The 72,089-nt window shown below is 37.6% G+C and overlaps 2 protein-coding genes across 3 annotated transcripts; both read left to right on the plus strand.

Moving 5' to 3' along the window:
- The first annotated feature begins 659 nt into the window (after positions 1 to 659).
- On the plus strand, positions 660 to 50,992 carry pkhd1l1.1 (PKHD1 like 1, tandem duplicate 1). 2 transcript variants are annotated; one of them, XM_053228580.1, is made up of 78 exons: positions 660 to 804; positions 2,060 to 2,203; positions 2,321 to 2,398; positions 2,556 to 2,700; positions 3,100 to 3,208; positions 3,327 to 3,384; positions 3,482 to 3,575; positions 3,725 to 3,778; positions 3,859 to 3,932; positions 4,023 to 4,065; positions 4,165 to 4,235; positions 4,772 to 4,882; positions 4,971 to 5,060; positions 6,061 to 6,326; positions 6,651 to 6,742; positions 8,109 to 8,268; positions 8,432 to 8,567; positions 8,743 to 8,886; positions 9,718 to 9,872; positions 10,591 to 10,701; positions 10,935 to 11,093; positions 11,261 to 11,385; positions 11,547 to 11,704; positions 11,988 to 12,154; positions 12,709 to 12,841; positions 13,083 to 13,237; positions 14,267 to 14,389; positions 15,604 to 15,709; positions 15,807 to 15,914; positions 16,008 to 16,172; positions 16,462 to 16,583; positions 17,141 to 17,273; positions 17,655 to 17,847; positions 17,998 to 18,140; positions 19,008 to 19,112; positions 19,636 to 19,824; positions 20,508 to 20,678; positions 20,920 to 21,125; positions 21,600 to 22,575; positions 23,155 to 23,403; positions 23,518 to 23,667; positions 23,871 to 24,045; positions 24,352 to 24,502; positions 25,758 to 25,914; positions 26,315 to 26,524; positions 27,682 to 27,811; positions 28,090 to 28,331; positions 28,845 to 28,981; positions 29,107 to 30,136; positions 30,521 to 30,712; positions 30,952 to 31,103; positions 31,337 to 31,496; positions 31,614 to 31,782; positions 33,018 to 33,106; positions 33,281 to 33,444; positions 33,967 to 34,096; positions 35,282 to 35,400; positions 36,357 to 36,486; positions 36,609 to 36,782; positions 36,946 to 37,049; positions 37,416 to 37,542; positions 37,921 to 38,042; positions 38,145 to 38,235; positions 38,840 to 38,988; positions 40,266 to 40,388; positions 40,535 to 40,646; positions 41,662 to 41,778; positions 41,885 to 42,050; positions 43,709 to 43,941; positions 44,110 to 44,277; positions 44,896 to 45,053; positions 45,154 to 45,289; positions 45,932 to 46,279; positions 46,522 to 46,673; positions 47,472 to 47,618; positions 49,542 to 49,695; positions 50,172 to 50,246; positions 50,403 to 50,992. In XM_053228580.1, the coding sequence occupies exons 2-78, from the start codon at positions 2,137 to 2,139 to the stop codon at positions 50,561 to 50,563; spliced, it is 12,648 nt and encodes a 4,215-aa protein (XP_053084555.1). In that variant the 5' UTR covers positions 660 to 804; positions 2,060 to 2,136; the 3' UTR covers positions 50,564 to 50,992. The 2 variants fall into 2 exon arrangements, with proteins under 2 accessions (XP_053084555.1, XP_026785794.3); XM_026929993.3 differs by lacking the exon at positions 660 to 804 and having other exon boundaries at positions 1,739 to 2,203.
- Positions 50,993 to 52,820: 1,828 nt separating this feature from the next.
- gdf6b (growth differentiation factor 6b) lies at positions 52,821 to 55,892 on the plus strand. Its single transcript, XM_026930071.3, has 2 exons — positions 52,821 to 53,297; positions 54,427 to 55,892. The coding sequence occupies exons 1-2, from the start codon at positions 52,979 to 52,981 to the stop codon at positions 55,311 to 55,313; spliced, it is 1,206 nt and encodes a 401-aa protein (XP_026785872.1). The 5' UTR covers positions 52,821 to 52,978; the 3' UTR covers positions 55,314 to 55,892.
- Positions 55,893 to 72,089: the final 16,197 nt, after the last annotated feature.

Here is a 72,089-nt window from a genome sequence, read left to right on the forward strand (position 1 = left end):
CTTTCCAAGAGGAAATGAGTTATTTGATTATCAGATCAGTCTGTGTTTCAGCACCTGAGGTAAAAGTTACTCACGGCATTGAAACACAGGCCTCATTGTTGTCTCTTCACTCGACTGGACTCTGTTCACGCTAACATCGGTGAGGAAACAATCACACAGCCACTATTGCTCTGTTGGCAAAATTTCTCATCTTTTTATTTTTAAGAGTGTAAGCACTCTTCTTTGTTTTGATGATGACGTGAAGGCACAGGAGCATCTCAAACATTTTGACAGTTGGTATCTGATTACAGACTGAATTGATAAGGCTTATGTCCATTTTGCTCTGGCATGTATCTAACTATCCAACAACTTGATCAAAGCCTGACATTTACTACGTGAGTAAATTACATTTAGCTAGCAAGGTTTTAGACAGATTGACTTTATTAGTGTATACTTGGCAGAACTCAATTTTGGTCAAACCCCCACTTTTTTGTTATTTTTGTCTAGAAATGAAATGAAATGAAAAATTTCTAGAATTCAGCCGCCGGGACGTCTGGCGGGTTTTCCCAGACTCGTCTTTGTGCTTGGCTCCCTTTCATTGGGCAGTCCGACAGGTTTTTCACAAAAATAGATGCACCAGATAAGATGACTGACAGCATCCAGACCAAACGTGATTCAGGTGTACTTTCATGTACACAACCAACCACATGGGATGCTGCTAGAGTTTTGCTTTGCATTTTTTAAGACTTTGGGAATATAAAAGGTCCAAGCTCAAGTGTTGTTGGCCATGAAAGGATTGTGTGTCTGAGAGTGCAACATTTACAGGTATGTGCCATCAAAAATCCAATAATAATAATAATAATAATAATAATAATAATAATAATAATTATTGTTATTATTATTATTATTATTATTATAATATCTATAAAGATTAATAATTAAGAAGAATAGCCAGAATGATTTCTTATCATCAATTCGTGAATTTATATATATATTTATATTTAATTTCTACTAACCTACGTAATTACGTTTTTACTTATTACTTATATACTACTTACATACTTACTTACTTTCTACCTACTTACTTGCCCTTGTGTGATTTTCTGTTAAATACACTTAACAATCATTATTGTTCATTATTGTTATTGTTTATAAATCACACAAAGGCCTTCAACAGAAAAAAATAACAATTTGAAATCTGTGAATATTTTATTTGTAATATTAAACTTTAATATTTACCTGCATAAATAAGTACAGTATGGCTGTTGATCTAAAAATAAAATGATTGTACTGTAAATTTTCCCATCATTGTTGTTTGCCACCTAATAATTAAAAATAAGTACTGAATGGCCATTTGACTGAAAACGAAAGTATTGATTTTTTTTATTTCATACTCCAGAACTACTGCTTTCATTATATTAGTTTGTATAATAATATTTTGGCAATACCATGTCATGCTAAAAGGGTGGTCTCTGACTATTGTACAATACTGTAGGTATTTATTCATTTTCCTACTTACTCACTTACTTACTTACTTACTTACTTACTCACTTACTCACTTACTCACTTACTTACTTACTTACTTACTTACTCACTTACTCACTTACTTACTTACTTACTTACTTACTTACGTGCTTACGCACTTACTTACTTTCTACATACTTACAGCTTACTTACTTACGTACTTACTTACTTATTTAATTACTTACTACTTACTTATTTACTTACTTAATTACTTATTCCCTGTACACTATTTAAAGAGGCAACAGAGAAGTATGAAAGAAGAGATGTGATATTAAGATATTAGCACTGTGTGAACTCTGAAACTAAATACTCAGCCCTCGATTAAACACTTTTCCAAGGGTTAGGAAGAAACTACAATTTCACAGGACTCAGTTATTGGTGGAATGTGCTTATGTCTAATTTTTTACCCATTTTTCAAATTCACCTGGCAGCTAGTATCACACACACACCAACTGCTCGCTGCATTACACCCACACCTCGGTTTATGCTCTGTTGTAAAATCCACTCTATAAATATTGGTATTTGATGTTCTAACCATCGTCTCAAAACTACACAGAACGACAGCCTGTTTCAAGTTGAATCTCCTTCCGCATGTGACCAGAACACTGGAAGCACGCGCCTGGATCGGTCAACATGCAATACACAAGAGCGCACAAGTACTTGTGCCTTATGATCTGGATTCTACAGATCAACTTTTCAGGCAAGATATAAAAGCATCCCACCTTAATCTTCCATGCCAATAATAAATCTACAGTATGCTTATATTCACCATGTCATAATCAGCTGGTGAAATGACAATTTTCAAACCTCTCCCTAGGAGCCCAACGTGTCCAGACAGTAACCCCTAAATTGGGCAGTACAAATGGAGCAACACGGCTGACCATTGAGGGAAATGGTAGGTATTATTTACAAACATCAAAGCTGCACTTACTTTTAAAAGGCCACTAGGGATACTTCGGCTAGCTGACACCTACTTTACATATACTGAAAGGAAATGATTTTTACAAATTTTAAAATGAATATTTTACAAAATATTGATACATTTCTCTCAGGTTTTGCTCAGCAGAGTCAGTTCAGTTTTGATGCCAGCAACCCAGACATTGGCAACACTGTGACTTTGGTGTCCAGCACCAGATCATTTCCCTGTGATGTAGAGAAAGACGCCACCCTTTCCACCAAAATCACATGCTACACTAGGTACTAAAATTATTACTAGCATTGTCTAACAATTGATTACTACCAGGTCTGGCTGATATAAATGGGCTAGCAGGCCTAAGCCCATAGCCCATAATACATAAAAATCGGCATCCACATCATTTTATTTTATGGTTTGTCTTGGATAATTTATACAACAGTTACAATTGTTAAAAAATGAATGTAAAAATACACAGAATGGTATAAAGTAAAGGCTGAGGCTGATCATACTGCTAATTGCTGTCAGATGTGTCGATTTGTTACATTCGGGTAAAACTTCAGGCAAATTCACACAAATGTGTGTTGGATATTAAATAAATAAATATTGAGCTACATCCCTTTTTATTAAAGTGTCCAGTAGCATTTGTTAAATTTCTAAAAGAGCTGCTTGTCTTTTTTCAGACCAATGCCTCAAGATGACTACATGCTCATTGTCAAAGTGGATGGTGTTCCCATTCCCACGAGTTCAGTGTGCAATGGAAATCCATGGAATTATTGGTGCATATTCTATGTAAGTTTAATTTCTTACATTCTTGGTTTCCAGTTTAACTGTGGCTTATTGACTTACTTTATACCTTATAGTACACATAATGTAGTACATTGCTGCGATTGTTGTTGCGCATTCACAGACGCGTTGGTACAGGACACCTTCCATCCAATATATCACCCCTCTCACTGGTCTTCCAGGTGCAGTTTTCATCGATGCTACATACCTTATTTGTAATCATATGAATGGAGAAAACTGATTTTGACAAACTGTGTTTTGCTTTGTCAAATAATGCAGGCACTGTAGTTACTCTCCGGGGGAGAATTTTTACCGATGTATATGGCAGCAACACAGCAACAAGTTCCAATGGGCGTGATGTAAGATTTCTAAGGTAAACAAATATTACCTGATTTATATTATATTATATTATATTATATTATATTATATATATATATATATATATATATATATATATATATATATATATATATATATATATATTATATTTGATTTTGTATTTTAATGTTTTCTGGAATGCAGAGCATATATGGGTGGAATGCCATGTGATCTTTTGAAAGCTAACTCAGACACACTGTGAGTACACATCATTTGAGTTTAAAATCAAATTATAATATTATTTCAGTACTTATCACACAGTCGCCTTTCTTCCATAGGTATGGCTTGACTTTGGATTCTAACTCTAGCGACTGGGGATACATGAGCTGTAAAGTGACTGGAACGTATGTGGGTAAGGGAACATTTTGCAACATGATTTCCATTGCAACATGATCCAATATGTAGCAGACTTAAATGATGCTGGTTTTTTTGTCCCTACTAGGACATCACAACCTCAGCTACATTCTTGACAGTGAATACGGAAGGTCAGTTAAATAATAATAGCCTACTGAATATCTGCAATACCAAAAGACAGAAACGTCTACTGTATATCAAATGACTATTCAAAATATTCTATGTTCCAGGAGCTTGCCAGACTTTGGGGTCTACCGTGTGTCAGCATTGAATAAGCTTGCAATGTTCCAAACATATGCAGGTAAATAAGTGGATGTGGAGGTATAGAAGGGGATTGAACTGAATGAACAAGAAAAAATGACCACACCTTGTTCAATTTAACTAATACTTTCAATTCAATTCAATTCAATGCAGTTTTATTTGTATAGCGTTTTAACAATAGACATTGTCCCAAAGCAACGTAGATGTAGATTTTGATCATTAATGAGCATCATCACATAACCATTTAGCTTGATTGAAGACAAACACTCCATAATTAGGCAGCAGGACACATTTAGTCCCATTAATCAATAACAACAATCTCCCTATAACAGCCATACTAATATTCAGATATTAATATCAGATGATGAGCTCACAGAACAAGTGTAATATATATATATTTATGTATGTATATATCATGCAATCCACCAGGATGATCGCAAATAGAAAATCCAGCGAGTGCTGAATGAACGGCATACATGTCATACAATCAAATCTGTACAAATAAAATTTTCTTTAAATCACTGTTTGATGAAGGAGGTTGGACTATCACTTCATAACCAGGACTGTTTCTTGCAGAGGTTACGGGAGTGTACCCTTCTCAGGGTAGTATGCTTGGCGGCACCTTGCTCACAATTCAGGGGAAGTACTTTGATCAGACAGATGGTCCAGCAATGGTTTTAGTGGGAGGTATTAATTGCCATTTTTACTTCTTTGTTCATTTGAGTTAAATTTAGATGCATGAGGTTGGTTACAATGGCTGTTTGTTTTTCTCAAGGTCGGGAGTGCACTGTACAGAATGTAACAGATGAGACAATCATTTGTGAAACACCAGCATATGAATGGAGGAACATGACAGTGTTTCCAGGTGACATTTTTGCTTAATCACTGTTCTTGCATTCTTGCTGCAGTCTTTGTATAGGCTTTGTAAAGTGCAGTACTTTGTTAAAAACAGCTTTTTACAATATCTCTGTGACAGCATTGTTATCTCATGTTGTCTCTCATACACTGATGCTTTGAAGTTTGATAGCAGTCTGTCAATCAAATGATAACAATCATGAACTTCTATTCACATGAACAGTGTCACGCACATAAGTTCAACACAGAGATACAAATCTTCTTCCATTACTTATGACGAATTGGCAATAAACCCTGGAATATTATTTGTATTATTAATATAATTTTCTTTTAATTTGTAGTGTCTGTTACCACCTGGTTGAAAATAACATGCTAGCTATTTGCACATTTGAAAAATGTCTGTATCAGCTTTTTTCCAGAATGCAAAGCTGAGTAGGGTAAATAATTGCAGATAATTCTCACCCTGCAAACAATCTATTCCAAGAATCCTATTCAAGAAGGTGACTTAGGACAGGATGTCTCTCTTACTGATCCAGCTTTACCAATATCAACTTGACTACTTCCATTATTGCTATTCTGTCTCCTATGCACATTTGTACATTTTGTATTATATTTTATAGGGAACCATACATTTTATATTATATCTTTTATATTACAGTATATTATTTAAGAAGTAATATTATATATTCGAATTATATATTATGCACAATATATAAATACATAATTATAAACTTTATGTGCTTTAAATATTGTGAATACACAAATACTGTAGTTTATAAATTCTAATTATGTAACTACCAACTACTATACACCTGCTATATTTATGGATGTGACTGTGTTATCATGTGGTTTTAGAAAGAACAAGTTACAGGGTAAGAATGACTAAATAGCAAATAGTATACACTATGTTCCTATTTTTACTCAGGTGTAAATGATATATCTCTGCCAATTTTACTGAATTTCCAATATTATTTCTGACATTATTTTAAAAAAAAATTGTATACTTTCAGGTGGCAGGGGGTTGAAAATGGAGATTTGGAATGATAGCAGACCACAGCGTTTAGAGGAGGTTCTAACCTTTAACTCCAGTCAGCCGGGGTACTCAGTCCAGTGGGTGGACTCCTTGTCCTATGTGTGGCCCTTGGAATTGGACTTTTTTGTGGCTCGATTCAGCGGCTTTTTTGTTCCCACTGAGACTGACAACTACTATTTTATAGTTAAAGCAGATGACCGAGTTCAGCTGTATTTCAGTAAAACCGGCCGGCCAGAAGATAAGGTACTACATGAACAGTTTAGAAAGCACTGTAAAAGAGAATTTTTTTTATTACATCCTTTATAATAATGACAGTATTGTTTTTTTCTTGTTCTGTTACACTTGTATGTATTTCTGGTTAACTGGTAGTAGACCATATCAGAATAGGATGAATTCATATAAATATTCATTATAGAAAATATTGTAGTATTGGAAGTTTTAATAAAAAAATATAATTCATAGACATAATTTACATGTGTCAGTTTATATGAAATAAGAAACTCTTTACACAACATGTTTCATACAAAATACAAGTTCATAACTAAGTTGTCCTATTTCTTCCACAAGGTCTTGATTGCATATACTACACAGTGGACCCCCAATTTCTACCGCAGTCCAACACAGAAGTCTGAAGTCATGAGGCTGGAGAGCGGAAAGCCGTAAGTGGGAGTCTGTGTATACTTATCACCATTCCTGTGTACCATGTGTATGTAGATGGAATGACTGATGTGTCATGTGAGGAATAGACTGCTTTAATTAAAAGTTTGTCACTCTACTTTTCTGAGACTCTACTCTATTTTTGGGAGTATACGTGACTATGGAAACCCAGTTTTTGACTATACTGCTGGGCAAAAAAAAAAAAAATGGGCCAAGCCCAAAATGGCAAAATATTAATGGTCTTAACAACAAATCAATCACTGGTCAGGAAATTAGAAAGAATTAAACAAAAGGAAGTTAGTATGGGAATCTTTTCCCTTTGATTTTAATTGTTTAAGCCTTGTTGATTTGCCTTTGATGATTTGCATCAGCTGTGGCGGATAACCAAATAATGACTAATCTTTTCAGAACAAAAAAATCCCAGAAACTATTTTTGGAAAATTTTGTACACTCAGACATGGGTTAGTTTGAATTTTACATCAAACATTTTAATCATTATCATGATTTTTACCTTTGTGTACAAGAAGAGTATATAAGGGAAGTTCCCTGTTTCTAGCTTTTCTCCAAAACAGTTCACTGCAGCAAAAGGAAACGAGCAAGTGGTGGCACAGGAGCTCTCAGGAGTTCATTTGTTTATTTCTTGCCAGTTTTCTGACCAATGATTTGTTGTTAAGACCATTAAAATACTTGCCATTTTGGACTTGGCCCATTTTTTTCTGGTTTCTCTGCTTCTCTGTTTTTTTCCCACCTCCCAAAAAGATGTATAGGTGAATTAGCTATGCTAAATTGCCCCAGGGTGCGAATGTGTGTGTGCATGGTGCGACAGCGTGTGAGTGCATTCCCGTCTCATGCCCAGTGTTCCCAGAGTGGGCTCCAGATCCTCTGTGACCTTGACCAGAATAAAGCAGTTATTGAAATAAATGAGTGAATACATACGTGGTGGGCATTTTATTAGGTAGCTATACTAATTTCATCAGATACACCATCTATAAGCAGATGTTTGGGTGGTTGTCTGTTCTAAAGGCAGCAGTGACACTGAAATGGGGCACTTAAATCTAGACCCTAGTGTCCTAGCTTGTTCCTCTGAGGAAACCCTTTAAATCTTTAATGTAGATGTACAATGTTTCAAAGAAGGCTCAAAGTAATCCTTTATAAACCAAAAAAGAAATCTCATCATTCCCCTAAGAACCACTGAGGAACCCCTTTTTTCAAAGACTCTAGTGGCATACTGGTCTTCCAGCGATGCTGGGATTTTGATGTATCTGATAAGTCTTGGTCCATGATACCTAACATACAGGCTCAAATGTGTGTCCTCAAATATATTTTCCTGCTTTATTCACACTGCTTTATTCAAATATATTCATACAGGTACTACATTGAGGTCCTACATCAAGAGTACGGAGGTGGTGCCTCTGTTGATGTGGGATTTTACAAAGAGACAAGCACTTTTACTGCTCAACAGACTGTAGATGCTGTTAATGAGATACAAGTTATAAACGCCAGCTATGACGTGCTGGATGAGATCCAGGTGGGTCATAGTATAAATACAGTTATGGTGTTTTATAGCTTATTGTTCATTTCCAGCTCATTTTAATACAGTAAATGAATTATATTATTGAAATGGAAATAAACAACTTAACGATCTACTGCTGATTTATTTGAGTGTTTTTTTTTTTTTTTTGTGGTTTTAGATGATTGCTTTTAAGGGCTGGAGAGTGGGTACACCAGTCCAGGAGGTGCAAACAGTGACTATAAGCAGTAACTGCTTTTCTCTGGGCAGCTGTGACTACACCTATTATGGCCTTGTCTACGGAGCAAGCAGAACAGGTTTAGTTAGAAATTCATGGTAAAACCTTGATAGAATTAGTGAATAGTATAAAAGGCATTAAAATGAGTCTCAAAAGAGTCTATCTTTAGAACTAGCATCCTATTTCAGCATGTTCAATAGTGTCATATTGCATCACTATGCTGGCACGAGTGACCCGGTTCTGTCCTGCTACAGGGCCGATTCCCGTCAGCGCACCTGCTCAGGTGTTACAGGCTGAACTGAATGCTCTTTGGTTCATTAAACCAGACACAGTCACTGTCACAAAGCAGCAGCTGGGCGAACAGTCACAGTACACCATCACATTCAATTCTACCAGAGGTAAGAAAGTAAATTTCACCATGGGATAAGTCATTAGTCTCTTTACAGTATGTATGCTTGGACAAACTTAATAACAGTTACATTTTAGTTTGTGTATATAAATGGTGTATACATTTCAAAATTATTGAGTAAAAAGATTTACTCAATAATTAATAAATAAATAAATCAATCAATAAATAAATAAATCAATAAAGGTTATGTCAGTGGGAGGGTGAGTTTGTCCACAAAGTCTATTGTCCCCCTCGTTTTAACACATACTGTATTTAACAGAATATGACACAAAATGTGTTAATGTTATTAACACAGCATACTGCTGTATTCTCAATCCTGATTGGTCAGAAGGTTTTACTTTTTTTAAGATTAAGTTTCCCAGGTTTATATTAATGCACTCTTCTAATACGTTATCATTTCTATAGTAACAAGTAATTCATAGGGAATTGTATCATGGCCATGACACATAATCTAAGCTTAATAATAATTATTTTGAAATTTATTTAACAATTATGGATGGAGTCTCCAGTGTCAGTGCTTTGTAACAGCCCGAGGTAAAGCTGTTCCTTTAAGTTTTTTGGCTCAGAAAACTCTCCCAGATTGTGAGCTTTGCAGTTTTTGCATTGTTTGTTCTTCTGCTTATATATTCATTATATATGGTTATATCTGCTTATATCTGGTTATACAGTATAAGCACAAAATAAATAAGGTTTAATAGTTGATGACATGCCAATATATGTTAAAAAAAATAATAAAAAATTACACATTTTGAACCAAAATGTAATATTCTGTAAGCCACTGTAATTTCTGCAAAGCCATGACACCATGTTTCCCTGTCAGGTGACTTTCAGGATCTTCAGTACTGGACAAATGGAGCAAATGTGAACATCACCATTATGGAGGAGACTAAAGGAAAAGCCGATTTGAAAAACTTCACACTGGTGTGGGGAGGAATCCCATCCAGCCCTCTGCCTTACAATGCATCCGTGACTGAGGTCTCTAATCTTTCTTGTGCTGCTAATATAGAGACAGTAATTTAATCCTTGACTAAGCAGTTCTGAAACATTAAGAATCCAAAAATAGCACATCATCATACTTTAACTGCATCTCTATTCGTGACCTTAGTGTTAGCTTCTATCTGGCTGAAAAGCTTTTCTTGGATACGGGACATAAATGCAGCTAACAAAACTCTGACGTACTGAAATTTACATTTACAGCTCAACAAGTTCTATATTTTCAATTTACTTTGCATATACATTATTAAAATTCTGAGACAATTAGCAAGTATTTTTTTAACAATGGCCAGATATTATCTTATTATACTGTAAGCTCAAATACTTTTACTATTGATAACTAATAAATGGTAATAAACTCAGCAGAGAAATATCTTTTGAGCCACATTATGATAATATATTGCTTTTAAAGTTTGATTTTTTACAAAACATTTTTTCTAAGATACAGTATATCTAAAATATAACATATCACTCAAATCTGATATTCTAAACAAGTACCTTGAAATTTCATTGTAAAAAAAAATTTAACAATATAAAAATGCAAAAAAAAAAAAAAAAAGAGATAAAACCTATAGGTCACAAATTATTATTTCTTTATGCTGTAAAATGTGGAATGTCTGGGGACATTTCATAATATTGTAATTTGGTAATAATTCCTATTTTTAATATAAATAAATATCTATCATTTTTCCACCTATAGGTGACTGCTGCGCTGGTGGCCATGGCATCTGCTGATTGTCCCAAGGAGCTGTTAAGTGTGGAAAATTCTGCCGTTAAATATTTCAGAGACTATGAGACTAACATTACTGGGGTAAGCACACGAAAATATCGAATTAATAAAACCCAAATCCTTGCAGCTCTGTAGGGTTTAGCATCAGCAACAGAGAAGATAAATTTAAAGAAAACCTGGTATGGTAGGCTTCTGTCTTCTACAGATGACATGTCTTGTTTAGCAGTGCAATGATCAGTCATACAGGTCTCAGAAGTGCTACTCAGTTTAAGGTGCCAAACACTGGGCTTTAAAGGCATTTCCCACTATTTCAGTTTACAGGTAACGTGAGCATGAGAGGGATGAGGGTCTGTGACACTGAGGCCTTCTGTGGATCCTGGTCTCTGAGGAACCCAACCATTCTGTTTAAATCAGATGACGTGACTGTGTCGGGAGCAACATATGGGCCTGTGTCACTTCAGCAGTATGGCACAGTAAGCACCTCTACTAATATGTAAATGATTGGCGTAAGCAGTTAAAATAATCAGGTTCAAATTTGATCTCTGCTCTTGGTAGTCAGTTCTAAGGAATATTTGTGAAAGATATTTGAATTTGTAATTATATTTTTATGTAATTTTTGTTTTTATTTTTTTTGTCTTAGCTTTGCTTTGCATACAAAGGCTCCCCAAAGAATGGATTGGAATTGGTGTTTCAGTACCAGAATAGTTTAGGAGCTGTCTCCCAAATTACCACTGTACTCCCGGTATTGTTCGAACCAGGGGATGTGTAAGTTCAAACTGCAGTGCATGTGAAAAACCTTCATGACCATTTTAATGCATTACAAAAATCCCTAATGTAATTAAATATTTCCTTTTTCAAGCTTAGATTTTCTATTGTTCTCTGAGGCACTCTAGTCTACAGTATTGCAAAATGCTTTTTTTTTGTAGATGGAAATATATGTGTGTGGAGCTTTTATCTGGTCTGCAGAGAAGCTACCCGGGTAGTAACTACCAACTTCTTCAAGTGAATCTGTATAAAGACAGAGGGGATTACTACATAGACACAGTTCAGCTCGGGAAAACAGCCACTGTGAGCGACACAAATGGTTTGTGAAAATTCCTTGTCTTCATTTCATTTCAGAAAAGAGTTAAAACCAAAAATGTAAAAATTGAAAACAAATAGAAAACTGTAAAAAAAAAAAAAAAAAAAAAAAAAGTCACATGGCATAATTCACACTGATCACAATTTACACTTTTGGCTTTTAGACACTCCAGATTTTTCACCTGTAGTTAACTTTTTAAAATGTTCATTTCATTGTAATGGTAATAAAGTTGACTTTGACTTTAACTTACGAACCTAATCTTTTTTTCTCTTTTTTTTATTGTTAGTTGCTATTATGAAGAGAAGACCTCCGGCTCTGGCTGATTCTGGTCATTTCATTGAGAGTCTCTCAGTGCAGAAGCTGACCAATTCAACTGATGTCAGCTACAAGATCACTGCCTCTCCATACAACTGTGCCTTTAACTTCCCTCTGCTAGAGATTGGATTCCTGCAGGTATGTCTGAGTCAACATATTTGTGTTTGAATAGTGATTAAGCGAGTTACGAGTTTTAGGCCTTCCAGGTAAAGGTGAAACTGTGGCATTTTACATTTTACGTGACAGTTCCCCCCTTTTCCAAAAGCTACCAATAGCAAAACAACACATACATTTTTAGACCAAGAGTATGGACTGAAGCCTGTGAGCACCAGATTTCTGTTGATTTTCAGCGTCATTCTTTTGAAGGGGCATGAAAAAAAATTTCCAACAAAATTGTCTCCAGGCATTTGAGCTAAATGCTGTCTCCTATAATTGACAAAATCATCCCCAGACCTCTTACACAGTTTCTTCTGATTTTCCTTCTTTTCTCATCTCATTTCTTATCACTCATTTCTTATCACCTAGAAGTAGTTGCCAAAATACAGCATCTAGGCAGCCATTTTGGAAAAAAAAAGAGAAAATTTTCTGTTTCCATTAGAAAAAAAAATAATAGAAGTGCGTTGTTTTCTATAGGAAACGTGTAGTGTCTAGTGTTTCAGCAACTCCTTTTTTTTTTTGTTAAAATCCTCAAGAAAAAGAACACTAGTAAGGACATGCTAGTGCTGGCCCAGGATACTGCCACTGTCACAGTGACACGCTTGCAAAGAGCCAGTCCTCCTCTCAGTGGCACCTTCAGCGTGGAGATCTTCGGCCAGCTGGTGAAAGGTCAGATTATGATGCCTGCATTTTGCTTTAAGGGCTTGTAATTGTTGGTTTATTGTCTTTTACTGCTTGTGCACTTTCAGTATATTTGATACAAAGCCACACTAAACTTGTAATAATCTGTATCTCTGATCCCTTAATGAATGTTATAATACTCTTTTAACCAGGCTTTCACTAAGTGAAAACAGAATTACATGTGTGATGTGTGATGTGTCATGTGCCGGTTTATCCATGTGTATCGTAGATCTGTCTGTGGACATCAGTGCAGACGACCTGAAATATGCTCTGCAAGGCATTCCAGACCTGGGTCTGCTGAGTGTAAATAGTACAGCAGACTGTAAAGGCAACCTTTGGGAAATTAATTGGCTCACCATGCCAGGAAACCAACCCCTACTGCAGGTGAAACACCATCAGCTCAACATGTGACCAAGAGGAATACTACTACTACTACTACTAATAATAATAATAATAATAATAATAAAGTTCGATATAAACCCAGTATATCATGTCAGTTATGTAAGAAATAAAATACATCACCACATAATGAATTATTTTCCTATAACAGCATGCCCCCAAGTGTATTATTTCCTCTTGTACCACAACAAGTTGCCATTGAATACAATTTTTTATTTATTAAAGAATGACACATCACACTTTTTTATCCATTTATACAGTAGTTACATTTAATGTTGTGGAATGAGCACATAAATATAAACCAGTAACTGAATTACAGCCAGCACTATTGTCAGAGCTGCTGTTATAGAAAATTACCCAACACCTTCTGATCAATCAGATTCGAGCATTCAACAGTGATGTGGTAAAATATCAAAAGACTTTGACCTGCAGGTGCGCATACAATTACAAGACAACAATTAAATTTATCTTTTTTAATATTTGGGTAAAAGCAAATTTTAAAATGATTACTTAAAATTAGAAATTAAACTGCATTTATTGTGACTTTTCATAATTTTTTGCGGACTATTATTCTAAATTTAAATGCGTCTGTAAATACTTCTATGAGATTGCTCAATACAAGACTGGTATTATATCATATAATGTTTCTGTGTACAATTTTTTTAAAAAAAATAACAGTCAGTGAATGCAGAAAATCTCAAATTTGACCTATTTATAATGACTAGTGATTTCTTCCGCTTTTGTTTCACCATGTTATTTTCAGATCAAAATGGCCTGAACATAACTGTTGAAATATAGTGTATATTCTGATGTAGGAGTTCAGAAAAGGAACAATTCATGTACAATGCTAATTTATTTCAATGACATTTAATATGTAGCAACATTGAAAGACTTAACTAAGTTGCTTTCTCCATTGTTCCATTCTGAAAATGTGTTTATTTAGGGATATTTCTAGAATTTAAAATGTTAGCTGATTTAATGAATGTGTTTTCTGTTGTATGTTTTCTTTACTAGATCAATGACTCTGGTGTAGTAGGTGTGAACCCCTCTGTGAAAGCACAGGTTAAGCAGCAAGGAGGCCTTTTCAAGCAAAGCATCATGGGGGATTTCCTGCGTGTGCCTACAAATAAAACACAGGTGCTTCTTGTTACAGTCTTTTACCCCTGTATCTCATATTTCAGTATTGTAATACTTTGCTCAGGGCAACCAGTATGTAGAGTTGCAGAACAATAAGTTTAGAGTGATGGGACGCTTTATTTTTTTTTCTTTTCATTACAAAGTCATTCATATGAAATCCAGCAAAACTGCATGTTAGGATTCTTCAGAATTTTATGTGAGATCAGGTGGAGTGTGTTGATGTTGTGGTGGCTACACCTTTGCTGCCTTCACACTGTGTTATATGATGCTGTGTGGGGCATTTGATCCTAGACAGTGTAGTGAACGTTGATTTGTGTAACTTGTACTGTTTGTAGTATGTGCACAATTTGTGATATGTGGGAGATGCTGAGTGAATGTCTTAAAATGATTTTCTTTCAACAACTGATGTTGTACAAGCAAGTATGTTTGGCTGTCAAGTAAGTGCTTCTAAGGACCTTCTAAAAAATATATCAAAAAGTGGTCAAAGTGGCAGGATGGAAGGGCTAAACATTTTTACTATTAATCAGTAAATCAGTGTTACTGTTATGAAACGTAATTGGTTGAGCCTTATATCATGGGGTACCTCATAGGCAACAAACTATTAGTAACATTGAATAATCTCAGAAAACAAATAAACAACACCATCCCTAATTGTCAAGTGTTTTAAGCTGGTAATCATGCCATGGCTTTTCTGCAACAGAAAATCTGTTCTTTTGTTCAGACCACACAAAACACAGGGTTCTGTCATCCCTTTGTGTAATTTTTATACTTTGTTTGGACAAAGTTTGCATAGTCCATTTACTTTGCCATTTTTATTGCATTGTATTTGATTGTCTATTGTATTTTATGTGTGCTTTTTAAACCATTGCTGATGACGTCAAATGATTAAATAAATTTGCCACAATGCATGCACAATCTAGGGGGCATTTCACCAAATCGAATCAACTGTGAGTGTGAAATCAATATTTACTGTCCATGATAGGCTGTGTGAATATAGAGTCTGGGCTAGAAGGAAATCAGCCCAGGCTCTTCTTCATAACCTTCTTGTTCTTGATTGCAAAATAATTAACCAAATAAGTCTATGTGGATGTCAAAAAGTTAGTCTGGCAAAGGGAGGGTTTAGCTCTGCCAGCCTATTTTTACAGTACCAGCTAGCACTGATCAGAACCCAGTTACACACAACAGAGCTAAACAAATATCTAATGTCTTTTCAGGTACAAGTTTTTATCAATGGCATCCCGTCAATGTGTTCAGGTGACTGTGGCTTTACATGGACTGAATCTAAGACCCCAGTTGTAACAGGAATCTCCCCAACGCAAGGTAAAACATGTGATCTAATTCCGTAATGCAAATTTGACTGTCACTTTAGTCATGTATGTATCAGTGTAGAAATTTTCTTCTTGTTCAATGATTTTAGGAGCCAGTGCTTTAGGAACTGTTCTCAACATCTCAGGATCAGGATTTGCTGACAGAAATGCTACAGTACAGATCGGACATGTCCAATGCTCAGTTCTCCAGGTTACAAGTGAGTTGAAATGTACTGTAGCTGTTAAGACACAACACTCATGCTGTTAATAACCAAGACGGGGGTTTAATCAACGATCCATTTGTGTTTCAGATACATCGCTAACCTGTCGTGTAGGCCCTGCGAGTGCTGGATTGTACCCAGTCACTGTGAGTTTCCCTACATTGGGTAACGCTCGCTATAATGGTGGCAACATCTTCAACTTCACCTACCAGATGGGGGTGACCTCCATAGCACCCTCTGCAGGCAGTGTTACTGGTAAAGACGACACGGAAAAGACTCACCCCGTGCTTTTAATGCATAAAAGCACAAATATGTATTTCACTGTACTTCTTTACAGTTATGACCTTACGTGTTAGTAAATGAGTGGGAAAAGAAACATCAAAAATCTTGAGGATTAACAATTTTTTTTTTATGCAGTTCTGTTTATGGTGTTTGCAGACATTCTACTAGTTTTATATAAATAATTGTACACTACTCGTGCAAAAAGTCTTACTTGGGTATCTCATACTCTTAATATAGCTTCCTCCACTATGTTGTTCCATAGGGGGCACAATCATGACCGTTTCTGGTTACGGATTCAGCCAGGACACCACAGTCACTATTGGGAGTGTTCAGTGTGGTGTAATTGATGTGAACCTCTACCAGCTCTTGTGCAGGGTTCCAGCTGTAAGTGAATTAATTGCTTCTTTATTTGACTATGCTATACACTATGGCTCCTAAGAAGTTCCAGAGACGTATAGAATACCAAAGCATGTTAAACAGTTTGGCAGCTTGTTTTGGCCCTACACCTTACTAAAGCACAAAAAAGGCTCAAATCTAGAACCCTTTAGGGTTGTTCGGTTGGCCCTCAGAGGGGGAAGCCTTAAGGGTTTTGTGAAAAATGCTATAACGGATTTCTTCCTACCAGAAAGCATTCCAAATTAGAACAATTTTAGAAAGCTAAGAACCCTTTTCTAAGAATGTAAGTTTTATATATCCAGTATGTTGCCTTGTGTTGGTGTTTCCTCTCTAAACGTTTTCATCTTTTTATCCTTTTGTATTTTTGGCAAATTGCTTGAGCATTTGCTGCTTCTCTTAATTGGTTCATGAAAAATTCTCGTTGACTAATAACTGTCCTCTGGTGTTTTATTAAGTAAAATGCTTGTACACTATAAGATCAACAGAATGAAGGCAATTTTCACTGCTGGTTTGTTTGGTTGTCTGAGAGCTGCCTTATGTTTCAGGGATCAGCAGGAGAAAAAGCAGTGACCCTGAAAATGGGAAACATTCAGGTGACATCTCCAAACTCTTTCACATATGACACCACCCTGACAGCTACAATTACTGGAGTGAGCCCACAAACAACAACAGTGTTTGGTAAAATCTCCTCCTAAAAATTTGTTCAAATCATTTAAGTGTGACTATAGCATATGAAATAGGATCATATCATGCAGTATCCATTTCTGTCCAGACACTATTGTGTTCATGTTACCTACTAATCCCTCGCCAGACTTCTTTCTCAGAAATCCTTCTTTCTATATCTTGTACTGGACCATTTAAAATTCATCCAAATAGACAGGATGTTAGTTGCACACACCTTGCACAACCTGAATTGTGCAACCTGTCCTTTTCTTAAAAGCAAAACTTGCTTGAATATAATTTAAAGTGTCAGTCAACAATTAGATTGCATTTACAGCATTTCAAGAAGGTTTAGTTGATGGAATTAAGTGATTAACCACTTTATGTTGTGTGGTAAAGGAAACAGGGTTCTCACCATCGAGGGTACAAACTTTGGTGACCAGATCAATGGAAGCTCAGTCCTCATTGGTGGTGTGGTGTGTGAGGGGCAGCAGTGGACCAGTACAAAGATTAACTGCCTGTTACCCACACTTCCCCCTGGGCTGCATGACATCAAAGTTATAGTGGGGAACCAGGGCTATCCCCTAATCAGGTAGCAATCTTCGAACATTTATCTAAAACTATGCACTGGAATTTCAGTGCAATAAACATCAAACAGATCATCAATTATTGATACTCACTTGATTTCTTATTAAAATGAAATATTCCCTTCTTTTAACCTCCATGTGTACCTGGAACACAGCTCTGGTGTGAACACCACCGTAGAGTACATCTTACGTGTCACAGCTGTCTCCCCACAGCACGGCTCTCTGTACGGAGGAACTACGCTAACCATCACAGGTTCTGGATTCAGCCCTGTTCTGGAAGACAATGAAGTTACACTAGGTATGGTACCTGGACATAACATCCCCGGTAAATCAATTGTATAACCCCGGGAATAGGAATTGAACAGAATTTACATTATTACCTACCTTTGTGTCATGCTTAAGCCAATTAATAAGGAATAAAACAAGACAGAGTGTGCTGTTATAGGAAAACAATCAAGGACGACGTGGTGAGATGTGGCCTGACGCAAAGTGGAGTGCCTCTAAGTTGGTTATTTGCCAAAAACAGTACATCCTGGAGTGTTATTGCTCCTATACCAGAGCAATTTGTCAACAGTTATAAATAGGAGGTTATTAATGGACACACTCCAATTTTTATCTATTTATAGTTGTGGAATGCCCACAAAACAAGTTACAGTTGTCACTTACTTTATAACAGCTATAAACTGTCATGCCCTCACCAGTCTCTCTTTAATAAGAAGAAAAATGCAGTTTGTCATGTTACTGTGAAACCGGAAAGCACACAGACCTTTGTTCTAAAGATTCTCTCATGTCTGAAAACTTACTGACTGTCACAAAGCTATGACAGTGGAGATTCCATTCATAAATGTTAGATATTGTCTCCTTACAGAAAGCTTCACCATATCAGTAAACCTTTCTTTGGTAAATAAAAACATATTTTTCATCTATTAGCCTTTATGTGGAGTGTCCACCACAGTCCCTGCGAATTAGCTGTTACTACAGAAATGATAACCTATTACAACAAGTACATTAATATAAACTTGCCATTTGAATTACAGCCAGCACCACTTTTTTAGAAAATTAACACCATCTGACCAATCAGATTCCAGAATTCAAAAGTGCTTTGGTATATGATTGAGTCATAGTTTGGCAGTTTAGCGGAGTAAGTCTTGTGTGTTTTTCACAGGTGACACACTCTGCAAGGTGACTGCTGCCTCAAACAATCAGCTGCAGTGTGTGACCCAAATGGAGAAGCAAACGTATACTGTCACAAACCAAGGCATCAACCCGAGTAGGTTTACACCAAACCACCTCAGTTTTAAAGCCTGGGACTAAAGCATGTCAGTAATGCACTGATAGTGTTTCTTTAAACGTTCTGTAGGAAAAGTACAAACCAGATGTTTTTAAAAGCTAATTTAGGAAAACACTTTGTTGTCATCTGTAAAACCTAAAGAAGAGTGAGCCAAGGAACCTTTAAGGGTTTTGGATTTAGTTGTTAAAGATTGTGCTGTTGGGGCTAGGAGATGCTGAGCCATTTGTGCTTGTGTGTGAATACAGGTGAAATTATCCTCTCATAGATTGTTGTCAGAATTTGATCCAATTTCTTCATGTGGCAAACCCTTAGAATGTTACCACTATTTCTTTACTTGTTAATACTTATTTATGTAGATATTTGAAGTTTTTGAGCATATAACAGCATATATTTTTTGCTATTAATGTTAAATGCATATAAGAGGCAAAATTTTCCTATCAGTCCCTAGTCTGACATCAGTCACACGTGTGCCTGTGTGCGGCTTGTGTGTGTATGTGTTCAGCCTATGGTCAGGGGTATTCATGGAGCCCAGCTACGGTGATAGCATCAGTAGGGGATACAGTGGTCTGGAGATGGCAGGCTCCAGCTTTCGTTCAAGGCCTGGGCTACAGAGTGTTCAGCGTGGACAATCCCAGCAGCACAGAGTTCGATGGAGTGACCTTCAACAGCGGAAATTCCAAAACAGCCACTGGTACACAGACTATAACATCTATAACATTCTCTTTCCATTTAAAATGAGAAAATATCAACTAATGTAAAACCTAAATGTTTATCTATGGAAAGTCAAGAATAATATAACCATGGAAGGTACTAATCTATAAACCAGTACTGTCAATAGTTTAAGATCTCAAGAACAGCATTAAGTATTTTTTTTTATTCAAGTTCTACTGCATAATATTAAAACCTTCTTATAAATGTGAAATAGACTGTTTCTAGAATTTTGCACAGAATAAAGTGTCTCCAGCATATAAATGATACTTAATACCACTTCTTGTTTACATGCAATGAAAATACAATTGGACCAAACCTTGACCCCTGTGGGACACCACTACTATGTTCTACTACGGGATTTTACAAGGATAAAAATCACCAAGCAATTTTATTTATTTATTTTTTAAATGAAAAATATCTCAAATACTCATCTAGAAGATCAGTTGACTGATGGTGCTCATGTTGAATGCATTCCTTAGCCACTAAACCCCTCTAATTGCAGTACATCCCTAATGACCACTTGTGAAACAGAACAGAACAACAGAACAATGGAAATGCACTTAAGTAGCATTATGTCCTGACTTTAAAAAAAGATTTGGGAAAAAAAACCTAACCCTGCTGGAATGTGTGTGTGTGGGTGTCTCTTGTCTTTTTTGTCTACAGGGTTTTTCAGTTATTGTTTCACAGCTCCTGGGGTGTACTATTACAGCAGTGGCTATATTGATTCAGCAAACCAGACTAGCATGCAGGGCGTGGTGAGCGTCAGACCACTAGAGGAGAGAAGTACTGAGCTAAACGTCACTGTAGCAGGGTTTCAAGCCCTACACTATCAAGGTACAAATGTGTTATGTCCATCTGATTACCCAAGTGGGTTTCATTCCTTAATCCTTTGATGATTGTAGTTTAAATGGGAAATACTTCTAAAACAATTGTGCATGACATTTGTAGGATATATCCAAATTATTTAGGTGTATGTTATTTAATGAAGAATCAATAACATGATGGAATCTCAGATAAGTGTAAAACTCAAGTCAAGAGCTAGGCTTAATTTGCATCCTGAAAACTGGCCTTGTAGGTTCAACACGTCTGAGCAGATCAGCCTCTAACTGTGTGGCCTCTCCTGAGTGCTCTGGCTCTAACACAACCTCCAATAGCCAATCCTTCAGTTTCTCCAGCTGTTCCAGCCCCACTGTCAACTCCATCTCTCCTGATCATGGCACGTATCATGACCCCATCATCATCCAAGGCTCTGGCTTTAGCAACATCACCTGCGCCAATGAGGTAAAGATTCAGGCATCTGAGCTTTTGTCAAAAAGAGAAGAGCTTGAAAGAATTGAGAGTTCAATAGTTATCCCATTTATTTCAATTTAATTCAATTCTATTCAATTCAGTATAATACTTATTAAGGAAGGAAGCCCTAATATGGATAGTGTCTATGTTTTGTGTATTTGTCTGTATTGGTGTCTGTATTTTGTCTGTATTTGCAGAGACCCTGCATATTGACAACAAAAAAAATAAAGCTAGTAAGACATTAAAACTAGAAGCCAAGTGAGCAGTCAGATATGAAGCTTATGGGACAAACAAAGACCATGTTTGTTAACATGAACATACAGCATTCATTTATTCAGCCTTAGTACAGGCTGGTCAGGGCCACACACAGTTTTAAATTGTCCATATTTTGCTAAATAGAGCCACATTAACATCTTTTTGGAATCATTGATCTGATTAGCATCTCTGGCTCATGCATTGTTACAGGTCATGATTGGAAACACCTCATGTCATGTCATCAACAGCACCTCCACTATGATTCAGTGCCTCCTCAGCTCTGATAGTGGAGCACCTGTGGGCATCCTTTTGCCTGTTCACGTCCAGATCAACAACCTGGGCACTGCACTGCTCACAATGCCGAGTGAATCTGCCCGGCGTTTCGCAGTTATGCCTGTGTTGGACTCAGTCTCACCACCAATGGGCAGCACGACCGGTTACACACGCCTCCTTCTCTCTGGCTCTGGTCTCACTGCAGGCACAGTCACAGTGGCTGGCTATCCATGTATCACAGTGTCCAGCAATTACACTCACATCATATGCGACACATCTCCGTCCCCACCTCAGATGGGAAATGTTGCTGTTCAAGTGGGTGGAATCCCTTCACTCTGCAGCACTAACTGTTCGTTTCAGTATTCCGCCTCCCTGGTTCCGACAGTTTCTACGATTTCCCCCAGCTCTGTTAGTGGAAACCAAACAACTGTCTTTGTAGATGGAAGTGGCTTTAGCAGCCATCTTGAAGATCTCAGGGTGTATGCAGACAACATCATGTTGGAGGTTAAAGAAGTCACAGACAGCAGGCTCACATTGCTGGTTGGCCCTCTGCCCGCAGGACCTCATACCCTGAAGGTGGTTGTCATGAGTAAAGGGCTAGCATCTGGAAATGCCACACTTACCAGCCAGGCACAGGCCAGTCTACAGCCCAGCTCAGGCAGTCTAGCAGGAGGAACACTACTAACAATCACAGGCAATGGATTTGCAGCAGGAAACACCAGCGTTATGCTGGGACCATACCCATGCACCATAACGACTCTAACTCCTACCATGGTGACTTGTTTGACACATGCCTTTAATGAAACACAGGTACAGGTCAATATTAAGGTGTTTGGAGTGAATTACCCACCACTAAGCTTCAATTATACTCGCAGTCAAACTCCAAACATCACCAGCGTTAGCCCTACAACAGGTACGAAGAATGAATAAATGCCATTAAGTGGCGTTATTTATATGATCATTAACATCAAATTATTTGAATAATGTGACTTGAATGTCACATTATATTATTTCAATAAGGTGACAAATTAAAGGAAAAAAACAACATAAACTGTCTTAGTAAGGTGGTGGCCCAACACAAGCTGCCAGAACAGCTTCAGTATGTTTTGGCATGGATTCTACAAGTCTTTTGAAGAAGAAGTTTTTGTTAATATGCAGTGGCTCTGAAGCCTGGATTATACTTGCTTAAGCATGTGAACAATACTGCTTGTGTGCCCTCACGCAAAGTTACATGTCAAATATAAACTAGGCCTAAGGGGACACATGGACTCAACATGCTCAGCCACAGTATAACAAAGCCACCATTTTTTCACTCTTTAATTTGTCACCTCTCTGTTTACCCACCTCTGCATTTTAACACAATTTCCTTTCCCTGTCTTCCGTAATAATACATATGTACAAATAAGATACACAAAATACAGTAAGATAATACAATATCAAACAATCTTCTCCATTTGAGTGCAAGTGTATATATTTTTTTTATACACTACAGGTCCCAGTGGAACAGCGATCACAGTCTCAGGTTCTGGTTTTGGCTCGGTCGCTGGTCTTGTTTCTGTGCTGATAGACGGAGCGGCATGTAATGTGTCATTCATTACGGACACAGCGATACAGTGCATCGTGGGTGAACATGCAGGAGGAAAGTTCCCAGTCACACTGTATCATCAGGTCAAAGGTTATGCTCTGACCCAGGCTAACTTCAGCTACGAGCTGCGACTAATGCAAGTCGTGCCTAACGAAGGTAATCTTGGCTTACAAATATCATTGCACTTATGTCTAACTGAGGCCTAGATAGATATTGTAGGACAGTATTTTACAGTAACAAATCCCTTTTCCTTGCTTGGTGCTGCTACAGGAAGCTATGGTGGAGGTGCAGTAGTAGCAGTCCAAGGCTCTGGGTTTGACCCTAACTCCTCTAGAGTTCTGATCTGTAATACAGAATGCAGTGTCAACCAAAATGCATCAAGTTCTACAAATCTGTACTGCAAGATTCCACCCAACAATGGTACGTGAGGAGAAAATCTGTACGTCATTGCATATCTATCAACCCTTTGATGTTCATAACCATACAAAGATATTTGCATGACAGTAAAATATGCTAACAATGTCTTAAATAGCACGCAACATTTGGTCGAAGAAAAAAGCAAACAAAGCAAGTGACAAGTGAAAAAAATGTAGAGATAAAGAATATTTGCATGGTTTTGGCAGGAACTCAAGCGACGTTGTCATGCACAGTGGAAGTACTGAATAGCTATGGATCAGCCAACGTTACAAATGGCTACACATACAAAACCAGCCTGACACCTGTCATTACGGATGTGTCGCCTCGCAGAGGAGGAACAGCCGGAGGCACTTTGCTTACAGTCACCGGCTATGGTTTCAGGTCTGGAATTATGCTGTCAACATGTATTAAAATTTGAAAACAGAAATCTTCTGTGAAGCATGGGATGAAAGGTTGGAGCTTGCCTAGGGCAGCAAATGTACTAGAGCAGTGTAATATTGTTCACAGTGTTTTTATGTTTATAAGGTTTTCCACTGTTCTGTCATTATACTAGTATAACTAACAAGAATTTCTACATTTCTTACAATTTATGTGACATAGATTGATACAGAATCAACAGATTCTGTGTTACAAATCTTATTGCTGTCTCTGTTCTGTTCTGTCTCTGTCCTGCTTTTGCGCACACAGTGGAGGGAATGTTAGTGTGACAATCGCAGGGTCGGTGTGTGATGTCCAGTCAGCCAGTGAAACACAGGTCATCTGTGTGACCAATGCCCAGCCCAGGTCCCAGCAGACCAAGGTCCTACTGAATGTTGGAAACAGAGGAATCGCTCAGACGGTAAACCTCTCATCACATACACTCGATGACCAAATTATTAGGAACCCCATTCTAAAACTGGGTAATACTGTGCTTTTGGAGATGCTTTTCTGTTTGAACAAGTCTGTCCATTCTCCTTTGACCTCTCTCATTAACAAAGTGTGCCCACTCACAGAACTACTGCTTACTGTATGTGTGTGTGTGTGTTCCCTTCCCTCAACAACATTCTCTTGTTTGAAGTATGGAGACAGTTAACTGTGAAAATCCCAGGAGATCAGCAGTTCTGAAATACTCAGACCAGCCTGTCTGGCACTAACAATCATGCCATGGTCAAAGTTACTGAGATCCCGCTTTCCCCCAATCTGATGTTTGATCTTAATATTAACTGCCCCCTTGACCATGCCTACATGCATTTATGCACTGAGCTGCTACCTCATGATACCCTGATTAAATATTTGCATGAATGAATAGATGGAAAGGGGTTCCTAATAAATTGGTCAGTGAGTGTATGTTACAAGTTTTAGCAAATAAAATGGGGCTTGTGGTCATTTTTAATGCAACATTCACGTCAAAACTGACACTCATTTAATGCTGGTAAATTAGACTAGATCTGTATTATACAGAATTCACACCAGACCCATAGCATAGTGTATGGAAATAGTGTCAGGTGTTGGTCTTTGAGTAGTCTCCTATGACAAAAATCCAACGATGATAAAAAAATAAAAGCTGGTAGAACTAGGAGACTAAGGTCAGGCGTGTTGTTAGCAGAGATAATCCTGGGTGAGTTATTCTTTAATATGAATATCTCTTTCATAACATTATACATTTTAGATATTTGGAAATATATACTGTATAACTGAACTATCACCAAATAGTGCATACAGTTAAATAATTTAATTAACCCCCTTTTTCTTTGAAATGTCCTATTCTACACCCATAGACCAAGTTATTAGAGTTAATTAATAGAATAGATAGTACAGCAAAAATGAATACCTTTATTTTATGGCTCTTCAAGATGCTTATGTGGCCCTGGCATAATTTGAGTTTGACATCCCTGACCTAGGTGATCATAGGAAGCATTGTTATACTGAATAGATAAAATACAATGTCAGTGTAATTGTGTACTTTCATGTTGACGATATGTTTTTCTATTGATTCATTTACCATTAGCTGGCCAGCTTGTTGCAGCAGATAACAAAGTAGAAATATAGAGGTGATACAGTATTTGCAAACATTTTTACCAGGGAAATATCATGATGTCCACCTCTCATTCCAGGATCGTGCTGACTTCTTTTACATTGATGTGTGGTCATCTCGGTACACATGGGGAGGTCAGTCACCCCCTGAAACGGGCACATTTGCTGTGATCACTAAAGGCCAGACGATCCTCCTTGATGTCAGCACACCAGTATTGAAGATGCTTCTCATCCAAGGTACTGTGAGGAGGAACCAAAAGCGTGGACAAACAATTATAGATGAAATATATCAGCCCATCAGGATCTAAAAGGGTTTCCCTGGTCTAGTGGAATAAAAATGTCATATCCAGCACAGCACACACAAACACACACACACATTTGCACACTTACTTACATTTGGTTAGGTATGGTTTAGAAAAACCAGAGCAGCTACTGGCATGTTTTTTGGGAGATGGGAAGAAACTGGCAAACCCAAAGGAAAATCATAAAGACACTGAAAAAAATGTGAAATTCTGCATGATATCAGCCAAAGCTCAAGAGTTGTGACATGACAATTCTACCCACTCTGCCAGCACACCATCCTGTTAAGCTATATCTTTCCTAAATTCACTTTATAAATGTGTCTACCTATGCTCAGGTGGAAAGTTGATCTTTGACGAAGCAGATATCGAGCTGCAGGCAGAGAACATTCTCATCACAGATGGTGGAGCTCTTCAGATTGGAACAGAGGACAACCCATTCCAGCACAAGGCCATCATCACACTGCATGGCCAACTTCGTGCACCAGAACTCCCTGTCTATGGGGCTAAAACCCTGGGGGTCAGAGAGGGAGTGCTGGACTTGCACGGTACACCAGTCAATTACATCATAGTTCTGATAATGCAGTGTTTGGTAAAAACTGAAGACCCATTTTCTAAAAAAAAATGTAGAAAAGATACAGGTTCTTCAGAATCTAAAATAAAGACTTCTTTGGCATCGTATAAACAGAAATATATTCATTCATTCATTCATTCATTTACTTCCACTCTTCCTGGTGATGGTGGTCATGGTGGCAACAGGTTAAGAAAGTCAGTCCAGACTTCTCTATCCCTAGAGTACATCTCCTCCTGGGGAATGCCCAGAAATTCCCACCCAGCTGCGAGATAGGACAAATATAGCCAGTGATTGCTTGCTGTAAGCACTACTTGGCACATGCCACACTAAAATGACACAATAAACAAATTATTTGGCCAACCGTGGGATTAATTAGGTATTTTAGACTGCTGAAAACACTAGAACAGGAACTCTTCATCTGAGAGTACAGTCTACTTTCATGAATTAAGCAATTCTTAAATCTCTCACTAGGGTTAACATATAAGGGTAGTTTATAGCAGGGTTGGCAACTGTTGGACCCTGTATTTCAGGGAACCAAACCGAGTATTTGAAAAATACTGTACCGGAGCCAATAAACTTATTTTAAAAAAATGATCGTTCAGACTCCAGTTTTCTAATTTTCTAAACATGAACCAGCTCAGCTTCTGTAGCAGATCCTCAGTTGTGACCAATCACATAGATGTATGTAAATTATTTAGCTGAAGGCAGCTTATTGTACCAGAGACTAGATACAAGGCTGAGTTTTGTCATAGACTTTTCAATTCATTTACACTCTCTAGTCAGATTAGCAAACTGAGGATGTAGCTTGTTTGACGAAAGTTTATTGGACAGAGAAGTATGCATTTATTTTCCTCACACACTGTTTCATATGTTCCAAGACTGTGATGCTAGTCAAAAATGGTAACGTGAAGCAGCACTATGAAACAAAACATAACCAGGCCGAACTGTCTTATTTATAGCCATGAATTAATAACTAATGGTTAAGCATTGAAAGGTAACCAGGCGTCACTAGCTAGTCATGTTATTTGTTGTTCTGAACCTATAAACATGCAATTTTATGTAACTGGAGCATTACAAATTTTATTTATATAACCCTGGTCTATATAATCAGTTTCAAATCCGCTTCTTCAGGTATCCCTATCCCTATCACCTGGACTCGCCTTGCCCAAACTGCTAACAATGGTTCCACTACTCTCACTTTGATGGACGCAGTTACCTGGAAAGTTGGAGATGAAATTGTCATTGCCTCAACAGGTGGCAGGTATAAGACCATCATCACAGGAATTTACACTATATTTTTCATAAACAGTATACAGATCTTCTACCTCATAGTGGACATATGGTCACCTCATTTGTAATGCTAATGAACGCAAAGTTTTTGCCTTCACTGACATCAGAGCATCGGGCAACTTCTTGCTGATGCTCTGCCTATATAATAATATACAATATACGTAATATCAGAGAATATTTAAATCTTCAGCTGACTACATACATAGTGTTCCACCCCACACTAAATGTGGATTGTGGGTAACTTTGCAGGCACAGCCAGCAGCAGAATGAAGTGAGGAAAATTGCATTTGTGTCACCTGATGGTCGAACCTTAACTCTGACCAGTCCTCTGAATTACACCCACCTTGGGATAGTCATTACGTTACCTGATGGCACTGTGTTTGAGGCAAGGGCTGAGATTGGCGTGCTCACCAGGAACATTGTTGTCCGTGGATCCATTAACTCAGAATGGAGCGATAAAATCCAGGCATGTCCCGATGGGTTTAATACAGGTGGGAATTTTGTTCTATATTTATTATTCTTAATATTCTCACAGACTGTTAATATATGCAAAATTGCATGTGTTATATCAGATCATATGTTGCAAAGTTAGCAGGAGTGATTTTTTGGTTCATACTAACTGTACAGTTCACTGTCAGAATAAAAAGGTACCAAACTGTAAATTTCCTTTTCTAGCTTTTGTACCTTTAGTATGTATCTATTACCTGAGAAGGTTCATGTGGAGTGAATATGTTCTTAATTTCCAGTTAGGTGCCTTAAAATAATTTAAAAGGTATACTACAGTATATTCACATTTACTGGTTTTATATATACACACATGCACACACACACACACATATACAGTATGTGTGTGTGTGTGATGTGTATGTATGTATGTATGTATGTGTGATGTGTGTGTATATATATATATATATATATATATATATATATATATATATATATATATATATATATATATATATGTATGTTAAGTGCAATGCAAATATTTAAATATTTTATTTCAGGGGAGTTTGCCACCCAGACTTGTTTCCAAGGGAGATTCGGGGAAGAAATTGGAAGTGACGAGTTTGGTGGCTGCATTATGTTCCATGCACCTCGGCCCAATGAAAACCTGGCCATAGGAAGAATTGAATATGTCGAGGTATCATGCTGCGTTAATAACGTGTTATAAATACATCTAACACACATCTAGGACTTTTGGAATTATACCCTCTTGAGGCCTTGTGTTTTTTTCATTGTGTCATCATTTTGTGTCCTTTGTGGCAGATATTCAATGCTGGCCAGGCCTATCGTCTGGGTCGCTATCCCATCCACTGGCACCTGATGGGAGACATTAACTTCAAATCTTACGTTCGTGGCTGTGCCATCCACCAGACCTACAACCGCGCAGTCACCATCCATAACACGCACAGGCTGCTGGTGGAGCGTAATGTCATCTACAACATCATGGGAGGAGCCTTCTTCATTGAGGATGGCATTGAGACCGGCAATGTCCTGCAGTACAACCTGGCCGTGTTCGTTCGTCAGAGCACCAGCCTACTGAATGACGACGTGACACCAGCTGGCTACTGGGTCACCAACCCTAACAATACCATCAGACACAACGCAGCCGCTGGAGGAACGCACTTCGGCTTCTGGTACCGAATGCATGACCATCCAGATGGCCCATCCTTTGACAGTAACATCTGCCAGAAGATGGTGCCTCTGGGTGAGTTTTATAATAACACAGCCCACTCACAAGGCTGGTTTGGCCTGTGGATCTTCCAGGACTTCTTCCCCAAGAAGGAAGGAAGGTGCAGCTCTACTATACCTGAGCCAGCCGTGTTCCGCAAACTCACATCCTGGAACAATGAGAAGGGAGCAGAGTGGGTGAACGTAGGAGCAGTGCAATTCAATGACTTTCTCATGGTGAACAATGAGGTGGCAGGAGTGGAGACCAAGCGCATCATCCAGCAACACGTGAGTGGATGGGGGCTAGACAGAGGTGCTGGACTGGTCAACAGCACCTTAGTTGGTCACGTAGACGAGCTTGGCCTGGGTAGAGACTACTGTACCAGCCATGGGATTGTCCTGCCCCTGGACGATGGCATGAGTGTCCTCAACACCAAATTCATTAACTTTGATCGGCCAAGTTGTGCTGCAGTTGGGGTGACTACTATACAAGGAACCAGTGGCAACTTCTCTGGGGGCTGGACTGTCAAATTCAGTGGAATCAAATATTATCAGTCACCTAACAAGGCTACCTTTAGATGGGAACATGAAGTTGTTCTGGTGGATGTTGATGGATCACTGACAGGTATTTATTATAGGATAGCTCTAGATAGTACAGAACAGTATATGAAATATAGAAAGATATGACATTCTTTTCTGTGTTGAGCATTCTTACAAAGTCAGTTATTAGGGTTCCTCAAGGGTTCTTTGGATAGTTTTTTTCACTTTTTATACTTTTCAGTTTCCTAAAGGAAGCTTCTCTGATACAGAAATATTCTGTTGTATGATTCTACATAGGGTTCCCCAGAGGGACAACTTCTTCTTGAAAAATATGTTTCTTCTTGAAAAATATATTTTAGTTAATATCCTGAGCAATTTAATCATGAGTTTAAAAAAAATCCTTGATATGTAAGACAGTTAGCCTTTTTTTTCCTGAGATTTTCTTTTTTCTTCCTCTTCATTTCAAAAGGTAATCCTGACTACAAGGTAGTGCCGAAGAGTAACCTGCTGGATCCAGCCCACTGTTCTTACGATGCTTCATGGAGCATAGGCTTCCCTGGGACAGTGTGTGATAACACCATAAGCTTCCACCGACTGGGGATTAATTCCTCATTACCCTCCTCGCTTTTGTTTAAGGATCTCATACTCACCAATACATATGGTATGGAAAAGAATTAGCTTGCATTCACCTAAGAATTGTGTTGTTTGGTGGCAAGACAGTGTGCTATTGTGAGTTCAGTTTGTCATTATCATATACAGTACAAACGACTGCATTTAGAAATATTAGAAAGTTTCAGAGTCAACTTATACAATTAAACATTATTGCAAGAATCCTGTTTCTTGTGTATTTTTACAGACAATGTAACATTTAATTTATATAACACTGTCATATTATTCTAGGGTCAAGCGTTGTTCCATTTGCTGACAAATTGATTACCCATCGCTCTGGTTGGATGGCTCTGCTTCCCTCTGACAAAACCTACAACTGGTACTTTCGCAATGCTTCGCAAATTAGCAACATCTCGTACAGTGCAGTGTTCTATGGCTTCAAGGTAAAGTCATGATTATGGTCACCTAATGTGTTTAATAATGAATTCAGTTCAATTTAGTTTTATTTATATAGTATCTATAACAATGGACATTGTCTCAAACCAGGTTTACAAAAGCTTTATCAATTTTAAATTTGAAATTAATTATTGAAACTTTCAATTACATTTTATGTTATAAACAGTATATCAATTCAATTAATTGTGTGCTGTGTTTTCTCTTCCTTCTCTCCAAATAGCCTCAGGATTATGTGATTGTAAATCACAATCTGACTCAGAGTCCTGACCAGGTGTCTGTGGTGGACAATAGAAATGGTTCAGCCAATCCCCTGAATGCTAGTGTGAATATAAATGGAGACTGGTACATGGACAAGTCATCCAACAACCTCTACTACATTGGTAAAACTGCTGTTGTACATATCCTCATGAGATGTATGACCTAGAAAGAAGGAAATAGCTCTGCTTTCCTGGATTCTTCTCTGATATCAACCATGTTGTATGATGTTTTTCCTTCAGTGTCTAGCAAAACAACTGCTGCTAATAGAAAGCGCAGGAACAGCGTGGACAGATCAACCACAGACATTTCAGTGGCATTCAAAGTTTATAATTGCTTCTTCCCCAACTGTGCACCACCACAACCAGCCACCGTCGCACCACCACCCAGCCGCCGACCTGCCAACTACATGTATGTTACATACATTCAGTATAAATATGAATGCACTGTAAACTACTAGCATACTGTTTATCAGGAGAACTTGCTTCAAAGCTCCAATCTAACCTAAATTCTCAGAGTTCTCAATTCCAATTACAGTTCCACAGTCAGTCTCGATACTACTCTAAGTTGAAGGTGTGGTCTGCACCCCTATTCCCGCCTTGTAACACTTGCCTCCTTTTTTTTTTAAATCTTTATGTCTATTACATATATTCTATTTATATCAATTCCTGAGCTATCCACACCAAGTCATTTTGGGTAAATTCTTCATTCAAACTGAATGAAGGTAGGATCAGCACAAAGCTCAAATGTAACTGCTAAGGAAAAGATTAGGCATGCTTTTCATTCATTTCATTTAAAGCAGCAGAGCACTGCACAGTGGTTCAACCTTCAAAAGGCCAATGTGAATATTATATTACTATATAACTGTTGACTTTTAAAAAAAGTGTTGTGAGGTGGCAAATGCTAACACGGCTCTTAGAGCTTTAGTTATCACCATTAGTGAAAAAGCTTTTCATCATGGTAGGATTATGGGACATGTCTATTTGGGTTAAACAAACAATAGTTACAATTAGTTGATAAGTTTACGCTGGACCTGTAACTTTACCTAATGGTGTAGGTTTACCTGTAACTTTACCTAATGCTGATTTACATCTCCAGTATTTCAAATGTTTGGTGCAATGGTAGAAACAACTGGAATCACTTTCAGACTGTCAAAGCTAAATATAGTCTTCAATTAATCTACCATGTCCTTTATGTATATTACATTTATTAAACAACCTTTATCATGAATGAGTGTTGTTATTGACATTTTCCATTAAACATTATGATAAAAATAACTGGCCACAAATAGCCAATTTCCACCTGCTTTTACCTAATTAGATTCACACATCGTATGTCTCAAGTTAAAGAAGGCAGTTTGGCCCTCAAGCATATTGAGTTAATTTTTAATTGTGATCATTTACATTAAAAATAAAAAAGCAAATAAATAAAAAAAAATGCTAATGAGATAGCCAATGAAAGATTTCTGGATTTTATTAAACTTTAACCAGTTTTGTCATGATATTTTTTATGCTATGTCACAATAATTATAGGCTTATATGTTTTTTAAACAATTCAACCACTAGAATGTGCTAGACTGGCCCTTTCTTGAAAAGAACATTTGTGAATGTATAAAGAATATGTTATATGCATCTCATGATTTGCAGTGCTTGGTCCAATCAGTCATTTTGGCAGTCATCTGCAGAGAACAATTTCACCGTACCACAAGAAGGTGCCAATGTTGTCATTCCCGCAGGTATTATACTCATTCCCTAAGCTGTTACAAAAATGACTTTTTCAATACGTAAAGCATTTTCAATACCTTTACAAAACTTATAGCTGTTAAGATAATATACTGTGTGAGTACTGTGTTTATCAAACACCAACAATACAAAAGTTGATCCTAGACTGCTCTATTCTGCATCCACAGGCAGGTGGGTGGTTTTAGACACCCCTATTCCACCCTTAAATAACCTCACAGTGATGGGAGTCCTGGAAATTCCAGACAACATGACCATTGTATCCAACCGCACCACCCGCAGTCTTCCACAGAATAGCAGCATTGTCCTTGATGCTACTTACATCTCCATCCAGGTCAGTCTTCCCATAAATCATCAGACCCACCAGGCTTAGGGGTTGCAATTATAATTCCATTTATCCAACACCAACACCAACACCATTACACCAAAACCTATTCGAATACTAGCTCTAAGAATCTTCTGTTGAAAACAAACACTCCAGGTACCAGACTGTACTTTTCCTTGTCACTGGCATGGTACCATCAAGTGTACAGCTTTTGTGTCTTTAGAACATCTTTTACCTGCATGACTATATTCTACAATTTTTATTCTGCCAGACCACTAACTTTAAATCTTTACTCAAAATGCTAATTAAATTATACCACATGCATCTTTCCAGTTGACACATACATAAACACTTACAGACTAAAGCTACGAAAGATGCACCCTTCATGGTACCACCTCAGCCACAAGGAAAACTACAGTTTGGTACCTTTATTTCTGAGAATGTAGGACAAATAAATCAAAGGCCAAAGGGGGTCACCATATAGCATCTGAGTAATGTTTAAAATGCATTAGAATTTGTGTTCTCACATAGGGAGGGCGTTTAATTGCTGGATGGCCTGACCAGCCCTTCACCGGACAACTGCAAATCATTCTCAGGGGAAACCAACGCACGCCTGAATGGCCTCTGCCTGCTGGACAAAACCAAGGATCTAAAGTACTTGGTAAGTGAGTAATCAAACATGCTCATATATAATGTACGTATATGTAGCATGTGTATCGTACTGCCACAAATTCACACAGACAAGCAGACAGACACAAACAGACAGACATTGTCTCATTTAACATATTTAGATGAACAGTTTTGTAAACCGGCAGATCACTATGAACAAAATTAAAGATCAAGTTCAAACTAATCAATGTGAGATTTTCTTCTTTTTTTTGACACTTTACATCCATTTATGACAGAACGTTTGGAAAAAAAAAAGAAACCTTTATGTAGCTGTGCACTTTCTATGGTGGATTATATTTACTCATCTTGCTCTTAAATCTTATTATATAATCCAGTATAGCAATGTGAGGGTCAAAAAAGGCATAGTATTTCCAAAACAAAAGGGCAGATAAGAGTAAACAGGTGAACTGGCAGAGGTCAGGAACAGTAATATACAGAATATCCAAGACAAAGGGCAATATCCTAAATGGGAGAACAGAGAAACAGGCAAGGGTCATAGAGTAAATCAGAATACAAACAGTGGCTCAGAATTTACATGATAGGCAAAGATTGGCAAGGCTTCGTAGTGTGTGACTGTGAACATAAAGTATGCTTTTTATATGTCCCAGAGATGTGTGTATGACCAATGAGAAGTCTCTAGAATTCAGGGGAACGTGCCCTCTGGTGGTACAGTGGGAAACTGTCCTGGGCAGGTGTGACACTGAGTTACAAACTAACATTTAGACAGAAAAATAAGGAGGTAATGAACAACAGGTGGGTGTAATTACTAAACAGGACAGTTTGATTAGCTTAGTTGAGAGGGAGTGTGGCTTTTGGCAGTTAATTCTGGTAGCTCTCGAGCTAGGATTATTCTAATAATTATTAAACTTTAATCAGTTAATATTGCTCTCAAAACAAAAAATAGCTTGAATATAAATTCAACTACTCAGCTTGTGTGGAAATACAGCTACAGTGCAGTTGCTATGGATGGACTGAGGGTTCGAGGTTCACACAGCCTTTGAAGCTATTTGAAGCTAGATGCAATGCGTCTGGTGTGAATTCAGGGTTGGCCTTTATTTGTTGTGTTAGGGTACAATTGTGGTATTAACATGTACAAGCTGCACTATCACATAGCTTTTTTATGAAACATCTTTGTAAGCAATGGTATTGTTTACACAATTCTGGTGTTGTTGTTTAGGTGTGTTTGGTGCTCTTGACCTCTATGGAATGCCACACAGAGTTTATCACACTAAACTGGCCAGCACTGCTAGTGCTGGCTCCAGCTCTCTCTCACTTCAGGAGCCTGTAGACTGGCAAGTGAGTACATTTCACCATGCAAAAATAAACATGCAAAAATAAATAAGTGCATTATACATGATCTTCAAGTTTCTGTGATCATTTTACCCACCACATACAGTGCAAAAGTTTGTACCCCCTAGTTTCTGGGTCAAAAAAAGGAAACCACCTTTTGTTTTTTTACAATTTTACAATTAAAAATCTTTAACTTGAAGTGTACTCTGCAACAAAACAACAATTCAAAATCCAGAGTTATAAACAATGCAGTGGTGTGATGCACCCTGACATGAAGAGGAGTTATTGTTAATACTCCCAAATTGAGTATTTTCCAATAACAGCATCTCCCAAAGTGTTTTATTCCTTTTATACCACAACGAATTGCCAATGATTTAAAATTTTAATTTACAAATAAATAAATGTCTCCATACAAAAAACTTCACTGTATCAAGGATTATACATCTTACAGCACATTTTGTTGCCAATGATTTAAAATTTTAATTTGCAAATAAATAAATATATAATATAAACTTGGGATTTTAATTGCAGCCAGCACAGATGCTGTTATAGAAAATTAATCAGCACCTTCTGACCAGTCAGAATAGACATCGATGTGTATATAGGTATAATATTTATTTAAATGTATAAAATATTTATTTCCCTTTTTTTTCAGAAAGAAAGATGAAATCCTTTGAGTTGATATAATTTTGTTTTTGCCAGTATTAATATTTTAACATGAATTAGTGGAACATTTTTGGGACAATAAAAAAATATGAATGAAACCAACTCGCATTAAACAGCTAAAAAACATCATATTGTTCAAAATAAATGTCTTGGTCTTTCGTCATTGCAAAATTCGCAATCATCTGTTCATCTGCAGTGCTCTTAAATTCAAAGACAGTAGCTCTTATAGCATTACTAAAATGTTTCACTGATATTCTGAAATAAATATTGTGTTTGTTACTCATCTTTTTAACCAGGCAGGGGATGAAATCGTGCTGTCCACCACCAGTTACGATCCATGGCAGACAGAGACTCGCACTATATCAGCAGTCTCCAGCAATGGCCTTACACTGACTGTGGATCAGCCACTCACTTACACACACATTGGTTAGTCCAGTACAGTGTAGAGTAAAGCATATATCTATAATTACTTGCCATACAACACATTGTCTACAATAATACAAAGATGTACATTCAAAGCAACCTAATTATTTGTGCAACTGATGCAGCGGAGAACTACACAGTGCCAGAAAATTCCAGGAGCTACAGGCTGGCTGGTGACGTGGGTCTGCTGAGCAGGAACATTAAGATCATTGGGGGAGATTACCCAGACCTTCATAGTGAGTCATTTGGAGCCAGGGTGTTAGTGGGATCCTTCTCTGCTGGAGGAATCGACTACAGAGGTATACAGCTACAACACCCCATGAACGAAATTCACAAAGAAACACGAAGAAAGGGAGAACACCAAAATCGTTTTTGTTGATCTCAGGAAATATACAAAAAGCCTTTTTTATACACATATTAACACTAATTCAAGGACCTTTTATTTCTGTGACTGTCTTATAGGAAAGGCCCAGATTAGGGATGTGGAGTTTTACCACACTGGTCAGGAGGGATGGACAGACAACACCGATCCTCGCTACTCTGTGGCGTTCCTCAACCTGGGAGTGGTGAGAACCACAAAATTCCTCATTCCCTGATTCTCTTCTGATTAAATGATTTCTATAGTATTCTATGTCTCACAAGTCAGATTTAAAGAAAACTGAGATAGAATTAGAATATGGAGATAGAGTTGCAAGATAGGTGAAGGAATGACTGTTTTTAGCTGATATAATGTAAGTGATAACAGGAACTAATTTGTTTTGCAGACGTTCCACAACATAAAAGTAACCATAAATGGATAAAAAGTATGATGCGTCACAATCACTGACGCTGTGATATAAGAGCAATATACCACCTCATCATTGATTATTTTCCTAAAACAGCATGCCACATTATTGTTGTTGTTTTATTCCGTACATATCATATTTTCACAGGTGAGTCAGAATGATTCTTACATTAAAGGCTGTGCATTTCACCACGGCTTTTCTCCTGCGATCGGCATCTTTGGAACAGATGGACTGAGTGTCGATGACAATGTCATTCATCACACTGTAGGAGAAGGTATCACATCTCAATCACCATTACAGCCTTAAGAAAAGGATATAAGAGTCTTTTGGCATTCTTGTAAAGATCTTGAAACTTGGTAATGTTACAGGTGTAGCGTAGCAAAGCTTGCTAAGTTTAGTCATGCCAAATGGCAAAGAAAGAGTTTCCGAAAATTGGAGAGTTCAAGTTACATTTCTGTATCAAGCTTTTTGCTCAGAGCCTCAGTTTGAGTATCAGAAGTTACCTCTAAATTGCAGACTTACTCTTAGAAGTATAAGAGTATTAAAGAGGGAAGAGTTATTATCCAAGATCAGTCTGACCTGGGCTTCTCTAAATCCAAATGAGGCTTTGAGTACACTGTACAATATACTTAAAATATCTTTGTTCTGACAGGAATCAGGGTGTGGGGCAATAACATCACAGTCCGGAGGAATCTGGTTACACTGACACTCTGGCCAGGATCATACAATGGAAGACAAGAGACCACGAATATCAACTGGCCTGCAGCTATTGAGGTGTTTTGCCCAATGACACATGGATCATCTCAGAAACATCCTTCTTAAATGAAAATAGATGCTCTATATCAAGAGTTTAACATTTCATTTTTCTTTTTCAAGGCTAACATGGGCACTAATATAGTTCTTCAGAGGAACACAGTTGCTGGTTATGAAAGAGTGGGATTTCGAATCAATGGAGAACCATGTCCAGGTAAAGACAGAGGAACATTCTCATAATTGTTGTAAAGATAAGTTCAAGTACTTTATATGCACTCCAAAAAAATCATATCTGAGCAAGTAAAAATATTTTGAATATGGGCAAATTCAACCAATATTTGAATTTATATTTCACTGTATTAGGTAGATTATAAAAAAAATATACATATATAATTTTTCTAGATATCTAGGTTTGTAGATTTTTTCTCATTTCTTGCTTGAAACTGCCTTTCTGTATTGGCAGATAATTTTGCTTATTTCAAGCATTTCTTTTTAGAAAGAGGTGAAATTTAATGGCAATAGAATAAGAGCATTTTAAACTTGGAATTAGTAAATATGTCTAGAAATAGGCTTATATATGGTCTTATATTCCTTATAATAATCACATAATGAGAACAATTAGAGAACTTTTCTTTTATTCAAAATATCTTCACTTGCTAAGACATCATTGTTTATACAGTATATGTAATCATTGGTAAATGTGACAATATTTAGTACAAAATGTTACAAAATTGAATATCTTGTCTCATACACACAGTATATGTAATCTGCTAGCCAGCTGAATGACGTGAATAAATTTTGATTTGGTATGTCAATAGGATCTTTGAATCCAGTGGCACAGTGGCAGCAGAATGAGGCTCACGGCGGTCTGTTTGGAGTCTATATGAATAAAGATGGACTCACTGACTGTTCTCAAATCCAGGGATTTACCATTTGGAAAAGTTTCGATTATGGCATTTACTTCCAGGTATAATTAATGACTTTGCAAGCTTCAACTTCTTGCTTCAACTAATCTCTGCTTCATGATACTGTTCTATAGTAAGTTCAATCCAAGCACTTGGTTAGTATAATAAATGACAATAAGGATCTGAGTAAATGTGTTGCTTGTTTTATTTTTTTTTTTTCTTCATTTCTACATGTCTACAGCACATATACTACATACAGAGCCTCAACAATGACATCCCTACTATAAAAATAATTTATGGCCATGACTTATTAACACATAGAAGCATGGCAACGTCTAGGTAACACGAGGGGACGAGATAATCAGGTGTGGCGAAGTATTAATAAGGCATGATCATTGTGTTGTGCCCACAAACTGGAATATGCATATATTTGTGGTTTTACAGTAACCACCAGACACTTTGGGGAAAATGATCTGTTTAAGTTCAAATGTAGATAGTAGAGAAGTTTACAAGTACACTTTATTATTAATCACTGTACATAACATCTTTCTTTTTAGAGAACATATTTTTTCTATAAATTGTTTGTTTTGTATAAGCTTGCTCAGTTAAACAAAATGTATTTTTATGTGAAGAGTGGACAATACACAAAAAATTAACACTTCAGTTCTACAATTTACAATAACTAGATCAAATGGACCATGTATTAATTGTGCAAGGGAAAAAAAGTTTTTAAGAGTTGAAAAAAGCTACAGTATGTTCCAAGAGTATTTCAATATGTTTAAAACTATTAAGTATTAAAGAAAAATAGAATAGAAACCATTACTACATCTATTTTATCTTGTTATTGTAAATTATAGAACTGAGATGTTCGTTGTTCTGTATATTTACATAAAAATTGCACAAACCTGTGCAAAATGAACATTTTATTCTAGCAAAAATATATTAAGTACACTAATGGAAAAGTGTGCATGGAAACTTTTCTAGCGTCTACATCTTAACCAAAACAGAGAAGTGGCTTTTTTCCTCAATAGTGTGTGGTTTCCATAAAACCCTGTGTATAATCGCACGCCAGTCAAGGGGTACAACCCAGTGATCGCACCATAGTAAGCTATGGCCACGATTTATTTGGTTCCCACAACTTAATGATATCATTCTAATGCTTTACTAAGGCATGGCTACTTATTAGGATCCCATTCTCATGTGTTAAGCTCTGGCCACGCATTATTTTTATTAAGCAGGGTTGTCACGAACAGGGCTCCGTGTGCACATAGCTATTGCAGCTCACGTGTGCAGCAGTTCTAGTTTACATTATCCAGCTCTCTTGTCTGCTCTTGTTAAGGTCTACATGAGTGTTGTGGTTTCTAATGTGACCCTTGTGGACAATGGTATGGGCATCATGCCATTAATCTATGAGCCCCCGTCAGTCAGTCACGTATACTCTAATAAAACTGCCCTAGTCCAGGTAAGAAGCTGAACATATTTAACATATTTTAACATATTTTAACATATTTTATGGACATATTTAATATCATGTTAAAGTGGATTTCCAATCTATGCCATTGCAATCGTAGATATATCTAATAATCATAATTTTCTTTTTTTTTTTAGGATTCCTTAATTGTTGGCAGTAGCCCCAACTTTAACTGCTCTGACACTCTGTCCATGAATGATACCAACATCGCTCTCAGTGCAGGACACAGGGCACCCCGGCCTCTTAATGGTACAGTCCCACTTTTTCAATTATAATCTCAGTCTCAATATTATACTGCATTTTCATACTCTATATTCATATTTGGTGCCTCAGTGGTTAAGACACTGGGCTACTGATCAGTAGATTGTGAGTTTACACAATAGCACCATTAAGCTGCCATGCATGTGCCCCTGAACAAGGCCCTTAACTCTATCTGCTCCCTGAGATGTAACCAAAAAGAAATGCATTATTAGGCTTGATATGAATATGAGACTTACTGTTCTGGGTTTGTTTGATTCGTTTTTATTTTAAGAAGGCTGCATCTATTTCAGACTAGATGCAATCAGGAATTGCATCCCGTGGAATGTAACAAAAAAAGTTCTTCAAGTGGGAGGTTTTTACTTTCATGCACTGTGGGCACACCTTGCGTGAAAGTAACCTGAACATGTACATTTATTAACATGCACATGCAGTGGTCCATACTAACTGCCTGGTCAGGGTCAAAAATTAGCTTAGCAAGTGCAAAAATCTTGAATATTAGTATTTCCTATAAAAAGATTACAATACACCAAATATTAGATTATTAAACCTATTTCTTTTAGACATTTTATTAATTTCAAGCTTGAAATATAAGCTTGAAATTAATGAACAGTAATGCTTGAAATTAGTTTAAAAAAAATCTAGAAATAGGTTTAATAATTTGGATTTGGATTATTATAATCTTATAATAGAAAATACTCATCTTGTAGTACTCATACTCATTTTCATCTGCTAAGATGTCATTTTTGCAGTTAAACTAAAAGAGTTTCACTGTACTTGTACAGTATATTTGAGAATAAAGGCTGTTTTCTTTATCTTCTTGCTGTTAGGCCTATTGTGAACATTATGTTCATGCTTTAATGTAAGGTAGATTAACTACTGTATCTGAGAGAATCTGTATGTTGATTTATCAGTATAAAACCTAAAATATGTAAAATATTTGTATGAATTACATTTAGTATGAACTAAATGTATGAACTGGCATTATATTCTGTGTATCTGGCAGGTGGCAGGTCTGGAATATCTTGGCCAACATTTGAATCTGCTCACAATCAAGCTCCAATGAAACCCCATGCTGGACTCATGAGCTACAACACGATTAGTGGACTCCTGACTGTCACAAGTAACAAGATGCATTTAAACTTTTATCATGTCAGAGTGTTTGTAAAAGTGGTTTAGTGTTGCATTCAGTTTTTGTGGGGGTTTGATCCTGCTTTCATTTCTTCCAGATACCACATTTGTTGGGTTTAGAAATGTGTGCTCAAGCGAAACGAATTACATGTTTCTCACTGTTCCAAGCAATGAGGACCTGCAACACCCTATCAGTGTTCAGAGGATCACTAAGAGTAACAGCACAGAGGGGGCTCAAGTGTTTATTCATCATCCAGATCTGGGGTGAGTTGTGTTGCTGCTAGACATGCCCTAATAATACACTGCCTGGCCAAAAAAAAGTCGCACAATCTAATATTTTGTTGCACTGCATTTAGCTTTGATTAGGGCACACATTCGTCCTGGCATTGTTTCAACAACCTTATGCAACTGCACAACATTTATTTCCATCCAGAGTTGCATTCATTTTTGGCTGAGATCTTGCATTGAGGACAGGAGAGTCTAACCACTCCGTAAATTCATGTGTGAAAATGATTCCTCATGCTCCCTGAACGACTCTTTCACAAGTTAAGCCTGATGAATCTTAGCATTTTCATCCTGGAATATGCCTGTGCCATCAGGGAAGAAAAAGTCCATTGACGGGATAACCTGCTCATTCAGTACATTCAGGTGCTCAGCTGACTTCATTTTATTGCCCCACAATGAGGCTGAGCCTCGACCTGACCAGTTAATGCAACCCCAGATCATAACACTGCCTCCAGAGGCTTGTACAGTAGGCACTATGCATGACGGGTGAATCACTTCATGCATTTCCCTTCTTACCCTGACACGCCCATTGCTTTGGAATAGGGTAAATCTGATTTTATCAGACCACATGACCTTTTTCCATTGCTCCACAGTCCAGTCTTTATGCTCCAGAGCAAATTGAAGTCATTTTTTCCGATTAGTCTCACTAACCAATGGCTTTCTTGTGGCCACACAGCTGTTTAGTCCCAATCCTGTAAGTTCTCATCACATTGTGCGTGTGGAAATGCTCTTACTTTCACTATTAAACATAGTCGTGAGTTCTCCTGTCAATTTTTTTACGATGTGACATCACCAAGCTTTTTAAAGATCTCCGATCACGATCATTCAAGATTTTTTTCCGACTACATTTCTGCTGTAAAGTTGAAGGTTCACCAATATCCTTCAAGGCTTTAATAATTCACTGGACATTTCATAACCCAGTTCCAGTGATTTCAGCAATCTCCTTAGTTGTTTTCTTTGCTTGATGCAGGCCAACAATTTTCCCCTTCAGTAACATCTTTTCCACAACCAGGGGATACGTAATCTGAGAAGTTACACACTGCATCAGTTAAGGTTAAAAGAATTGTTGCCAGGTGAAACATATTAATCACTGCAGTAATGATCCAATCACAGGCTCTTAAGTATTTGCTTATTTAAACCCAAACAGCAACCTTTTTTTTTTGGCCAGGCAGTGTATTTTTGCCTAATCACTACCTGACCCTTTTTTTATGTTTTATGGTGCAAAATAATTTGAATTTCAGACACTAAAGTGGCCTTCACCTCGCACTCCCACTCACAATAAATACTAAAAATAAGCCTTGTTTATCAAGCTGGATATGGACACATTTAGACATAATTTGTTCAGGAAGAGCATTTACACAAAAAGGTAGTATTCATAAAAAAAATCTAGTTAGCTGGGGAAAAGAAATTTGTTTGCTCAAAAACTACTTTGCTGTTTTTAGAATTTAGATTATAACAGACATGTTTGACCAAACTGCCACACATACAGTATTAGGTCAAAACTCCCTTATTCCCTTTTTCCCACTTTTTGCTCCACATTGTTGAACCACTACTATGATAACAGCCAAACAAAATATGGTTTTTTTGCTGTTCTTCTGCTGTTTTCCCAATGTATGATTCTCTTGAATTCATTGCAGCAAAGTTAACCCATCTGACTGTGTGGATATGGACTGTGACGCTAAGAAGAAGAGCATGCTAAAGGACCTGGATGGTAGCTTCCTGGGAGCAGTGGGGACAGTGATTCCCTTGTCTGAGTACCAGTGGGATGAGGATCCCCGACACGGGGTGGGAGACTATCGCATCCCGAAAGTCATGCTCACTTACCTCAATGGCAGCCGTATCCCTGTGGCTAACATAGCCCCATATAAAGGTGAGTCTGGAAGAGGTTGATCCATAGGATGGATAGCTCAGAAATGTAAACTGTAGAGTTAACTGTTCCATGTAATCTATGTGTCAGTTTTGCAATTGCTGTAGTACACGTCTTAGCAGCCGTAGAGCTAGTTGCAGACTGAAATAATGCATACTGTTATGTATACAGGTGTGATCCGGGACTCAACCTGCACATTTGTGAGCACCTGGCAGGCCTACAAGTGTTTTGGGATGAACTACAGGATGCTGGTGATTGAGAGTCTGGATTCAGACACTGAAACCAGACGTCTGTCCCCTGTAGCTGTGCTGGGAGATGGCTATGTAGACCTGCTGAATGGTAAATACATGTGTGCTAGGGATGAAACCAATTACAAATACATTATAATAAACAGATCATGTGTTCTAAACAAGTACACATACACAGATACGACTAGGAAGCGCACTATTAGTTTTTTCTAAGAAAGTTTACCAGACAGTTTCACAGGGCATCTCGCTGAGACTAGAGGTGTGCATCAGGACTGGGATTCTGTGGGACATGCAAGCGGGAGGTTTCGTGTGTAGCATGAGAATATGTTTTTAATAAACACTACAAAGCACTTCTGGACGTTGCTCTGGATAGATGAAGATTACATTATCGTACAGTGAAATTCTTCACATATCCTAGCTTGTTATGAAGTTGGGGCCAGAATGCAGGGTCAGCCATGATACGGTGCCTTCTGATCAGTGACCCAGAGCCTTAACCACTGAACCACCACTGCAATGGATAATGGCATCCTCTAAATGCTGTAAATGTAAACAGATACAGATAGAGTTAGTGACATTGCATTAGATCCTTAATCTGTGCTACTACTCCAGATAGGAGTCTGTTTTTGTTTTGTGTATTTTGATAGTTTAATACTTTTTGCTTGACATTAGACATTTTTAACAGTATGTCTCGTCCTGTCTCTTTGCACAGGCCCACAGGACCATGGCTGGTGTGCTGGTTATACATGTCAGAAGAGAGTGTCTCTCTTCCACAGCATTGTAGCCACAAACAAATCCTTTGACATCTATTTCACTGGTGTGTCCCCTCAAAAACTAAGGCTCATGATGCTTAATGCTGGACCCACTGAGGTAAAAGCACTCACTGGTTTTAGGTGTTGCAAACCTCTGATTGTGATAAAGTTTACTGCTACTAAGTTTGAGACTTAGGCTCTTTTTGCTCTTTTTGCAGACTGTCAAAGTGGCTGTATTTTACTCAAAACCTCAGCGTTTGGATGTGTATGTGAATGATCAACTGGTTGCTCCAAACAATGCTCAGTGGAATATGGACAAAACCGACTACACTTTGCTTAAGCCTACCTATCCCGGTATTGTAATATCCAAAAGCCAAAAATTTTAACATTGCTAATAAATTTGTTCACTAATCGCTGGTGGAAGCAGACAAGAAATGTGGTATTCATGAAAATCTAGTTAGTTTGAAATTAATGAAAAATCTTTGAAACACTGTCCTTTCATATTACTGAAAGTGACCCAAAACAAACCAATAATTTAAGAAAAATAAGTTTTTCTAATAAGCAATTCAATTATAAGAAAAGAAAGGCAGCTGGAGGAAAAGTTAGTCTATGTCTGTGGAAGCCGATGCTCTGCAATAGCTGATCTGCATTATTGGAAGATTTAGCGCATGCCGTGCTTAGGAGATACTCTTTTGTCTCCTTTTTGCTTTCAGCTCTTTTTGGGCACTGAATATAAATCATCTGTACTGTGTACATGTTTAGTATTTTATGGGTGATTGTCAACATATTCATATGAGCACAAAGAAAATCAACATTAAATCAAAATATCTGCATAAATATGGTGGGATTTTTTAGTTTGGTTTACATACAACATTAATAAAAAGATTGACAAATGAGGCCTAATGAATGATAGCAGTTAGCTTGCTGGGCTACTATATGCAGTTCATACCAGTATTCTAATGCCATCCTCTTACTTCTCCGCCCTCCATTCTTCAGGACAATATGTCCCCACACTTAGCGGCACACACGGCTCCAATTTCTTCGACCCTGATTACAAAATGATGCATGTTCTCCTGCGAGGCTCTACCCCTGTCCAGATCAGCATGTCTCCAGTGCTGTTCATCTCCTTCAACCTCCCAGCCATGACGGAGGAAGAGTTCTTTGGGGACCAGCTGGTCAACAACTTGGCTGTGTTCTTAAAGGTTCCTCCCAGCATGATCCGCATCACCAACATTGTGCGGGAGGGCAGCGGGGCACGGAGGCGGAGACGCGCCACTGGGTTATCAGTGGAGGTGGAGATCAAACAACCTCCCACCAACCAGACGTCCACCAATAGCACAAGTGGTGAGCAGCCACTCAACAATTACCAATAGTGGAGGAAAAAAATCTGGCTTTGCATGGATGTCATATTAACTTTTACACACAGTCGCTGTCCTAGTTACTTTCAGCCTTAATAAATTACATTGTAATGCAAAATTAGTCAATTTGCATTGAAAATGCCCTGTATTTTAGACCTTTAGATAGAAACAGAGCTTTTTGCTCTGTGCTCGAAACTGACCATATTGCGATGTGTATATCTCCTGCAGACTCAGATCAGTTCACAGTGTTGAAGACTGTTGCTGATACACTGGGCCAGGCTGCAGTCTCTGGCAGTCTGAGTCAGTCCCTTGGCTTCAACGTGTCCTCAGTGGGTGTCATTCTTCCATCTCCACCATCTAGTGACCCAACCTGGAGCCAGGTAAGAACAAGCTATGTCAATCTTTTATTTTACTGTAATTTTTTTTACGATTAAACATGAAGGTTTGGTTTAGTCTAGAGTCATACGACTGGTAACCCAAACTATGGGCCTAATTCTGCATTAAATTCATATGAAATTATGTAATACCACTTAACAGCAGCACAACGCAGATTCGTTTTTAAACAAACCATTGGCATTGTCAGAATTAAATAATATTGTGTTTCCTGCAGATCTTGGTGGTGAGCACATTTAGTTCACCATGCAAAAATTGGGCAAGGGTTGTTTAAAAAAAAAAATCAGAGGCATGAACTGCACCCACCCACCCCCTGCCTTTCAAAAATAAAAAGGCGTCAGTATAAGGGTTTGTTTGCTACGTTTAAATGCTTTGAGGCCCAGAGCTACTGCAACTCGGAATGGCCCAGACTGTAGATTCATCAGTGACAGTCTTGTCAGATGATTACACAGAGTGAAACATTCCCTAGATTTGATCACCATTTGGGCTGATATTTCTCAGCCCACTTCGTTGACACATCTGAAAAACAAATACAGTCTCAAGTGTAATGGATGTGTGGGTGTAGCAATTTTTATTATGCCATCGATGAGCTGACATGATATAATGCATTGCTCAACCCTAATAGTTTCATTGTCAAGTTATTTAGAGATATTAGATTTTAGAACTCTCATTTAATATCACAACTAATCGCTGTACTACTGAGTGTTTACAGCCAGTCAATCAGTCATTCAGTCTAATAACACACAGAAGTCTGAGACATTTAAGGAAATTGTCTCTGTGGACAGGTGGCGAGTCAGGAAGTGACACGTGAGGATCCGTCAGTGCAGACGGTGAGCAGTGTGTCTGCTCTGAAGGTGGTGGTGGAGCCAGTGGCAGGGCTTTACCCTGGACCCCTCAGTGTACAGCCTGGAATCATGGCTGTGGACCAGCAGGTGAGACTCATAAAACATGCTAATGACAAGATGAAGCCTGTATTGCTACGTTTGCAAGCCTTTCCCTTCTCACTACCTGACTCCACTTCTTCTGCTGAAACAGAATGTATGCCTTATGAGTTGCCTTTTTAATGAAAAGTGACAGAGCTGAGCAGCTCTGTTCCAACAAGGAGTGGAGCTCATTTCCAGGCCAGAAAAATTTAATCAGAAGCCTGAAATAGAGAAACTAGTCAAATCTGTTGTTTGGTAATATTACAGGTCACTGTTTTTCAAAGGTATCTTTGTAAATGCATGATACTTCTAGGTCTGATCAATTTTAAATATTACAAGCTGCACCTTTGAATGTAACCTGGTTGCATAAGTGTGCACAACCTTTTATAATTGAGGATATGGCTGTGTTCAGAATGAACCAATCACAATCAATCTCATGTTCGAAAGTAATTATCATACAGCTGTCATCAGTGAAATTATTCTGATTAACCCCAAATAAAGATCTGCTGTTTCTGTAGGATTTGAGCTGTTTCTTGACATCTGCTTAGTTTCATCCGACCCTTCAAGCCATGGTCTGCAAAAAGCTTACAAAGCATGCATGGTATCAAACTTGTTGAAAGGTACTGATCAGGAGAGGGGTATAAAAGAATTTCCAAAACATTAGATGTATCATGGAACACCATGAAGGCCATCATCAACAAATAGAGAAAATGGAGCATCACAGTGACATCACCAAGAACAGGACGTCCCTCCAAAATTTATGAAAGGACAAGACAAAAACTTACCAGGGAGGCTGCCAAGAGATCTCTGGCAACATTAAAGGAGCTGCAGGACTATCTGACAAGTACTTATTACTCTCTGCATGTGACAACAGTCTCTCGTATTCTTCACATGTCTGGGCTATGGGGTAGGGTGGCTAGACGGAAGCACTTTCTCACAAAAAAAACATCCAAGCCCAACTAAATCACTCCAAACCATGTGGCAAAATGTGTTCTGGTCTGATAAGTCCAATTCCAAAAGGTATAATAATTCTATAATTCCAAAAGGTATGTTTGGTGCAAAAATAGCACATCACCAAAAGAACACCATACCCACAGTGAAGCATGGTGATGGCAGCATCATGCTTTAGGGCTGCTTTTCTTCAGCCAGAACTGGGGCTTTTATCAAGGTGGATGGAATCATGAATAGCTACAAATACCAGTGTATTTTAATGCAAAACATTCAGGTGTCTGCTAGTAAGCTGACGATGAAAAGGAATTTCAGTACAACAATGAAACAAAGGTTACATCCAAATCAACAAAGCAATGGCCAGCCCTGACCTGAGTCCAATTAAAAATCTGTAAGGTGACCTGAAGCGGGCTGAGCACAGGAGATGCCCTTACAATTTGATGGATCTAGAATGTTTTTGCAAAAAAGAGTAGACTCTGACTCTGATAGATAGACTCTGAGCCAAAAGACTGAGTGGTGAATTAAAATCAAAAGGTGCTTCGACAAAGTATTAGTTTAGGGGTGTGTAAACTTATGCAGCTTGGTTATTGTAAGTTTTTTATTTTTTATTTTTTTCTCTAAAAAAAGTTTCTGATTATTTTTCACTTAATTTTTATATGTTGTAATTTCACAGTGAGGGTGGAAGAAGTTCTGACATGATTTATCTTGGTTTCATTTTTTTACATCATAAAAACCTGCAATTTTAACAGGGGTGTGTAGACTTTTCATATCCACTGAATGTACAATAAATATTCGGTCACTTTACTGCTTATAAGGCTATTCAGGCGTAATAAGTTTGTGTATCAGGTTGACAGCATGGATACACTTGATTTAACTCATGAAGCACTTTATAATTAGCTATGTGTGTGAGCAATGAGAGCCCTGATTATGCAAACATTACAAGTCTATACACTGCATCATCTCTGGTGTCCTCTTTTTCTCCAGGGTGATTGTGTGTCAGTGGGGGTCACATCTCTAACGATTTCAGCCATGCTTAAAGACGCTCAGGGAAACCCAGCAGATGGCTTGTATGGAAACACAACCATCCCCTTCCAAAGCTGCTGGGCAAACTACACTGACCTGGCCATCAATACCACCGGTGGGAGATCTCAAAATATGCCTTCATTGTTAAAAGTGCAAGCTTTTCAGGATAACTGTGGATTTTTTTTTTAATCTTTCACTCATGAATTGTTATCTCTTTAGTGGCAGCTTAAAAGAATACTTCAATGTTTTTCAACTTAATCTCTGTCTACCCCATCTGTAGCATATTTACCACAGAAACCAATGTGACACATTTCCCTCTTCTGAGAAAATAACTAAAATACCAAAATGCACTGCAAGTCAAAATGCACTTTATATCATATGTAGTGGTAGTCTGATTGGGTATGGATACCATAAAACCCTAGAAAAGTAAATTACACTTTATTGTTGATGGGTTTTTTTCTTGGAAAGCTGAATAAAATTACAAAAGAACAGCTTTGGCAAGACTTTATCTCCAAATACTGGAGTACTATCATAAGTAATATCATTTCAGCTACAACAACCTGTTCTGGAAGCTTTTCTTTTTTTCCACAGGGATGAACATGACACTGGTTTTCACTCTGAATGAATGGAAAACACAGTCCAGATCCTTCAGTGTCAATTCCCTAAGTAAGTTTGTTCTCCTTAGTGCTAATATTTATTACTAATTTCTCTACAAATGCTACAAATGTTCTAGTAATCGTACAATTGCCATATAACCATCTGCTCTAACTTCATGCGCATGCACTGTCACATCATCTAATGCGTCTACTGATTCTCCACCAGCCACAGCATTCACCACAAAATCCACCACAGTGAAGACCACCACTGAAGACCATAACAGCATCTTTGACTCCAGTCCCGCCTTCACCACACGCACTGTGTATATACTAATGCTACTGAGTGTTCTGCATCTAATCTATGTTGTGGTTTTAGAGAACAAATGAAGCAAATACCTACTTCTGTGATAAATGTCTTGATGACAACTATTCTTTAACAGAATCTCAATAGTTTTCTTTTCATTCTTTACATGCATTGCTAAATACACCAAAGGTCATCCATCTGTTGTCGTCTTACTACAAAAACATTCATAGATAATTATGATGAATACTTGAATGAATTATTCCATTAATGTTTAATTTCATTTCCATAGGACTCTGTCACAGAATATTATACATATTATTTTATTACACATAAATATGGATATTCTGTTGTTTTTCCTACATATTCTACATTTTATTATCTGTAATTATCTTATAATTACTACATACAATAATTAATCTTGTAATTATTATTACTTAATTATTACATGATTACATGTAATTATTACTTAATTATTACATTCACTGTATTAGGAACTTCATTTATTATTAGCACTACCAATAAAATTGGATAGCTTAAAAGCATGGACACCTCTTCAATCTGTATTTGTGCCTGTAACAGAATAAGAGCCTGCATAAGAGTAAATCTGGAACAGGTCTAATGAATTTGCTGAATTTGCACCAGTTGACCACTAGAGGTCCTCAGAACCCACATGGAGAAGTTCTTGAGGCCCTAGGAGTGGATATTCAAGACTGCCAGATTGAGCTGTTGTGTTGCTGCTTTAGGTTTCGTAAGATTTGGACAGATCCTATCCAGGGTTTATTCCCACCTCATGCCCAGTGTTCCTGGGATAGGCTCTGGATCCATAGCAACCCTGACCAGGATAAAGTGGTTACTGAAGAGGAATGAATATACGATCACTTTATCCTTGTCAGGGTCGCTGTGGATCCAGAGCCTATCCCAGGAACACGGGGCATGGGGCAGGACTACACCTGAAATGATAAGCTAGTTCACTGCAGGACATCATATACACTCATTTGGAGCCTCATTCTCACTTAGAGGCAATTTAAATCTGCCTAGTTTTGAGACGTGGGAAGAAACTGGCGAACTCAGAGGAAACCCACACTGACACAGTGAGAACATGCCCAGACACAGACGCTGCGCTTACAGTAACCCGAGTTCAAACTGGGGACCCTGACACTGTGAGGCAGCTGTGCTACCTGTTGCACCCCAAATAGAATTCAATATGTTTTTTCACACATAATCATAATATTCCCATTAGGTCATATTTTTGCTATTAATTTAATTTGTCCATTGTTGCAAGTGTGTTTTTGCTTCTTGTGAATGATGGAGTGATGCAGTGAACTACTACAGTACATACTGCAATGAAAATTACTGCTATATTGTACGCCACCAGTGTGTCGGCATACTACTTTAACACAACCTCCATTAGCTTTTGGTGATATGCCAAAGTGGATAAGCACAATGAAACTTATAGCTTATTTGGGGAAATGATGCTGATCTCTACCAAGAGTGATCAGATAAACCTCTAAACATATAACCAGTGATTTTGGGGAAGGTCACTCATTTTTTAAGCAAATACAGACCCTCCCTTTAGTGTTCCCTCTAAAGCCCCCATCCCCAAAACATGCTCCAAGGCTAGAACAGAACATCTGAATGTAGAGGAGGATCTTTGTGAATTTACAGCTAACATGGCCACGAGACAAGCAGATTTGCATCATTGTCCTGATTGGTGACCCTTTTTTATGAAAATTACAGTATTGTGGTTAAAATCAAAATACAAAATATAATGTGCCCTGGTTATCATGCACCTTCTATTAACAACTTTAAACTGTTAGGGAGAAAGTCATCTATCTTTTTGGAAACAGACTGTATTTATTCATTAGATTATCTTCATATAGTGTTATATAGCTACTTTTACATACTCAGAACTGATCTGCCATGAATGGGACTATAACTTCAAAAGTAATCGAACCAATTTGGTAATTATTTGTTGGTTGAAAGGCTATATTGGTTATATTTATTATATTTATTAGCCTAATTTTTCATGAAAACATTTCATTTAATGATATTTACAACATTATATTTGTATAAACAGGCTATACCATAGGACAAATACAGTGGCTAATTATTATTATTATTATTGTTGTTGTTGTTGTTATGTGTGTATGTAGGAACTGAAATATTTATGGTTATAATGAACAAAGAAACAAGCAAACAGATAGATAGACAGATAGATAGATAGATAGATAGATAGATAGATAGATAGATAGATCAAACATTCTCACATTAAATGTCTCAGTTAAAGCACCCGAACTTCTAAAGAAAAGTGCAAACTGAGGGCACTAATATAAGGCTGTGTGTCTGTTGCAGGTTTTGCGCAATGGGACGGAGCCGCTATGCTGCTGTTACTCTCTCTCTCTCTCTCTCTCTCTCTCTCCTCAGCTGTGCACACGTTCTCCGGTCGCTCTTATAAAAGTTAGCCGTTATTTCAGCTGTAACTAGTCTGCGTGTCCACCATGCACGGCCGCACTTCAGCGGGTGTATTCTCGCCCCTGCTCTTCCTGCTGCAGTCCTGCGCGTGCGTTCACCCGGCGGCCGGGGAGCTGCGCCCCGGTGCCAGTCTTCCCACATCACCGGCCTCGTTTTCACACACACTCGCCTCATCCAGCACCAAGCGCTTCCCCAGAGCAAGCAAAGCCTCCGTAGAGCCTCACGAGTACATGCTTTCCATCTATAAGACTTTCTCGGCTGCTGAGAAACTGGGACTGAACGCGAGCTTCTTCCGCTCGTCTAAAGCCGCAAACACCATCACGAGTTTTGTGGATAACGGACAAGGTAAGTCTGCTGGCTGAAATGTTTAAGCTTTTATCAGCTTTTTAAATAGCAAGATAACATCTCGTTCAGTCAGAAGCATAGCCTAGGTACACATTATTAGGGAAAAAATGGTTCCTCAAGGGTTCTTTGGATAGATTTCTATAGCTAGAGATCTTTAAGGGTTCCACACAGGGACAAGCCAGAGAAGCCCTTAGGGTTCTAGAGTAAACCTCAGAGTGTACAGGTGCACATCAAGATGTACCAAGATGTAAACGTCAATTTCAATACATTTAAATAACATTAGTCTACAGTAAGCACATAGCCTAATACTTTATACCACAGTAAGATGATGGTTTGTTTATTTGTTGATCTGTTATATGTTATATATATGTAATATAATAAATGTCAATAAGTGGTGTGACAATCCTTCACTTTAAAAAAAAAATAGCAGTCTCAGGTACAATGTGTGCAGTTTTATAAGGAAATGAGCTGTAAGTGTTACTGAGCATCTTGCAGAAGCAGACACAGTTCTACTGGAGACTTTGACTGTCTCACTTTCTTTTTATTTTTGCAGCAAAACCCAGCAGCCTTCATTCTGTTTTTTTGTCTGAATAGTGGTCTCATGTAATCTGCTGCTTTCTTTACTGACATCCATACATTTTTCTGTAACATTTAATTTTGTGCTGGAAACTAATGTTTGGAAATCTAAAATGTTTTTTTTACTGAATCAATAATGTAGAAGTCATAAAATATAAATGTATATATATATATATATATATATATATATATATATATATATATATATATATATATATATATAAGTATGTATGTGTCTTTTCTATCTTGCTTATTATGAATGTATATCAGCACTCTTAGAAAAAAAAGTTAAATCTTCTTTGGTATCCCTCTAGGTGAACCCATACAGGTTCTATAAAGAACCCTACAATAGTATTTGTCTATCAGAAAGGTTTCCAAACTAAATCTTTGTAAAAACTATACACAGAACCTCTGGAAGAACTGTCAAAGAATATTTTTTTCTAAAACTGTAGACCTGGATTTCTGTAATCCCGCTTAGTGACCAGGTCTATTGTTAAAAGCATTATGCAAATAAAATTGAATTAGAGTTAATTATCTCTGCTTTCTCTTTTAGATGATTCTCCAAACTCTCCACTATGGACACAGAAGTATCTCTTTGATATCTCAACACTTTCTGATAAAGTTGAGCTGCTGGGTGCCGAACTAAGAATCTACACAAAAGTCTCTGGACACTTCCCAACATCTGACGCAGGTCCCATGGAGATTCGGCTTCTTTCCTGCCAGACTCACAAACTTCTGGATTCCAAAATCTTAGACTTACAGGATTCTCACAAACCAAGATGGGAAGTCCTAGATGTGTGGGAAATTTTTGCAGAAAGGCATTTGCACACACAAAGGAACTTCTTCTGTCTGGAGCTCAAGGTTTCCCTCGACAAGCCTGAGAGGGAAATCGACTTACGGCATCTTGGATTTCACAGATACGGGCGCACACAACAGAAGAAAGCCATATTGGTGGTGTTCACCAAGTCAAAGAAGAGGCAGAGCTTGTACTATGAGAAAAAAGGGAAGATTAAATTGGATCCTGACCAGGCTGGAAAGGAGAAAGTCCCTCGCATAAAACCTCAGCGGAAGCGACGGACAGCGGTAAATAACCGTCACGGCAAACGACAGGGCAGAAAGTCCAAGTCTAGGTGCAGCAAGAAGCCACTGCATGTCAATTTCAAAGAGCTGGGCTGGGATGACTGGATTATCGCTCCTTTGGATTATGAGGCATACCATTGTGAGGGAATCTGTGACTTTCCACTTAGGTCTCATTTGGAGCCCACTAATCATGCCATCATACAGACTTTGATGAACTCTATGAACCCCAGCAACATGCCACCCAGCTGCTGTGTGCCTTCTAAACTTAGTCCTATCAGCATCTTGTACATTGATGCTGGGAATAATGTAGTGTACAAACAATACGAGGACATGGTGGTGGAGTCATGTGGATGCAGGTGACTCAAAATTACTGTAAGAATCCAAATACTTACTTATGAGTGTAAGATAAATGAGTGAAGAGTTAAACATTAGAGCTGAGAGAGATTTTGTAGATCAGTCATTAGTAACTACAATTCCATAATGGGATTCACTGATGAAACTGTGAGGTTCAAGCTGAAGCCATTATTATATTATATTTTGTGTCAAATACTAGTCTTTACAACTGACAAAAATGTATGCAGAGAGATCATTTTCAAAGTAATTCCACTTCCTCATACATTTAGTTTCACCCTATAAGATTCATAAGTCATTAAAATGCCTAAAATATAGTATATCCATCATTTTGTAAATAACTTGTACAGTTATTGATTTCATGGTCAATTTACACTTTTTCATTCTAATTTATACTGCATTCTTTAAATTATTCTAACCAATTATATAGGTAGAACTTTGTATTTAAACCCATACTTTTGTAGATTGAAGGTGTGTATCTACCTCATTGAAGAACTTGGCTTTTTAAATGTTCCTAGATATATGAATGTGAGGAAGATTTATTTCAACATTCCTGTAAATACTGTAACCAAATGTGGAAGCTTTATTCTTCTAATAAAATACTATTTAAAACTAAATGTGTTAATATTTCAGCCAGCTTGTTTTAATAGGTAGTGGTGTTAAATTTGGGTTGTGCTGTAATCCAGGATGGAGTGGTGTGATGCATTACCACACTCAAGTGGATTATTTGTCTATAACTGCACATCTCAAAGTGTTTTATTCCTCTTATAAAACAGCAATTTGACAACAATTACAATACTTAATTTATTAATTAACAACATGCCATGCTATTTATCTGTTTATAGTTACCTTTAATATTGCAGAGCAATCCACAATACAAGTTTGTTCCTGTTATCACTTACACTATAGCATCTATTTTTTTTTAAAAAAAAAAAGCTGTTTTCTTTTTATCTCTCTTGAAGTCAGTAAGATGAAAAAAATGCAGCTTGTCATGTTACCAAGAAACCAGAAAGCACAAAGTCTTAAGTCCAAAGCACTGACCCTGAAGACTCCTTCTATAAAGGTTAAATGCAGAAAACTTCACCACAATTAGATGTTTTTTCTTTTTTAAACAGCACATTTTTTCTTTAAATAATGTAGATCGTCCACCATACAAGTCCCTTGTGAATGAGTTATTACTATAGAAACCATAATGAACACATTAATATAAACCTGTGACTTGAATTTTCAAATCAAAATGAATCAACTACTTCTGACCAAGCAGTTTTGAGAATTCAACATTGCTGTGGTGTAAACAGTGTTATTGGTGGTGAGACCAGCAGATTACACTCTTGGTTACCCACAATGGTTCCATCTAGCACCCTCCTTCATTCTTCTACAACTAGAACCATTGACCATAGAACCAAAGAACTCTTGAGAAACCATCTATTCCACAATCAAGGATTGATATCTTGCTGTAGTCTGACTGTTCCTAAAGATGAGTTGATTAGTTGAGTAGTTGCCTAAGTGGTGCTCCATTAATCACTGTCTTAAGATCAATACTAAGATATACAGCTCATTACTAATGAAATATCGTCTAGGTCAACTGGCTAGTTGGAAGAAGGACGAGGAAACTGTAAATTTTAAGCTGAAAGTCAGTAGAACTTTTTGTTGTACTGGGATAAAAGGGTAACCTGGGTAATTTATGTACTTTTCTGCATGTAAGACGAAAGGCGAGTTTTGGTGTTTAGCAGAGGTGAAAGAGGGGTCAGCAGATACTTAGTGCCACGTTCTTTGGGTGGCCTGGGTGTGTGAATTGCCAAGGGTGTATAGATTCTCTCTCCCTCTTTCTGTGTGTGTGTGTGTCTTTCTGTCACACACACACACACACACACACACACACAGAAATTGGCAAAGAGTGGACAGATGCACAGGGGTTGACCCCCAGTGCCCAAGGTTTCATTCATTCTCTGTCTGGGATAAGACAAAGCAAGCCAATGATGCTACTTTCAGATTAGGCTTGCCTTTTGCCTAAGGTCAGAGGTCGAGTGTCCCTTTGTGTTTGGCCTCTGTGAGAATTTCAAAGGTACACATGCAGTAAAGAAAGAGGAAGCAATCAACACAACCAGAGAACAAGGGAAAGGAATGTGTGCGACATTGCTGGATTGGCCCTCTGTCTTTCTGACACACTGTCACTCCATGGACTACGTAAGAAGATAAGAAAGAAGGCACAAATACAAGCAACTGTGCAACAAAGCTGATTCACAACAATAGAAGGGAGTTTGGCTCTATGGGACATCTGGACAAAGTAGTTTGAATTTTGTTTAAAGATGGAAAAATTGTTCTAATCACAGTAGTATGTTAGAAAACACAAGAACTGACCAGAGTTGACATTAATTAACCAACCTGGGCTGAGTTTCAGTATTAAATCAGTATTAAATGGTCAAGTAAGCATCACCTTGAACACTCTAAAGCTGAACGTTATAAAAGAATTCTTAGGTTGCAATTGTGATCTTAGACTGCACACTGTGACATGCTCCTCAGTATACAAGTTAGTGCCATTGCAAGCCATTGACAGTCAATGACAAAGTTATGGAAGTGTCCAAATTTTTTTATTAAAATCTCAGAGTGTCCATTGCTAAAAGCACTATATAAAGAAAATTGAACTTCCTAATTTAAAACAGTTACTACAGTAGTGTTAGTGACAGCATCAGTAGACATGGCAAACGATACTTTTCAGGAATATAACTTTTAACGTAAAATATGAAAGCTCATCAGAGGAAGATGAAAAGGAAGAAGAGATGCCAATGTCACCGGAAGCATCTTCAACAGGAAAGTACAAATCAATGTGAGCTAGCTAGCAAGCTAGCCGATGTGCTATAGAGTGAGTGTCGCTTCTTCGGGATCTAGTTCCGCTAGAGGAGCAAAAATAAACAGAATATTTGTCCGAATCAGAATATTGTGTCTGAAATGTAACTTACTCAATATTAATTTCAAATCACAGCTGTCCCGACATTCATTATAACCGCACAATTGCGAGTGCGATATTGCTTAATTGTAAAACCATTTTTAAAAAATGGTAAAACTTACAACAGCTACTATTTTACAATATTTTTCGAAATTTGGATAAGATCAATCTCCTGGATTCATCTGTTTGCTAATTGAGAGTGACAGAAAAAAAGGCAACAGGTTTTAGTCTGAATGAGCTGTTTGCTCTGATTTCACCTCTTTTGTTAACTGCCCTGAAGATGTCTTTTTTTGTCAGAGTGTCAAACATTAGTGACCCAGAAACCTACTGATAAAATAGAGGGGTGAAAAGAGGTTTGCAGAGTCAACTCATGAGAAGAAAGTGCACTGGTGTGTTTAGATAGCTGTAGGCCACAGTACAACAGAGGGCAGCAGGTTAATCTGCCCCACTTAACTCCTGCACACTAACTACTGATTTAAGGCCAGCTGTAGGTGCAACATAAAACTGTTATAAATGAAACAGAGGTGATCCTGTGCCAGCTGGCAAGGGGCAGCATTAACAACACACCAAAAAACTCTACTACTGCCTTCAGACATTGAAATGAAATCATTCTCTGTCTCACTCGGCTCTTTTTATATAGTCGTTAATTGTACATTGGACCTGAAATAGCTAATGAACTTGCTAGAGCCTGGTTTTCATTTAGACTCCACTGTATATCCTCGATAGTCTGCTCCATCTTTTTGACAGTTGTGCTGTCCACATGCAATGATTCCTAGAATACACATGACTAGACTTTTCAGTCAAATACTGAACCCGCATTTAAACCTGTATTCAAAATACATTATGGTTTTGCAATGATCTCTTTAAATTCTATCCAGATTTGGTCAAAGATACATGCACAGGGCATCACATTATAACATGCTGATTTATATTCCAAAATGTAATTGCAGTTGATCCACATTTTGGGATTGATTTCATGTTTCAGCACTAGAAAACGTATCCAGAATTTATAATGATTTGTATGTGTACTTGAAGATGCTACTTGTACGAACACTTTCATACAGTGTATATATCCTATCTATCCTAGTGCTTTATTATCCTACATAATACATTATGTCCACTCTTATACCGATATTTGCTGTGACCAACTCAAACCTCACACAGTGAGTCACAGTGAGGCTTCAAGATACATTGATCAACCAGTCAATCACTATAATTACAGTAGGCTACAACACACCAGGTTCACTCTTATTAGTTGGGTTTTACTTTTTTTAACCACAATATGCACTGACTGTGGGTTATGGTATCACTGGCTTCCACTGTGAAACGCTGTCAATCTGATTAAATTCTGCATTTGTGACTCACCCTTTGTTTGGATGATCACACATGGGTATCCAGATTCCAGTCCAGATTTGCACTTCCCAAAAACTGTTTATGGCCAAGTCTCACCTTTACTTCAGTGGACAATCCCAACTAATAGATTTTGAACTGCTGCTATAATCATAAAGATTTCTATTCACAACATGCTCATACTGAGCATCCCTTTTTAGTACTGTTTGCCTTTACTCTTCTACACCTGTTGCTGTATAATTCCACTATCCAGTGTCACGAAGATAGTGAAGAGGATGAGTTCCCTTCTGAGCCACGGTTTCTTCCTCATGTCTTCCTCTGGCTTGCTCATTATTTATCTAAATTTACATCTAGACTTCTGTAAATCTGCTCTGTGACAATCTTTTTTTTTTTTTTTTTTTTTGTTAAAAGCGCTATACAAAATAAAAATTAATTGATTTGAATTAAATGGATAGAAGACTTGAAAAATCTAGTGTACTGTATGCAATACAGGAGCAAAAATTCAAGATAGTGTACAAAAAGCTCACTGCATTGTGTACACCAACATTAAGAATAGTGTCTCCTGTGTCTTCAAGGAGAGGCACCAGAATTGGAAGTAGACATGTGAGAAAGATTTGGAATTTGATTTGACTTCACTGTTATTTTTTATAGACACCACTGCAAATTTAGAAGAATTGAGATAAAGGAGACAATGGCTTTTTTTTTTTTTTTCAAAAAAATCCCTACACTTTTTTTCCCTACACCTGAATTTGAATCTTTTTTAAGGAAGCTCATTTCATTTTCAGGGGAAAATATAGATCTTCTTACAGATCTTAGTGCATCTCTGTATTCTGCTGCACAGAACACATCTGAACTGTTGCTGCTCGTTCAAAGAACCAAAGTCCTGGTTGCTTGCTGATCTTAATCTTCACAGACTCGAATCAAAGAGACAGAGAAGGTGCTCTGCTGCAAAGTTGTTCAGGTCACAGCCATGCCAGCAGCTTTGCACTGTCTGTCAAGGGATAAAGCGATGTGGTGGTACGCAGATGTTTGCGATAGTTAGCGCTGGGGAACATATGGCTTCGGTTGTGGCAGGAGCAGCTCTGCTTGTTCTGGGTTTAACTAACTGTAGATTAGGTTCTTTAGCAGAGGACTGAAGGTTGCTGCAAGACAGGTCTGACCTCTTTGCATGAGTTTTGACTGAATGATAATAAGAGTTCTGGACTTCTTTTATACATTAGAGGTGAAGTTTGGATGACAGCAGCCATAGTGTTGCTTTATAGTCAGTTGGTGGTGGAAATGTGAAACATATGGGGAGGGTCTAGATTGAGTATGTTCTTTCTCTGTAATTATAAGTGCATGGAAAGAACCTTTTGATAGGGTACATCAATGTATTTGTACATCAAAAGGCAATGATAGTAGATAATTCAGTAGCTGAGTTTTTTCAAAGATCACAGATTTTTATTTAGCATTAATGACATACAGGTTGTTCGTCTGCTTGCAGGTTAGCCAATCTTCACAAACACATACACACTGCCAGCATTCTATCGAGATCCACTACTCTGTAAATGTCAAGCATGGTGGACATGTTCATTCACCTTTAAAAAAAGGCAAAAATTTGGCCAGACATTCACTGTCCCTGTCTTTTAACATGGAAAAGCTAGGACCAAGTACTTGGAGCATGTCTGTTTCCTCAAGGAATGGGATAAGATCACCATAAAGAGGTAAAATCCTGCACAAGGCTAGCATTTAATATGGTATTTGTCATGGAAGTAACATTCTGTAGCACAGCACGGTATCTCTCATTTTCAACATTTTGACAGAATTCACAGTTTTTTATTGTTGTTGGCATTTGGTCCTTCAACCCAGCTCACAGAAAATGTTACCAGAACATTCAATAAGTATTCCACAGGTTCTAAGAAAGTTGGAATATAAAGTTCTTTTTAAAAAAAATAGCATTAAAGATAACAATGGTTTGTGCCATGTGATAGACTGGTGTGCAATCCACCACAAATGTATATCTACCATGACCATGACAAGGATAAAGCAGTTACTGAAGATGAATGAATGAATGAACGGATGGACGGACAGACGAATAACAAGGTTTGCTTTATCCGAACACTGCTTACACAACATACCCAGTTACACAAGAACTAATCATAACTAAGCAACAACACATACAGACACTATATGGGAATGTACTCAGAATACCCAGAAAAACTGACAGAACTGTTACATTCAGAAAGTATTTATTCATTCATTCATTCATTCATCTTCAGATACCGCTTCATCCTGGTCAGGGTTCATCCAGAACGTCAGGAACACTGGGCGTGAAGCAGGAACACACCCTGGACGGGACGGCAGTACATCACAGGGCACCAGACACACCCACATTCATTCACAATCTAGTAGGACATTTTTGTGTAGCCAATCCAGTGTTTATTGAACAGTGTGAAACCAGAAAACCTAAAGTCAACCTGTGGGAGAACATACGAAACTCTGCACAGATTGTAACCCACACTAATGATTGAGCTATGTGGTGGTAATGCTAACTTCTGTGCCAGCGTGCTGCCCTTAAAAACATTTTTACTAATTTGATATAGTTAGCTGGAAAAGCCCATGAAAATATGTTACACAGCCACAGCACAAAATGCACACTCCATTGTCCCTGTTAATATACCCGTATTACCCCATACTTATAAATATTATATTATATTATTATATATGTTAGTTATTTCACGGCAACTACCTCAGCCCGATGTTGCACAGCATTGTACTGCACATACAATTGCACGTATCTGCACTTTATTCCACATGGTTTTTCTGTCATTTATCTTTTATATCCTTTATATTATATTTTTCTATTTTCCTATTTGTATGCAAGTAAATACTGGTTTATGTAAATTCTGTTTTTAGGTCAGCGGACCTAAACAAAAGTGGAAAAAGCATTTCAGTGCACATTGTAGTGTGTATGGGTGTGTGTGTGTGACTAATAAAATTTGGATTTGAATTTGAATTTGAATGACTAATCCCAGCTGCTAGCTGTTGATGCCTAGGATAAAAAGTACATCAGTGCTGCTAGCTAGCTTTAGTACTGTATCTCGTTTTTAATCCCACCACATCGGTTATGGTCCTTCAAAAGATACTTTCTCACTCTACATACTACTTTATTGGCCAGCGTGTTCCTTTAATATTAGAAACAGTGTTTAAATTGATATTTGCACAACTGTTCTGTGATAATCTTTGCATTACAAATTCCTCATGAAGCAGCAAGAGTATACTATCAGCCCTATAGTATTTCTAATATTTATCATTAGGACGAAAAGTCCAAAAACACATTTTAAGCATTAACATGACTGAGAACATTTTACTAACACACCATTATTCTGCCAACATATCCTGATCTTAATGGGTCGGCTTTTGAAAAGACCACATCTGAAAAGGCAATGTATGAAATATATGCAATCAAATAAATGCAGTCATTGAACCCTTTTCAAGGACCATTAAACATTCATGTTCCAACTATTTCCCAAGGTTACATGGTTCTTTGCGTTTTAACAATACCATGCTTTTAAGATCAGTTTCAAATGTGCTCACGAACACTAGCACCCTCCAGCATGCTCTGCTTATTGTTAAAACTCTTTTACGTGTAATATATATAACCTGTGGCAGAGGTGAAATAGGGCTTTATGGTCAATAAAAATCAGCAAAGTGTTTATTGATTGTGAAGCCCCTGGTCTTCTGAGGGAAACCCAAAACCTGTCTTGCTCTTGAGAGACAGGCCTCATTTGAATCCCGCATGAGAAAGACGGAAATGTGCTTTGACACTAACAGGCTGGAAAAGGAAGTTTCTCCAGCGAAGTTAAAGATGAGAAGGGAGGTTGGGAATATAATTATTGGAGTCATATTTACTGCAGGCAATATCAGTTCCCACCTCCCCATTTTCCAAAGGCCCCATCAAATTCATGGATTCATATAAGTTTCCACCCTGTTTAAAATACGTATATATGTATATATTTTCATAAGCGTGATATTGCTCAACCTGATACAATTTTGAATTTATTTAATTAATAATTCATGATATATTATTCTAAAGGTTCAAAAATCTTATTTGAATAGATCAAAAAATAAAATTAAAAAAAAAAAAACGTAATGCTTAGTAAAACAAAGTCTTCATGTCAGCTCAATACAATTTAAGGCAAAATACTTACATTAATTATAGAAAATGTAAGTATTTTTGCTTCACATTGTGTTTAGTCAGAAAAATAAGCAAACAGATTTTCTAATTTTGCTGTTGTATATTATGGTTAGTACTTGCAAATATACTAAGCCTTTTTTCTGTTTAGTCCGTGTGTTTATGGCTATCAGACAAAGAAAAAACACCGCACTGTCTCATTTTGATGAATTTGATGTAAATTTGTTTGCTTGAGCATTAGCAAAGTTGACTTTAAAACATATACACCATAAGCTATTTATATATAAATGCAGCAAATGTATAAAGCTCATTCAGTGCAGTTAGACATCTCACATTTATTTTATTTCAATTCTTTTAAATTTCCAGATTTCTCTTTCTGTTATGGAGCTTGGAACCTGACAGATGTATTAGAAGATGAATTTTGTATATTTGAATTAAATACATGTCACATTAAATTTTTTTTTTTTCCTCTGGTGTATTTAATAAATATTTTACAATGTTTTTTTCTTTATCTTGAGTAAGATTTTCCTTAAAAAAAACACACATAATTATACATTACAGGTTATGGTTTTGAGAACCCTAAATAAATATCTCAAAAATTCAAATACAAATACAAATACAGGTTTTATGAAATTAGATGAAGATCCAGGATTCACAGTGAAAGATTTTTGAGATTTGTATTTAGAGTTCTGATCTCTTCAAAACAGTAACCTGTCATTTTGATTTTTTTAAAGGTAAATATTACCCATAAAAAGTTAAAAATGAAGAGATTTATTAAATACATCAATACAAAAAAAAAGAATTTTGTTTAATGTGACATGGACAGTATATAATAAAAAATATACAAAATTCATATTCAAAGACTTTTGTCAGCTTGCAAGCTCCATGTACTGCCCAGTACAGTTGCACATTATCCTTATCCTAATTTAAAATGCGAGTCTCTGAAATAGATTCTATTAGGTTTAATAACACCATATATGTAAATCTATTCCCCCAAAGGCAAAACTCATCATGTAATTGTAGATATACACACACACCTGCACACAGACAGAAGGTATTTAGCATGCTAGACTGAGAGCAACCTTTAAGCTAACCTTTCTAACCTCTAGGTGTTGATTGCTCTGGGATCTGATCCTGGATTTGGGAGCACATTCACATGGAGATTTAAACATGCATCTAAAAGCCACTCCAACAGGTCACTTGTAGGAGTCAGAAGGTCAATTGCCTGGTAGTGCCTAATGGTAGTAAATATCATCAGTCATCTTAACCATGGCCACAGTGGGGCTCGTGGCCCACGTTCAAAGGAATCTGAGGAATTCACAGGGTTAAAGTGGTGCTGTGAGGTTGCAGACACCGACGTGGGGTTCTTGAAGTTGGAGACTATGTCACCTCTTAGTGTCAATCACCATTAGTGAAAAACCTTTTCATCACATAATCATCACTGGGGCTATTAGCATTTTAACTTTGTGAGAAAGAGAAAACTGTAGAAACGTTTATTTTAGCACTTATGACAAGGGTTAGGCAAACATTAGATAACTAGTTGATACGTTTACACTGGACAGCTGTTAGTATGATAAACTCTACACTACTTTTATCAGCATGAGCCAAGGGCTATGTTGCAGATGCGTGAGACAGTAAACCTGGTACTCAGTAAATTTATCTTATTTTTCTTATAATTATTTCCATCTTTTCAACATTTCTATAGGTATTGTGCAACAGTAGAAACAACACATGGTTTTCAGTTCATTAATCATGTCCTCTGAGTATGTTACATTTACTTAAACCACAAACTGCCCTGTCCTGAAGACTCTCCTGTGTCAGGAAACTTACTGACTTTTACAAAGCACTGATAGTGGAGATTCCATCCATAAATGTTACACAAACGTCTCCTAGCAGAAAGCTCCACCATATCAACAATTATATGTTTTTCTTTGTTAAAGAAGAACACTTTTTTATCTCATTTTAAATAAAATTAGCCTTGGAGTCCCTGGCAAACAAATCCCTGTGTATGAGCTGTTACTAGAGCAGGGGTGTCCAAAGTCCGGCCCCAGGACAGATGTTAATTGTCCCGCGGCTCCGCAAGCAAGGATCCCTCGAGGATGCTGACTCTGCCGTCTCTGCTATAGGGTCTGAATCTCTACACGAAGAAACTTGATGACAGCTTAGATAATGAGTGTCTGCACATACACAAGTTGTCACAATTTGGAGCCATCACCAGCACAAAGGTTACTAATAATACCTACATTTTATTCCATTCCCAATAACCTGTGTCCCCTTCCATTTACTTACTCTGTAGTTTGTATGTAGTATAAAAATGTTCCTCAGTGCTAGTTTTTTTTTCTCAAAGTTACCTACGTTAGCATGTTTAGCATGTCCCAATGTGCTCACTGTCTTCTACAGGTGATAATGGACAATGGCCGCTCGAGGGGATTTGGCTTAGTGCACTTTTCCATATTCTGAGGAAGACATGAAGGCCAGGAGGGAGATGAATGGCAATATGTGGGGCAGGAAGCCAGTGTACGTGGGTGTGGCTAAGGGCAAAGAGGAATGCCAGGCTTACCTTGCCCATCAGAGCATGCAGGGGATGGTGAGCTTGCAGTTTAATACCGCAGGTTATTCCTGAGGCACACTAAAATGATTCAATATTGCAGTTAAATACTGCACTTAAAGGAGTCCCTGGCTGCAAAACTTTTGAGAACTAGATCAGGGTTTAGCAGCCAGGTCACTCTGACTGAACCCTGCCTGTGTGGCTACAACACAAACTGAATGCTAGCATACATAAAGTGTGCAGCCTGTAACTATATGTCTTTGTTTGGTGTTTTTTGTGTATGCAGATGTCCAGAACATGCCTGATGTGGTTCAAGCTGCACAGGTGCATCAGCAGACTGTTAGCGACATCACGCCATCAAGCAGTCAGGTGCCACGTATGAGTGAAGACTGTACAAACATGACTATGCCAACATCTGCAGATACTGTTCCAGTAGCAGACACAGTACCAGTTGTAGTTAAATATCCAGCTGTAGACAGTGTTCCAGCTCTTGTTCCAGCTGCAGATGAAGTTCCAGCTCCTGCCCAAGCTCCAGATGCAGATAAAACACCTTCTATGTCTATGGCATCAGTGAGTGGAGTGCAGCAGGACAAGGACACAACAGTAAGAGCAAAACACACACACACACACACACACATTTTTATTATTATTATTATTATTATTATTATTATTATTATTATTATTATCTTGACAAATCTGAGAATAATTTCTCATATAGACCATGAACACACTAGTAATCTCAGAAATCTGAAATGATCTCAAAACTAAATGTCCATAAAATTGGATCATCATTAACCTTAAATTGTAGCAGGACCTAGTTTGCTGGATAAATTAAATTAACAGTGTTAAATGAAATAGCCCATTATTGTTTAGTTAGTGGATTATTTTTAAATAACATGTCTTCCTAAGACAGGGGTGTCCAAAGTTCGGCCCCAGGGCCAAATGCAGCCTGCAGAAAGATGTTAATTGGCCCGTGTCTTCTCTATTATAATGTACAGTGTGATAGGTGGCTCGATGGCCAACATGTTGCAATTTTTCCTTTCACCTGATGGTGGCAGCAGACTGTGTTAACACAATTAGCTAAAATTCAAGAGCCTTTTTTTCTCTAACTACGCCTGCAAAAAAAATATATATATATATATATATATATATATATATATATATATATATATATATATATATATACTAGTAGTAGTACAAGCAAATTAATCAATATATTCTGATTTTAGAATTCAATTTTTTTTTTTTTTGGACATTCTACAACATTTAATGCAACTAAAGACTAAAAATGGGTCATTCTTTAATCAATAAAACATGTTAGCATTGGCAAATTGCTGTGATATGTGACCGGAATGATACATTCAGACCATGCTGAATATAAGAAAATAATCCAGGAACAGTAACTCTTTTGTCCAGTCGCAGCACACCACCTCGGCAGTGATTAATTTTGCATTATAACAGCACTGTGTCCCATTGTGTTTTATTCCTTACATATATTAAAAGGACATTGTCATGTATTTCTGTTAAATATTATCGTTCAGACCATTTTCTAGGGATCAGAAAAATATCCAATTATACAAGATATCTTTAATTTATTGCACAAAAAATCTGCTACTGCATACAAAATATATTCACTGGATGTTCTATGATCATCATCTGCAAGCTAGTCTTCTAGAGCTCACCTGGCCTGCTATCACTGCCAGCAAGTTATTTCTTCTAAGAGCAAACTGAGTGATGTAACCCCCTACCCTGAGTCCAAAGTCAACACTCAGCACAACCTGTCAATCACTCGATCCACTCCATTGGCACTGAGGCCTGATTGGGCACAATTAGCTCTTAGGAACAAATGACATCAATCCGCCCTTGGACATCCATTCAGAGGGGACTGATTATTTACTTTAGCTGGACATGCTGATTTCATTTTTAACCCTTGAACATCCCTGGGGAATTAGCAAGCAAGGGAAAGCATTTAATATCAAACCAGGCCCTCTTGGCCTTCAATGGAGAATTATTCAGATAAAACATGGTCAGTGCAAGTGCACACTCAGAAGCCTGTGCTCTGGTTTTAGCAGCCATAACATACTTTGTTGTTTTTCATTTAGGAAATAACATAGCCATAAGGGTCATGCAGGATTACGCTTTCAATTCTGTTAACGTCATAACACAATGCACTCCAAGCAGCATGTTTAAATTATTGTAGTCTGAGCCTTTACAGACTATTTTGAGGATGAGGTGTCAGCTCAGCTCCTATATGGCAAATATCACGTACTGTTCCCAATGAGGCACGTCAGGCACAAGAACTGGACAGCTTCAGTATGTCATTTCAAATGAGGCTGCAAAACCAAGAGCTAACTCTTGCCAGTATTCAGGTCTAATAACTCACGTGTTCAATGTTTATATACCTAGAATTACAAATGGACTGTGAATGGGAAATAACTGAGATCTGTTCCCAGCCGAGCCTTCGCTCTGTGAATATCATAGCAGGGACAGGCTATGTGTCGGTGTGTCTCAGTTCAAGTCATGGCACCTAATCTGTCAGACATTGAAAAAATCGATATACGATCTTTACACTAACAAACCCTTTTCCTTGTCTCTACACTGAACCAGGCACTGAGGGGTAAAGAGGGTGTGAGTAGCCTTAAATGTAGGTATTCACATGAAAGCATTACTGTTAGAGTGTGTTTGACTGCTCAAACGTATGAATGTCCCAGATGACCAGCTGAAACAGCGCAAGAGTGAATTCTATCAAAATGAAACATCTGCTAAAATTCTCTATCAGCTTTTCTAATGTTTTAAATAAAAAAGAACATCACATCATTTCCTGTGAAACAGCAAGGTAGTCTGAAACTGCAAGAATAGTTTCCAGTATATGTGGGGTAAGCAGAGAAACTGAAAAAAATAACCACTATCTTAGAGCTAGCGGTTCAACAAAGAGATGTGTCTAACACTGAGGTATGATGCCCTGCTACAGAGAGATGCATAAAAACAGACAACAAAGTGTTCATAAATTCAGCACAGTGCTAATTTAAGGATAAACAACCTATAACAGTCCTTACACTTCACAATGTATCGTATTTGTCAGTGGGATGGTACCATGAAGGGTACACCCTTTTCACGCTCTAGTAAGTATCTTTCATCTAGGAAGCATATTATTCATAAAGCCCATTATTCAGTAACTATTATGAAATAGTTTGCTAATTATAAATTAGCATTATAAATTATAAAATGTATGTCAGGGTATGACATTTACAAGAGACCAACATAAGTTTGGACCCAAACAGGTCTTGGGAGTTTAAAAAGTTTAAGTACAACAGTTGAGCTTAAGGTCTAATTACATAATGTTAAGAATTTGTTTTTTTTCTGAGAGTCTACCCTAGAAGATTTCCCCAAATATGAGAAGGTGAATGGGAAGGTTTGAAATTACAAACTTTTATTCTTCGAAATTTATTCAGTCATTCATCTTCAGTTTATCCTGATCGGGGTTGTTGGGAGCACTGGACATGAGCTGGGAGCACACCGGGATGGGACTCCAGTGCATCGCAGAGCACCCTGCACACACATACATTCACACACTCATTCACACCTAGGGGAAATTTAGGGTAGCCAATCCACCTACTGGCATGTTTTTGAGGTGGGAGGAAACCCATACAGACATGGGTCAAACATGTGGAACTCCACAGACAGTAACCTGAGCTTAGGATCAAACCCTGGAGCTGTGAGGCAGCAGAGCTACCCACTACACCACCATGCAACCACTCTCAGAAATTATATTAGTATTGCACTAAAGCAAAAACGTTTATACATAAGAATGTTTAGTTGGATGGAGAAACTGATATGCAACCAACAAGAAGGATCAACTGTGGCCATACTTTTTTTAACTCATTATATTTTACTGGCATTTATCCATGATTGACAGAGGCTTGCTCTTTTGTTTTGCACAGATTCCCCTCCTCCTGGGCCAGTGCGGCTCCAGAACAGACAACTGATGTGAACTGTTCTTTTATTGTGTGCTTAACCTGCTCTTGGGTAATAATGCCCTGTTGTGTTATTCAGCCTGCTCGGGTCTGAACCTGAGAGCACATCAAAGTGGCACACAGGAGCCGATGACAACAGGCCTCATGGGCATGGCTTTTCATCACGCATGAAATGCCAAGATTGAATTTCGCTAGGAAAGGTGCCCTGCTATCACAGATAACACCTCTCAATGCACAGAGTCCCCGGAAACCTGGTGGCATTATTTCAGTAGTGTCTCAGCCTGGGTGTAAAGAGAGAAGCTGGAACGAGCATATGAAGAACAACAGGCAGCCTCAGAGCTGGCTGGCAAAGACTCTTTGAAACCTGCGGCATTACGTCAGTACAAACTTTAGAGGTTTGTTGGTTGTTGAACAACCATAACACCATCACAGGACCAAAAAAAAGGACAAATAAGGACAAACAAGAATAAAGTAAAAAAATTTAATACAGAAAAATGAAAAGCAAAAGAATAAATAAAGTAAAGAAAAATAAGAAATTAAACTAAAAACGTGGGTTTTGCTCACATATACAAATAAGGCTGAGATCGCTGATTTCATGAGCTTTGCTTAACTTGCACTTTTCATTGTTTTAAGTTAACAATGATTATATGAGCATATTCCAGCTCCCCATTTACTAAACAGACATTCTTTCCTAATTTTGTTCATTGGTCCAACTTCAAATGCATTTATAAACTTTGTACTAGATTAGTAAAGCAAGAATGCTTACACAACCACATCTGCTTGTCTTTTAGACACAAATGTTTCTAAAAAGTTAACTCATTGCCTTGCTAATGTAATTGCTGGCTCATTTAGATTCCACAGAAATTATATATTTTAGTAATGCCATATATTAGAGCTTCTTGGGATTTTCAAGCCAATTACTCAAACAAATCAGTAAATAAATGCTAGCAGCTACAGGTTAATGCTTTCTTTTGCCGTGGTGTAGTAAATTATGTCAAATTGCATTTACACCTCCAGGTACCAGAGCACCATGCCACCTCTACCAGTCTCCACAATAGACCTCTCATCACAGAACCCCAAAACCTACCTGGACTAAACAAAGCCCTTCCCTACAGCCACCTACTACGACCATCACTACACATCTGCCCTTTGAAATTAGAGCAATATATCACGGAATGTATTATTCCTAAGAGAAAATGTTATTATTTTGCTATGGGCCATTTCTTACTACCACAATTTAATCCATCATTGATCTGTTTTCCTGTCTATTTAGCATACACTGTCTTTTGTATTTATTGTCCTGTGTACTTACTGTATATTTTGCACTCGTGTCACATACGTTACGCTCGTCTCTGTCATGTATCTGCACTTTACGTAGTCCTGTATGCTTGTATTTCATTCAAGTATACAAGTTATATGGAGGAATGACAATTAAACCCACTTGACTTCACACTCATAGTACATCCAGTAGCATACCAAGGTACATCACTAAGACAAATGACACTGTACAAAGATCTCGTGAGCAAGTGGAATTTTTTCTTCAAACATTTGTCCAAGCTAATTGAAAAATCCTGTGTGATCACCTCATCGAACATTCCTGAAGAATAAGATAATAAGCCAGTTTGTCAAACAGTCTTAGATAAAGCAGAAGACTAATCTCTTGATTGTGAATGATTAAATATGTGTGTCATTTTAAACATTTCATCTGTTTCTTAAGGGAAAAACACCAGGTTCTTGGTTGTGCATGTGTGGTGACAAGCTTTTTTCTTGATTTATGGTGCTTCTCTATGAC

The sequence above is a fragment of the Pangasianodon hypophthalmus genome, chromosome 23 (assembly GCF_027358585.1).
Source record: "Pangasianodon hypophthalmus isolate fPanHyp1 chromosome 23, fPanHyp1.pri, whole genome shotgun sequence".
Classification (NCBI taxonomy): domain Eukaryota; kingdom Metazoa; phylum Chordata; class Actinopteri; order Siluriformes; family Pangasiidae; genus Pangasianodon; species Pangasianodon hypophthalmus.

Excerpts from the sequence above, each read along its gene's own strand:
- pkhd1l1.1 (XM_053228580.1), top strand. The coding sequence starts at position 2,137 with ATGCAATACACAAGAGCGCACAAGTACTTGTGCCTTATGATCTGGATT. Across the intron at positions 11,386-11,546 it reads TTGTTCGAACCAGGGGATGT|ATGGAAATATATGTGTGTGG; the intron begins GTAAGTTCAAAC and ends TTTTTTTTGTAG. Across the intron at positions 34,097-35,281 it reads CCAAGGATCTAAAGTACTTG|GTGTGTTTGGTGCTCTTGAC; the intron begins GTAAGTGAGTAA and ends GTTGTTGTTTAG.
- gdf6b (XM_026930071.3), top strand. The coding sequence starts at position 52,979 with ATGCACGGCCGCACTTCAGCGGGTGTATTCTCGCCCCTGCTCTTCCTG. Across the intron at positions 53,298-54,426 it reads TTTTGTGGATAACGGACAAG|ATGATTCTCCAAACTCTCCA; the intron begins GTAAGTCTGCTG and ends TTTCTCTTTTAG.